The 72,089-nt window shown below is 40.4% G+C and overlaps 2 protein-coding genes across 2 annotated transcripts; one reads left to right on the forward strand and one right to left on the reverse strand.

Annotated features, from left to right (window-relative positions):
• Positions 1-15,660: 15,660 nt before the first annotated feature.
• On the forward strand, positions 15,661-16,602 carry LOC140370566 (uncharacterized). Its single transcript, XM_072457747.1, has one exon. It carries the CDS (start codon positions 15,679-15,681, stop codon positions 16,387-16,389), a length of 711 nt encoding a protein of 236 aa, XP_072313848.1. The 5' UTR covers positions 15,661-15,678; the 3' UTR covers positions 16,390-16,602.
• A 35,673-nt stretch (positions 16,603-52,275) lies between these two features.
• LOC140372544 (uncharacterized) lies at positions 52,276-53,737 on the reverse strand. Its single transcript, XM_072459680.1, has 2 exons — positions 53,436-53,737; positions 52,276-53,173 (listed from the first exon to the last, which is right to left on the reverse strand). The coding sequence occupies exons 1-2, from the start codon at positions 53,735-53,737 to the stop codon at positions 52,276-52,278; spliced, it is 1,200 nt and encodes a 399-aa protein (XP_072315781.1).
• Between the last annotated feature and the right edge of the window lie 18,352 nt (positions 53,738-72,089).

Consider the following 72,089-nt stretch of genomic DNA (forward strand, 5'->3'; position numbering starts at 1 on the left):
GGACTGTTTATACTGTTTAAATGTTTAGTTGATTTTGTTTTTGTGTTTGTTTTATTCTTTGTTTTGTTTTGAAAAATGTAAAAAAAAAAAAAAATGAATTTAGTCAACTTAAAACCCCTTGAGGATCTGGAGAAGGCTTTCGACCGTGTCCCTTGGGGTGTCCTTTGGGGGGTGCTCCGGAAGTATGGGGTCCGGGGCCCTTTGATCAGGGCTGTCCTGTCCCTGTATGACCGGAGCAGGAGCTGTGTTCACATTGCAGTAAGTCTCATCTCTCAGGGTTCAGAATAAGCGGGATCGCATCGCAAAATGCGACGCAATTTCTCTCAAATGCGATGCGTTCGTCAGAAAAAAGTGCTTTTGTATCGCAGCTTTTGCGATACAAAAATGTGTGTTCAATTGTTTAACTAAAGCGCCTAAAAAGTACTGATCACTCGTCAATCGATCGTCAATAACAGCATGACACACTTGACGGTCCCGCTGCGGTCACAGATCGCGCGTGTGAAAACTGCTGAGCTGGAGGAGCCGCCGGGAGCGCGCGGAGGCGATGAGCGTCTCGCTGATCTCACATAGTTATGTGTTACACATAGTTATGGCACATAACTATGTGTAACACATAACTCTGTTCCCGTTCTCACACATAACTATGTGTAACATGTAGTTATTGTGTAACATCTAGTTATTGTCGTGAGATCAGTGAGACGCGGCGCTCGTAAAACCCCTCGGCGCGCGCTCCCGTTTTCACCCCGTTTCACCCCGAGGATGTGGAGTTCAAAGGGTCAAACTCACTCATGTCCAGGACAAAACCAAAACGTGTTGTGTGTGTAAGAGAAGTCATTCTGATACCAACAGCTCATCGTCATGACAACTTTGGTTGTGATATGTAACTTGTGAGTGTAAAGACAATATGTAACTGAGACTCATGCAAATAGTCATCTGATGATCTGACAGAACAGTATTAATATCGGAGTTCTCGACCTAAATTCTTTTATTGACAATGACTCTTGGATGAGAGTCGAAACGTCTATTTTTTCAAACTGAGTCCAGATGACTACAACTGAAGCTTTTTCTACTATGGAACACGCCTGGACGAATGAGGGATTACACCGACATCTGATGATGATGATATGGAAGAAAGTTGTAAATAAGACCATCTGACTTGGTGTTAATTAATTTGTTCAACAAATAATTTTATTTGCAAGTTTTCTATTTTATTTAGAAAAAAATTAAGTGTTCAAAAGTTCATTTGTTAAGAGTCTTTTAAAAATAGCATATTTACAAATACATTTGAAATAAATAATCTTGTTACATCAATGGAAAATATTGATTTTTAGTCACTTTTGTGTTTTGCTATGCAATTTTCAAATTGCTATAAGCCGAGTGTGAAGCGGCCGGGATGAGAATCAGCACCTCCAAATCCGAGGCCATGGTTCTCAACCGGAAAAAAGTGGCTTGCCCTCTCCAGGTGGGTGGGGAGTCCTTGTCCCAAGTGGAGGAGTTCAAGTATCTCGGGGTCTTGTTCACAAGTGAGGGAAGGATGACAGGCGGATCGGTGCAGCGTCTGCAGTGATGCGGTCGCTGCATGAGACTGTTGTGGTGAAGAAGGAGTCGAAAGATAAATCTGTCAGAACCGGGATACAGGTAAGAAATGTGTTATGAAAAGGTGATTTTTATCATGAACTATTGGTAATTGCTTACTGGGTTATATTATTCAAAGCAAATCAATTGTACATTTTGTTTTGTTGAGAAAATAACATTCAACATGATGTATAGCATGCTGGTATTGACAATGAGAATATGATACAATAGTAGTCTTAAGTCCTGTTTTAGCCCATGCGCGTGCTGGTTTGTCTCTTTTTGGGTACCCTGTTAAAACACAACACAAAATAAACAACAAACAAACACAGGGTACTAAAACACAAATAAAATATTCAATCAAATCAACCAATACATAAAAAACACATTTGCACATACAATATGAGATAAAATTATATAAAACAAGTGCATTGGCACTGCAGGTTGTTCAAATCATTATCATCAAAGTTATTGAAAGCCTTTCTTCCTGTCTCTGTGTTGATAAGATGGGATTGTAAGTGGCCTGAGACCTCAAACGGTGAATACCTGAACTGATAATGAACAATAGCCAATAAACTTGATAAATAATCAGCTAGAGCCTTATACTCAAACAAAAGGCATTGCTGTTCTCTTCTTGCATAATGAACCTTAGAGCTGAACCTTAGAGCTGAACCTTAGAGTTGAACCTTAGAGCTGGACCTTAGAGCAGAACCTTAGAGCAGAACCTTAGAGCAGAACCTTAGAGCTGAACCTTAGAGCTGAACCTTAGAGCAGAACCTTAGAGTTGAACCTTAGAGCTGAACCTTAGAGCTGAACCTTAGAGCAGAACCTTAGAGCAGAACCTTAGAGTTGAACCTTAGAGCAGAACCTTAGAGCTGAACCTTAGAGCTGAACCTTAGAGCAGAACCTTAGAGTTGAACCTTAGAGCTGAACCTTAGAGCTGAACCTTAGAGCTGAACCTTAGAGCTGAACCTTAGAGCTGAACCTTAGAGCTGAACCTTAGAGCAGAACCTTAGAGCTGGACCTTAGAGCTGAACCTTAGAGCTGGACCTTAGAGCTGAACCTTAGAGCTGAACCTTAGAGCAGAACCTTAGAGCAGAACCTTAGAGCAGAACCCTAGAGCTGAACCTTAGAGCTGAATCTTAGAGCTGTCACCATGATCTAGAATTAAGTAATTTTACATTGAGGAAAGGCTGAGAAAGCCTTCTAAAATTGTCACATTTCTTTAAATTGAACTAGAAAAGACCTACTTTAGTTTAAAAATTGCCATTATATTATATTGTGGCCTAAATAATCATGTTTATCGACTAACATAATCTTGACATTCGTACTCGTAGTTGGCCTTGAGTTGCCTCCTCTCGTTTGTTTGCGTGGCATGAAATATATGTTTCCAAAGTATGGTTTTAATTGTTCATGGACTCATGCAGGTGGCTTTTACACGCCGTCGCTTTAAGTTCAGCCGGAAGCAATGTGACATTTGGTCAACATACAAATATGTATAGAGCAATAACAAACCGTTTTAACTCACCTTAGCCAGTAAAATGCCTCCTTTACAGTTTTATCATTTCAATAAATCTAAAGGCAATTTATGGTGAGTGCCTGTTGGACCCATTACTCAACTTTTCTAAATCCAAGCTAATCCAAGCAGTGCTTTGTGTGTGGACAGCAGTGTAAATTCAAACTGCACTGTACATGAGGAAATTAATGTTTTTGGAATGTTTAAATAGTGATTTTTATCCTTTTTGTTCATTTGGGGACAAGCAAACAAGAGACTTCTCTAAATATAATATGTCATCAGGTACAATTGCCTGTTTAGAAGAAGACAAAGTGCATGAGTGTATCTTAAACTTCCCAGGATGAACCCAACAAAGCATTGACACTGTGCTAACGGATACAGTGGCACTAAATCCTTCCACAGTGGCACATTAGCATAACAAACACACCTGCAGCCCACGGGAGCCTCTGCAGTGTCAACTGACCAGGGTCAGATTCATACGCCTCTCGTTCATGTTTGTGCCTCTGAGTGTCTGGACTTCTGAAGCATCTGAAACAGTAAATTATTTATAGATTCATATTTAAGGCCTAAATGTATAATATAGTTTAAAGGTGGTATGGACGATTTTTTTCAGCAAATTTTTTATCATATTTCCTCGTGGCGTGGATAAATCATTAGTCCTGCCACGTATCAATCATAAAACGCACCTACCGCTCACCTGCAGCCGCGTGCGGTTCGTCCCCACGTTTCCGCGTGCCTAAGCGCATGGATCTATAATAATATAGTTCCCTCAGTGTACGGGGCAAAATGATAACGGAGAAAGACAGTTCGAGCTGACGCAGAAGTGGACAGAATTTCTTGTTGCTATGGCTATGGGGCCAACAGAAGATACAAATTTGTGGTCAAACAGGAATATGTCATTTTAAAGGAAGTGACTAAGTATCCATCCATTTTCTACCGCTTGTTCCCTTTCCGGGTCGCAGGTGACTGGAGCCTATCCCAGTGACTTCGGGCTTTAGGCGGGGTACACCCTGGACAGTGGCCAACTTGTCGCAGGGCCAACACAGAGACATAGACATTACAGACAGTTCACGCTCACATTCATTCACTAGGCCCAATTTAGAGTCACCATTTTTACCTAACACATGCATGTCTTTGGACGGTGGGAGGAAGCCGGAGAACCCGGAGAGAACCCACGGTAACACGGGGAGAACATGCAGACTCCACCCAGAGAGATCATGTGATGTTGATCTGGTCCGGGAATCAAACCCATGATCTCCTTCTTGGGAGGCAAGAGCGCTAACCGCCTTTGCCACCGTGCACCCCGTATCTAGTATCAGCATGACTTATATAAGTACAATACTGTTCATAATAATACTCGTGTGACTTTAACACTATGTACTTTCCATTCAAGAGACATTTTGGATCTTGTCTTTATGGATCAAATGTCTTTTGATATTTTTAGAAATGTAACTGCTTGGTAACATGAAGTCCAACATCCCAGAAGCACTTCGGGAAGTGCTTGGCTAAACTGCAATGCAGCGACACACCATGATTTGAATCCACTCCTCTAGCACTGTAAGACGAGAAGTGCACTGTCCTGCTGATTCTTAAAGGCCTGCAGTCAACTAAAGAAATCATTTGTAGACAAGACATGCCTTGTGTAATGAAGCATTGACTAAAAGGAGGCATGGCACTGCTAAACACTCACAATATTAGGATCTTGAAGCGAATATTTTTTATTTGGTTCAACTAGTCAACCAATCGTACTAAATTGTACCATTACATTTAAGCAAAAAGTCTGAAATATGGTGACTGGAGGCTTAGACAGAGAATATTGCATTGTTGATTAAAATGTGAAATTATATGTTATTTATTGACACGTTGATGTAATAATTCCACCGTCTTTTTATAGTCGACGAGTCACAATAGGTCAATTTATTGCTGCAGCTGTTACAACAGCGTTTTCATAAGTGAATAGCGGATTAAAATGTATGGTGTAAGGTAATGTAAGGTAAGGTGCTGTGTACTTTAATAATCCCTCATGAGGGAAATTCATTCTCTGCATTTGACCGATCCTTCCATGCCGCTGGGGCCGGACCTGTCAGGAGCAGTGCAGCGCTCGGGGATCTATCTCCAAGTCTGGAGCTGGGCTTGGTCAGGACCTTAGCTGATGTTTTGGGTTGATGGGGGAAATCAGAGTACCCAAAGGAAACCCACCCAAACATGAGGAGAAACATGTAAACGCTGCTCATTCCAGTTTGCACTCTCCACTCTAATGTGGTCCGTAGAAATACTTATAATCCTGACAAAAATAATTCAAACAACTAGTTGACTAAGGCTGCATTCACACTTGCACATTCAGGGCTCAATTTTGGACAAAATAACAAATGTGAACACATCCTGAGACATCATCAACCAATAAATTGACTAAAGGCCAAGAGCTCTAGATTCTAACAGCTTTCAAAGATACGGTGGACAAAAGCGTCATCGTATTCTGAATTACTGTGTGGCAGGTTTACTTGGGTCAATAGTTTGGAGATTTTTACACAAGGAGAATTGCCTGTCTACCCACCTGTATGTCATTACGAGGCCGTCGCCAGGAAACTAATTGTGTTTGACACCAACTCACAACATCAATGCCTGTGTTGGAAAGGTCAAATGAGATCCTTTAACAAACATGGCTTATCTGTGTTCATTTTCCAGACTGGATGGAACTGCAGCTACTGAAACCAAGTGCAAGTATTGACAGTTAAAATGACAAGGAAATCATAGTATTTATAGTGTATTTTAAACCCTATCAATTGGTCAAAATGTTGCTGAAATTGCACATGATTCTCATATTTCCAACATTGTGACTTGATCCTTTCCAGATCTAAATAATTTACACTAACCTCCTGGTGGTATCCTTCAAATTTGTTTGCCTGCTTAGTTAGAAAAGACTAAAGCAAACTAATGAAACAATAAGTGAAACACTGAACACAAACTACTAGTTCATAAAACAAATATGAAAGGCTTACCAAAAGTAAAAGGCATATAAGTGTGCCTATTGTGTCTCTAAATTATGACCCAAGAAAAAAAAAAAAATACATAAAAAGTATGTCTATAAATAATAACACTTTACTTGTGTTTCCAGAATACACAAAGCAGTCTTATTTGTTTTGATATAGACAGAGTAGGTGTGTCGCCGATTGGCTAATCCACCTGTCAATCACACATATCTGAACTCGGTGACCAGACTCATATAAATCTGAATAAAAATACTGAGATATTATTCTGTATTTTCTTGGCAAAGAAGTTACAAGTATTAACTGTTTTCTTCCCATTAAATGTTTATTAGCACTATAGCAAAATATGCTAAATATCTCATACAATCATTAACTAATACAAGTTTTAGAAATACTAACACATAGTTGAAAAACTATTTACTCATACCATGACTATTATTTGATATTGCTGTTTTTATTGTTTTAGGATTCTTCAAATGAACCGAGCTTTTATCCCTTGTTTTGTGGCATTTACGCGGCACATTGGAAACTGTTCGTGAAATTAGCTTTTTAAGTGCATAGAATAATAATGGATAATATTTGGTTCCTAAAAAGACTCTTTAAAAATAGAGATAACAATGAAAAGGGTTAAGGTTATAATACATTGGTGTTGTGTTAAAGACTGTTTGATCCCCAATTTTAACATCACCTCTTATTCCAAAGTCTAAATTCTCCCTCCAGGTTCAACCCATTCTACATTCAGCTTAATCAAAGGCACTGCGCCTCGGTTGGATCACATTTTGGGCAGTGTGGCTATGACTCCACGGGGGGCTTGGTCAAATATTTTGCAGCGACAGTGGCTGCCAAAGACTCCTAAAGATAAAGAGGGACCAGGCAGTTATTTGAGATGCAATACTGCAGACCAAACCTCATTCCATCAGGGATTATAAATTTAAAAGACAGCAATGGCATGAATCCGATTTGAGCTTTCGAGCGGCTTTGGCATCATCAAAATAAACAGCAATTCAAACACACAAGTTAATTTCTTCCCTGCCCTTTCAAGGTCAAGCTGCGGCTAGGAACGCATACAACAAATATAATCTTTTCTTATGTAAGCTCAAGGAAATGTGGTAGAAAATATGCAATCAATAACGCCTATTCCTCAATATCACTCCAATTCAAGTCAATTCATTATTGTAATGCCCAAAATCACAACAGCAATTGCCAGTGAGAATAACAGATTAACCAATGAAGTGAACCGTTTGAAATGTTGCATTCAACATAGTTTTGATGAGCCTCCCACCTTTAATAAGACTTGGAACATGTGTTGGTATAACTTAAATTTTTACAATTTTACAGAAAAAAGTACTACTACTATTAAGAAGCTTCAGGGCCCACAAAAAATGGTCTGAGGGCAGCATTTGTCCCAGGGTCACAGTTTGGACACCCCTGCCTTAGACCCTCCTTCTTGTCCAGTAAAAAACTACCCAACCTCTTTTGGAAAAAGTAGAAACCTCGAGAAGTTCTACAGTGAAGGAGAGATCCGACTCCCTCAGACAGACAGGTGAACGTGCTTCAATTTGCATATAACAGTGGAGCTGGAGCCACTCAGGAGGAGAACCAGTTCTTCAAGGCAGATGAAGAACCATTCATATGGAGTAGAGACTGTTTTTCCAGGCAGTTTAGGAGCATCTGGGTCCATAGGTCATTGATGTGACTGTTCGACTAATAAAAGAAAAGGCAATGAACAGATTGAAAGTGAAATTAAATATTAAATATTGTTTGATAGAATAAGTAGTCAGAAGGAGAGTATAGTGCTCAAGCTGCCATACTTCCCCCAGCTTAGTTGCTTCTAGGGCAGCGTAGCTGAAACTGTAGGTTTATATTTCTGTTCCTAACTGGCCTTAGGACCATAAGTGATTTCAAAGAGGAACGTTTTAAGCCTGGTCTTAAATGAAGAGACTGTGTCGGCCTCTTTAACATGGACCGGGAGCTGATTCCATAACACAGGAGTTTGGTAGCTAAATGCGGATGGGGCCATAACATGTATGGCTTTGTAAGTCTGGAGTAGGATTTAAAATTTGATTCTAAATTCGACAGGGAGCCACTGTTAGTAATCTTGTCGCTGCGTTTTGAACCAGTTGACCACTTTTAGGACACGCTGCGCGCAGGGAGTTACTGTAGTCTAACCTAGACGTTACAAATGCATTGATAGGTTTTTCAGCATCGCTTTTAGGCAAGATTTTTCTGATTTTGGCTATATTGCGCAGATGGAAATAGGCTTTAAATTAGAGACTCCAAGGTTTCGTCCAGTAGAACTGGAGGCAACACTGACATTGTCCAGTGTGACGATCTGCTCAGACAAAGCGTCTCGTAGACGTTAGGATCATCTCAAAATGGGTTGAAGCTGAAAAGACTTAATATATAGTAACGTGCCTACGCACTGACCAGAAGAAGGAAACAAAACAAACCCTGCATGAGGTTTCAGCCAATCACAGAAGACGTGAGATTCTCACTGAGATGAAAACGCGTGTTCTGCTTCTGTCATTCTGACATGTCTAAGGTCTAAACTCAGGCAATTGACAATTACAGGTTTTGACAAGAAACATTAGTTTCTCACTCTCGCCTCTTGAGACCATCTCAATGTGGTCATCTCACAGTTTGGGTTGAATGGGATGTGCCGTAGGGCCCCTAGGGCCCGTGGACCATGTGGATTGAGTAAACATGTAAACATGTGCGACAGGTGACATTATTTGGAGAGTTCATAACTTCTATTGATAAACTTACCAAAGGATGTTCAGGGATGTTCACTAGAGGTGAGCAGGGTCTATCAAGCTACTATCGTTTTAAGGGGGGGTCCAGAGAGAGACAGAAAATATTTATACAAGTCTTTTCAGCTTCAACCCATTTTGAGATGATCCCTTAAGGGATAGTTGTTTTTTTTTAGTTTAGTACAATGACCTCAGTTTAGGGTTAAGAAGCAGATAAGCGTCATCCAGGTTTTTATATCCTTCACACAAGTCCGTCTACTTGATCGTTCTGATTGAGGTTTATATATAAATGACCGAGTGCTGAACCCTGAGGCACTGTAAGTTACTTTAGAGCACTGGTCTCCAAAAGGCGGGCTATGGGCCACATTCAAATTGTGAGACGATTTGGACAGCACGTTAATCTCTCAAAGCCCACCGCAACTATAGAAGGTTCTCTGATCAGACTGTCTTCAGTTTCATGGCTTACATGTAATGACACATACTAACCACCAGACCAACGTGAGGTTTGAACCACTCTCGTTGTATAGAGTTCTCAGTCAGAGTGCACTTTGCCATACACAACATGGGCTGGGGGGCTTTGACTTTCCTGAAGTCTACGATCATCTCCACTGTTTTCTGGGTGTTGAACTCCAGGTTGTTACCGCTGCACCAGGACACCAGCTGGTCCTGCTTTAGTCCCGCTTTAGTACGGCTTTAGTCCTGCTTAAGTCCTGCTTTAGAACCGCTTTATAGTTTATCCATGTTTTTTCTGGTAGATATGGTTTGTTTAGTCTTGGTTTGAACCTGTCTTAGGTCTGCTTTGCACTAGTTGAGTCAGGTTTCTGGTAAAAAAAATGGGTTTTAATGCTTTAGTGCTGTTTTTAGTTATGTAATATTGTTAGGATATTCTGACCTCTTTGAAAGTAAAGTCCTTTGTTGATTTCTGATGTTGAATTGTGCCACTGTGAGCTGTTTGTGGATCTTATAGAGATAAAATAGAAAATTGTGGTGTGATTTTGCAGTCCGGCCCTTAGCCCCCCCAAAAAATCTGGCCCCTGGAAACTATAATTGGAGACCCCTGCTTTAGAGCATGGTGAGGAGCTCTGGTTTACATTGACAAATTGGTACTATCCGATAAATAGGATTTAAACCAGCTGAGGGCGGGGCCTCTGACACCTACATCACATTCTAATCTCTGCAGTAGAGTGTTGTGGTCGATGGTGTCAAACGCTGCACTGAGGTCCAACAGAACCAGGATTGAGACCAGTCCATCATCAGCAGCTAATAACAAATAATTTGGAACTTTAACTAGTGCAGTTTCAGTGCTGTGGTGGGCTCTGAATCCTGACCAGAAAACTTCATATAAGATGATGTAGATGGCGACAAAGGTGTTTAGCTACAACTCTTTCAAGGATTTTAGAGACAAATATTTGAAGTAGGTCTGTACTTTACCAATATTAGGTCAGGATCTAGGTTAGACTTTTTCAAAAGCGGTTTAATGACTGCATGTTTGAAGAACTGTGGAACATACCATACTTTTTGGGCTATATAGCGCTCCTGAATAAATATTGTGTACGATATTTACGAAAAAAATTAATAACTTGTCCATATACACATGACAATAAACTGCAGGTGCCCACGTTGTAACATGATATATTTACACAAATAAACGAGGTAGTGATGTGTCTTTTGAACCGGGGGTCTCGCGGTTCGCTGCGCCACAAGACTAATTAGACTAATATCTCAGTGAATGAGTTTGATTATAATATAACACACAGTGTTTTGAAGTTTTACAAAGAACACATTTGAGCTGTCCCTACTGTCCCCTCTGTCCTTGATTACGCTGTATGAGCTGATTTACCTGTGTCACATCTTTTACGTCTTTTACGTTACATCTGGTTCATCTGCTCCTGAGCTCGTACTGATCGAGTTAGTGTTGCGTTGTATCATGAGATATTTACACGGAAATATGGTCCAGAGTAATGATACACATGTTGGCTTTTGCCCCGTGAGTCAGGTCTGGCCAAGAAAGTTTAATTTCAATACGTCAGATCGCCCGCTGTTCTGGCTCCTTATGAGCCACCCAGAGGTTATTTTATGTGGTAAACGCATTTATATGCCTTCTATTTTTGTTTGGAAGAAGTTCTGAATTTTACGTTTTTATCTTGGTGAACCGGAATTTGCCTTGTTCCTCACTTCCTGTTAAAAGCTAGCACAGACGATAGCTGAAGTCAAGCACACTACCACGCTGAGTCCTGAGCCAGCACAGCCTGTACGTTGGTATAACTTTTACAACCAATGACTGTGCACTTATAACGCGCTATTTGAATGCTGTAATGTTTGATTTGTTAAGCAAATCCTGCTAATTTGTGTGTCTATCCAACACAAGACATTTCACTCCCGTTCTTAAAGGTACCATGAGCCCAATCCCAGATCCAGCTCCTCCAGCTCCTCCAGCTTCTCCACTCGAAAACGCAGACCACCAGTACATTAAAAATGAGTTCAGAAGTCTGCCATCAGCTGCCCCTCTCACAACGCACAGGCATGTGAGTATAACTCCCCAACCTATGAACCCCTTTCCTCCCTACAGTCCGCCACTTCAGCCAAGTCATAATAACAATGGGAGGAACGACTTAACTAATCTTGCAAAATTTCTTGCCAAAAGAGGTTTAGTCACAGACGGTCTAACAAAGTTCACAGACAGGGCTGAGGACTACTGGGCATGGAGGGCATCGTTTTACAACATTATAGAGGGGTTAGGTTTAAGGCCTAGAGAAGAGTTGGATTTACTCTCCCGGTGGCTCGGAGAGGAGTCTTCTAAACATGCCAAACGCATACGCTCAGTTCATCTCAACAATCCAGCTGAGGGCCTGCGTCAAGTCTGGACACGGTTACAAGACTGTTATGGCACACCTGCGGCAATCGAGAAGTCTCTCTTAGACAGACTAGAACATTTTCCGAAGGTCACAAATAAAGATCCACAAAAACTCAGAACTTGGGGACTTATTATCTGAGATATATGCAGCTAAATCTGACGGCTCTTTACCTGGCCTAGTGTATTTAGACACCTCACGTGGCATTGCTCCAGTGGTCGAAAAGTTGCCAATCAATCTTCGAAGATAAGTGGATGTCAGAGGGGACAAGGTACAAGCAAAGATACAACGTGAGTTTCCCTCCGTTTTCATTTTTCTGTCGTTTTATACAAGATGAAGCCAAAATGAGAAATGACCCTAGTTTTAAGACGACCACACCAGCTCCCATGTCCACTGCAGTTACCCATGACAACCACTATGCAAGAGCGGTTAAGTCCAGAGCTCCTGTCATGGTCCACAAAACAGAGGTAAATAAACCTTACAAAACAAACTCTGTAAAAGAGTTCACAAACAAACAGTGCCCCATTCATCAGAAACCACACGCACTTAAGAAGTGTAGAGGTTTTAGAGAAAAGACACTAGATGATCGCAAAGCATATCTCAGAGAACACAACATCTGCTTTCGTTGCTGTGACTCCTCCACTCACCAAGCAAAAGACTGCAGAGTAGAGATCACATGTTCTGAGTGTGACAGCAACAAACACATAGCTGCTTTGCATGCAAGTCCTGCACCATGGACAATTCAAAATAAGCAGACTCAAAACACTATTCTAGACCAGAAAGGGGAGAACAGGGAGGAGAATGGCGGGGAGAGTAGTTCAGGCAGTTTAGAAACTACCTCAGCATGCACTCAAATATGTGGGGACTTAAGTGGGAGCCGCTCCTGCTCAAAGATATGTCAGACATATATCTATCCAGAGGGGCATCCAGACAAGAAAGTCAAGGTTTATGCTATCATAGACGACCAGAGCAATAGGTCATTAGCTAAGTCTGCACTTTTAGACACCTTTGACTTTCCAACAGACAACATAGCGCCGTACACACTTAAGACATGCACTGGCGTTTCCACGACCAACGGTCGCATAGCTGAGAACCTCGTCATTCAGTCAGTTGATGGTCGGTTCTTCTCTTCATTGCCATCACTGCTGGAGTGTGACTTTCTGCCAGACAACAAGTCAGAAATCCCATCACCAGAGGTTGCGCTAGCCCACCCTCACCTCAAACACCTGGCAGATAAAATCCAACCCCTTGACCCAAAAGCCCAAATAATGCTTCTGTTAGGCCGAGACATAATACAAGTGCACAAGGTGTATGAACGTGTCAATGGTCCGGTCAATGCCCCATTTGCCCAGAGACTCGCACTTGGGTGGGTTATTGTGGGGGATGTATGCTTAGGGGGGGCTCATAAGCCAACTGTTGTGGGCTCATTCAAAACTAGCATCCTAGAGAATGGACGTCCAAGTTGTCTACCACCCTGTCAGAACAGTTTCCATGTTAAAGAGCAACTCCAGTCACACACTGAGCCATGGGACAGCCGCAGCTCATGCCAAATGGGGAAACAAATATTCAAACAAAGTGAGGAAGATGAAAACCTCGCTCCTTCTCTTGAGGACCAAGCCTTTCTCCAGATCATGGAAAGAGACTTTTATCAAGACAACACAAACAGTTGGATAGCACCACTTCCTTTCCGCACGCCAAGGGTCCGTCTCCCAAACAACAGAAATCTAGCTCTCAGCCGCTTGAATTTACTTTTCCGCACACTGAAGAAACGTCCTGAAATGCAAGAACACTTCATGGACTTCATGTAGGGGTTATTTGACAAAGATCACGCAGAGCTAGCTCCAGCTCTGGGGGGGGGGGGGGGGGGGGGAGAGGAATGCTGTTATCTGCCCTTCTTCGGCGTCTATCACCCGCAAAAAATAGGGGAACATCAGGGTAGTGTTTGACTCGAGTGCCAATTTTCACAGGGTATCTTTAAACGATGTGCTGCTCACAGGGCCAAACATGAACAACAGCCTCGTTGGGGTGCTTGTCCGCTTCAGAGAAGAGGCAGTAGCGGTGACTGCGGACATACAACAAATGTTCCACTGCTTTCATGTACGAGAAGACCACAGGAACTTCCTCCGGTTTCTCTGGTACCGCAACAACGACCCCACAGAGCCAATCGTTGAGTACAGGATGAAAGTGTCTGGCAATAGTCCGTCCCCAGCAGTGGCAATATTTGGCCTGAGAAATGCAGCACAACAGTCAGACACAGAGTACCCTCCAGAAGCCATACAGTTCGTTCAGAGACATTTCTACGTTGACGACGGCTTGAAATCTGTCCCCACCGAGTCCAAAGCTGTCAAGCTCCTCAAAGACACTCAAGAACTGCTTGCTGCTTCCAACTTAAGGCTTCATAAAATAGCCTCAAACAGCTCAACTGTCATGAAAGCATTTCCCAGTGAAGACTTGGCAAGCGGCCTCAAAGACTTTGACTTAAACACAGAGTTTCTGCCAATGCAAAGGAGTTTAGGGGTATCTTGGGACATTGAAAAAGACACTTTCTCATACAGGGTCTCTCAAGCTGAAAAGCCCTACACAAAAAGAAGGGTTCTGTCCACAATCAATAGTCTTTTGACCCGCTGGGGTTTGCAGTGCCAGTGAGCATCCAGGGGAGGGCCCTATTAAGGGAACTGACCAAAGAGACTTGTGGGTGGGATGAGACTCTTCCTGAGGCCATGTTCAAAGAGTGGCAAACATGGAAAAATGCCCTCAAACTGCTTGAGGAAACTCAAATCCCAAGACCATACTGCTCCTTCTCTGACGGAAATGCATTACACAAGGAAATCTGCATTTTTTGCGACGCTTCAACCCAAGCGATTGCGGCTGTGACATATTTAAAGACAACCAACAAGGATGGCAAGACAGAGGTTGCATTTGTGTTCGGAAAGGCCAAACTTGCCCCCAAGCCAAAACTTCCCATTCCCAGACTCGAGTTGTGCGCAGCGGTGTTAGCTGTTGAAGTGGCAGAGCTAATCAGAGATGAAATGGACATTCTGGCTAGTTCTATGCGTTTCTTCTCCGACAGCAAAGTTGTTCTTGGCTATATTTACAATGAGTCAAGGAGGTTTCACGTTTTCGTAAACAATCGTGTGCAACGCATCCGGCGAGTGACAAAGCCTGCCCAGTGGTGCTACGTACCCACAGAGCACAACCCAGCTTACCATGGGTCCAGATCTCTACCTGCAAACAAACTGTCGTCAAGCACATGGCTAACGGGGCCAGATTTCCTCTTAAAGCCCACCGAAAGCAGCTCACATGATGCATTTCAGCTGGAAAGCCCTGACACAGACATCGAGGTCCGTCCTTTTCTCACCTCTGCCTCACAGACTCCACAATTTCCTTTAAAGACTGGAAACTTGCAGTCTTTCTCCAGCTGGCAGTCATTGAACAAAGCTTATGCCCGTTTGATCCACATTGCCCGCACATTTAAACAAAAACAATCAGATGGCCGATGTAAGGGGTGGCACATGTGTTGTGAGCTCACAACTTCAGACTTTGAACAAGCAAAAGAGGTGCTCATTAAAGCGGTCCAACAAGAAAGCTTCTCAGAAGAGTTCAAACTCATAGAGGGCGGAAAGAACATTCCAAAGACTAGCCCTCTCTTTAAGCTTTCCCCTCATCTTGACAACTCAGGCATGCCACGCAAGCACTGCGTAACTAGTCTGTTAATTCGTCATTACCACGAAAATGTCAGACACCAAGGGCGTCACCTTACAAAGGGTGCTTTAAGGTCCGCAGGTTACTGAGTTATAGGGGGTAAACGCCAGGTCAGCAGTCTCATTTACTCATGTGTGACTTGTCGCAGATTAAGGGGCGTGACACAGTCTCAGAAAATGGCAGCTCTTCCCACAGAGCGGTTAAGTACTGATCCCCCGTTCTCTTACGTTGGTGTCGATGTGTTTGCAAGCCCACCCCGTACCCGGGGTGGGCTTGCAAGCAGCAAACGTTGGGCAGTGATGTTCACCTGTTTGAGCACTAGGGCGGTCCACTTAGAGGTCATAGAGGGCATGGACACAACTAGCTTTATCAACGCGCTCCGCAGGTTCTTTTCCATCAGGGGGCCGGTAAAACAGTTGAGATCAGATTGTGGAACTAATTTCACAGGGGCCTGTAGAGAGTTAAGTTTTGACAACAATATTCCCACGGACCCAAAGTTTAAGTCCTTCCTTAACAATAGTGATTGCACTTGGGTCTTTAATCCCCCACACTCGTCACACATGGGGGGTAGTTGGGAGCGGATGATAGGGATAGCTCGTAAGATTTTAGACTCTCAGCTTTTACAGCTTGGAACCCGGCACCTCACCCATGACGTCCTGATCACCTACTTGGCAGAGGTGGTTGCCATCATGAACGCACAGCCGCTGGTTCCGGTGTCGAGTGACCCAGAGTCTCCATTCATCCTCACCCAGGCCACACTCCTGACTCAGAAGATGGGAGAGCTCTCTGCACCTCAAGGGGACTTTGATGAGAAGGATCTACTCCGAGAACAGTGGAGAAGAGTCCAGAGCCTCGCCAACTCCTTCTGGCATCGCTGGCGGAAGGAATACCTGTCGACGCTGCAGTGCCGCCGCAAGTGGCGTTCCAAAAGACCCAACCTAAAGCAGGGAGATGTGGTTCCTAAAGGACCCCCTTGCAAAGCGAAACCTATGGCCCATGGGAGTGATTGAGAAGGTTCACTCCAGCGCGAGTGAACCAAGTTAAGGTAGTAAAGGATGGTACCAGTAGAACTTACTTCAGACCAGTCACAGATGTTGTTTTTCTTTAATCTGATGTTGTGTAACAGGGGTTTTAAGTGTGACATCTTACTGATGCCAGGCGGGGAGTGTTCTGGCTCCTTATGAGCCATCCAGAGGTTATTTTATGTGGTAAACGCATTTATATGCCTTCTATTTTTGTTTGGAAGAAGTTCTGAATTTTACGTTTTTATTTTGGTGAACCGGAAGTTGCCTTGTTCCTCACTTCCTGTTAAAAGTTAGCACAGACGATAGCTGAAGTCAAGCGCACTACCACGCTGAGTCCTGAGCCAGCACAGCCTGTACGTTGGTATAACTTTTACAACCAATGACTGTGCACTTATAACGCACTATTTGAATGCAGTAATGTTTGATTTGTTAAGCAAATCCTGCTAATTTGTGTGTTTAGCGCCGCATGTTAGCATTACCATGTTAGCGCCGTATGCTAGCGTTAGCATTAGCGCCGTATGCTAGCGTTAGCAAGTTAGCTCACATTCACTGTGAACATTATTGCTGTGAGTCTTGATTGTATTGTATTTCTATATGTCAGCTCACACACTATGTTATGTTTCTTGTTACAGTTTTACCATTCATTTTCATCATCCATGCCAATTAAACTCAGTTAAAGGAACAACGGTGTGGTTTTTTGGAGATGATGGTTATCTATCTGTCAAGCTGAGTGCGAGGGCAGGACACCCGCCGTATATCGCATGTGGGCGCTCCGCGTGTGTCTTTGTATTCTGCTGCGTCTAGAGTCACTCATTAGTCATTTCTCTGTGAATATGAGTCTGATTGTAATATAACACAGCTTTTTGAAGCTTAAACTATAGAAAACTGTCCCTTGGACAGTGCTTCCACTGACTTCTTCTACAGCGTGTCAAACGCTTGCGCTTCCTGCTGAATTGCCCCCTGGTAGCCGTTTGCCAGTAAAAATCCATAAATTAGACGCACCGTTATAATGATAGCAGGGTTCAAAGCGTGGGAAAAAAGTAGCAGCTACAGTGCTGAAAAGAAATCTAGTGTTATTTTTGTTGACTTCAATTAGATTTGAACAGTGTCTGGTTTAGGCCTTGCAGAGCCTGCTTATAGTACAGTAGGCAGCTTTTACATGTTTTTAGGGATTCTTCTGTGTGGGAGCGACAAAACGGCCTCTCTAATTTTCTAACTCTTTGATTTATGTGAACGCAGTTCTTCATTGTACCATAGGGAGGCGCATTTTGGCCTAATGACTGTCTGTTTTAATGGAGCAGCTGGGTTTTGTGGGAAGACAATGAGTTCACTAATCTCTATTCCATATGTGAGGACAAGATCCAGAGTGTGCTTGTGAGTGTGAGTCGGTTTATTTACAGAGAAAATTATCACTCATGTTCACGTGGATATTGAAAACTCCAGCTATGACTACTTTATCCCTTTTGTCCAACACTAAGTTTGATATCACCCTGTTAAAATCTCTGTAAGGGGACCAGGAGGTCGGGAGATAAATATGAACAAAACTCCTTTTTGGTTTCTCCAATTTTCGACACGTGATTGATAGCATGAGGCATTCAAATGATTGTTAATTTTAGGACTCAAGAGGCTTGAGTGTGAGATCACCACACCACCACCTCGGCCTGTACTACTAGCGGTCTGAAAGTTCACACTCATTTAGTCTTACATAATCATCTTGTTGAAGCCAAGTTTCATTTAGAGTTATTATGTTAATAGGTTAATCATCAATTCATTAACTAAAAGCAATTCGGAGGAAATTGACCTAATGTTTAGCAGTCCACATGTTATATGCTTATTTATTTGTATAATTTGTGAGTGCTACCAATATTTGTATTCAGTTATTAAGTTATTTGGTCTGAGGCCTGAAATAGCTTTTCTGAGGTTTGACTTGTCGCACCCCTTCCTCCAATGGAGGAAGGGGTGCGACAGACGGAAATCACACCCAAACATTCCAACTTAAATCAGGCATAAACATATTAACTTGTTATTGAATTTAGCATTTTGTCAAATTAATCTCTGTCATAATTTATGGTGCTTCCTTGACCTCTACAATGTAGAGAACTTTTCTCCTGAGCAGTTTCCAGACTTATGTAACTGTAACGATGAGTGTAAACTGCATTATGGCCCCACATCCTTTGAGGCAAGGAAAAAATAGAGCTAAACATCTGAAATGTCTTATGTAGTTTACGCACATACAAATGGAAGTGAAGAAAATGTAGGCCTGTTACAGGTTTTTATATACATACGGCATGTAATACAGTGAGTTAAGTAAGTATTTGAACACTGCAATTTTGAAAGTTCTCTCACTTATCAAATTATGGAGGGGTCTAAAACTTTCATCGTAGATGCATTTCCACTGTGAGAGACAGAATCCTCCAGAAAAAAAAAAAAATACCGAAATCATCACATGATTTTAGATAATGCATTTGCATGTTATTGCTGCAAATAAGTATTTGAACACTTGAGAAAATCTGTGTTAATATTTGGTAAGAAGCCTTTGTTTCCTATTACAGAGTCAAAAGTTTCCTGTGATTCTTGACCAGGTCTGGCCAGAGAGTCTGGCCCACTCTTCCACATAGATCTTCTCTAGATCTGTCAGGTTTCTGTGCTGTCGCTGGGCAACACAGAGTTTCAGCACCCTCCAAAGATTTGCAATTGGAATTTGGTCTGGAGACTGGCTAGGGCCTTCCAGAACCTTGTTATGCTTGATATGAACCTTGATAGGCGCTACTAATTTAGATTACTAAGTGGAGTAGAGGTGGACCTTTTAAAGGCAGACTAACAGGTATTTGAATTTCCTTGGCATTTTTTAAGAGGGGAGGATGGAATAAAAATAAAAATAAATTGTTATTTTCACGTTATCAAATCACATCTCTACCATCCAGAATTCGGACTTGAATTTATTTTTTTTAATTTATTCTAAATACATTTCTTGGATTCTTAGAATATAGGCCCTACTACCACCTCTCAAGCGGAAGTGCGGAAGCAGAGAAAAGCCTCGTGGCTGCACGTGCCTTTCTCTCTCGTCTCTGTAGATTTCCGTCTCTTCTGAGCCAGCTCGAACTGTCTTTCTCTGTCTTAATTTTGTCCTGTACACTGAGGGAACTATATTATGATAGATCCATGCACTTGGACACAGGGAAACGTGCTGCTCTCCTGGGGACGAGCCAGAACGAGGCTGCTGGTGAGCAGTAGGTGAGTTCTATGATTGATACGTGGCAGGACTAATCGGCAGTCCACGCCACGAGGAAATGAGACTCAGATTTGGGCCAAATAATCGTCCATTCCACCTTTAAGATGCTTGTAATGAAGTAAAAAAGTGAGCAATAACTTTGGACAGCAGTAAACTGTTTACAATAAACTAGCTCTGTTGTTCATGCTTTTAAAGACAGTAAACACAAGGTACAGCTCATGGACAGCTTGTTTGCCTGGTTCTATGATATAACCATATCTACAACACCTCTCTATCCAGGCCTTTGTTTCAAGAGTAAAAATAACGTTTTTAACATGACCAGTGGTTCTAAACCTAGGGCTCACAATTTTTTTTGTATTATTTTATGCCTTTTAATGATTTTAAAGTACTGGTTAAGGACTGCCCGCACTTGTTTTATATCATTTTATTTCATGGTGTATCTGTAAGTTTGTTTTATTGATTGTTTAACTGAATGTTTTATTTGTTTGTTTGTGTAATCTGGGTTTTGTTTTAAACAGGGTAACCATGAAAAATATTTTTTTCTCACTGGGTTGTTCCTGTATAATTAAAATAAATACAATGAATACAATGAAATTACATTAAAAAATAGCGTAACATTCTAAATGTATAAAATAGTCTTAATCAAGGGCAGTGGTAAAAGTAGATCATTTTTTAGCCTACCAAAGTCATTTATCTAGGTCTGTAGCATTAGACATGAGCCTACTTTTTATGTTGGGGCTCGTGAATGCCAATGGTTCTAATTTTGAGGGTCATGACTTAAAAAGAGTGCCATAACAAAACAAAATCAGCCGTTTTGCTGCATTGCTCTGACTCGGAAGTAACGTCAAACTTAGTGATCCAATTTAGCTTTGCTTGGAATGTTACACAGTATGGATTTTTCTCTGCATTATCTCCCTGGACACAAACAAATCTGAGATAAATATGTTTCATGCCATACTGGAGATCAGCAAAGCAATAACATCTTCATGACAACCGCCGACGTACCCTCCACCAGAAAGTTACGCAGTGCACCTTTAAAGAGACCATGTGGGAGACTTAGGACATGTTTCCACTGGTTCACTTTTGAGCAGATCGGGACAATCTCCATTATTTTAAGAGAACCGTACAAGCCCATCTAAAGTAGACCCTGTGACTAACTCTAGCTTCCAAAGCGGTCTCAACTTTCCAGTGGTGTGACTTTATATTTAGCTGACATGCTTTGGAAAACAAATAAACTGTTTATTGATGCATGGCACTAGTGTCAACATGATTTTTTTTTTTTTTAATCCAGTATCCAAAAAATCCAAAATCCAGTATCCAAAAAATGTCACTTATTCTGTAAGCAATTGCATTAGATAAAGAGAAGTTAAACAAATGCAGAAAAAGCTGTCGATAAACTGAAAGTAGTTTTATATTTACTCTAGCTTTAGCCACATCTCACAGCCACAAACGGAACAACTTTTTCAAAAATGTTCAGATCGGCCTTATGATTACAAAGTATTATCCCAGTATGATTTACATTGCATCTATTGTTATGTGACATCAATAGGAAATATATTCCGCCCTTAAAAGAACTCTTCCAAAGCGGTCCTTGGCAACGGCATTCCTCTAATCGAAAAGCACATATTGCTGATACAAACAACTGATTCTGGCTGTTTTATGCATGGAATAACACAACCTGCTACCAAATCTCTCATTGCATGTTATCTAGGCCACTCGAGTGTCCACTTCACTAATGTGTTTAACATGTGGATAATTACGCCCTTAAGACCATGAAAGCATCCGCCGCCCCTTACACACATACACCCACCCACACATTACTATTTCATATCCCTAAATCATATCCCGCTTGTCCATCTCCATAAAGATGAAAAGGTCATGATCTTCGCTTATGCCCGGTTCCATATTTGGGTCAGGAGTTCATAATGTGGTGGAGCTAACGTGTAGCGGGCCGTGTCACAGACAGATTAGCAGGGATTTGGTGTGTTTGTGTCACATAGTGTGCAGTAGTGGCGTAAAAGGTCGCTGAAGTGCAAGCGAGAGTGACTGCTGGGATTAAGCGGTGGCATGGATTTTGTTTGTAAACCCCATCAATCAAATTTAATAGATGACATATGGAGTGCAAGGATGGATCCGGCCACGAGTGGTTGGTGTTTATGGTTTTTGTGTCGGTTCTGTGCTTAAAAGGTTAATATTTTGTTTATGGTAGCATTAGATAAATGTTAAGTATAAGGTTTAGAAACACATGGTTGACGCAGTGTCGTGGGTTCAAATCCTTGTTTTCGACAATTTATGAGCAGAACAAGCCTCATTTCACGCTGTACTGTGCTGTCAAATGAAGCCTATGGGACAAAAATCCTTAAAAAAATAAAATAAAAAATAGACTTCGAATCGCAGTAAAGGGGGCGATGTGCGCATAGTCCAGAGGGATTTCTCTCTGTACATTTTATTACACTGAGTTGCCAAGAGACAACTTTGGAGTGTACTTTTCTAATAGACGGTACGCCGCTCTCTATGTTACTGTTTTGCCAAGAATAATCCACAGTATTTACCTCCATGGAGACAAGAAGGTGGAGCAAGCACATCAGATCTGTGGAGAGGAATTATGTAAAAATGCATGTGAATGCAACTGTTGTCCCATGAATTTGATGGTGTTATGTGCAGCAATTTCCCTTTGGAACAATAATACATTGTATTGCAACATGCTTGACTACAGCCAACGAAAGCTCCTCCCTCTGTTGCTTTTTCATCCACCACCCAAAAATAATCTGACCCTGATGAGTCAAAATATGCTAAACCCCTCATGTCCTATTTTGTAATTTTCCGTAATTAAGTTCATCATAACAAAAAGGTCACAAGACTAGAGTTCAACCTTTAAACCCTAACAACCGACAAGCTGTGGCCGCTCAGATACAGCCTCATCCAACACATACTTTCATTGTGTTCTCGGTCAAAGCACTCCACATATAAAACCAGTCCAATTCAATACACACACACAAAAAATTGAACCAATAAACTGAACCCACGTGGCTTGATTTGGCAATTACTGAAGGAAAATATCCGGAAGGAACTGCTACGGGAGCTCGTGGCCCATCAGGGGCAGTACAAGTCAACAGGTAACCAGATGAACTGCACAGAGCAATAATAGTAATGTCTCATAAACCACCGTGTGATAAATCAGACATTTAGTGCTTGGAAACACCACTTCCAACTGCCTGGTGTGTACCCATATAAGTCCATCAGAACCCAAGACTCCAGAAGACTCGGGGGTTAGTTTGTTTTGCGTGTGGGCTTGTGCAGGATGATAGATTATTCAGCCGTCTCAGCAGTGAAAAATCTCATTTGAAGCTCCCGCAACAGTTCAAATCCTAATAAAACACTCGACCGATGTGTGACCCACTTAGCGTCCCCTATCGCATCCCCCCATGTCATCCTCACGCGCACGCTCACACATACACACACATGCACCAGCTCATTCACGTCGTGCACGCTCTGAAGGGTCTTATCAGGGCGCTGTGCGTCTGAAGTGTTGTTTTTATATTACAGCCATATTTCATTTTGGCCTACTTTGCTTTAAATTGCCTTTGGGGTTTTGTACAGGGAGCAGAACCATCACATTTATATGTGAGATTGAAGGCGAGGAAAGAGAGGTGCATGGGAGACTTGTTTATGTTCACTTTGATTTTCCATGAAGTGTTATACGTTCTTCGTGTCTTTAGTGTGTATTGAGTGTAAAAGGTGTAGTTTTGTATTGACGCAGATGGAAGAGGAGAGTGAGCAGGCCTGACCTTAGTAGAATGACGAATATGCGATGATAGTGGGGTTAAACTCTACAGAAACGGGAGCTTTTAGCCACTAGCCACCAAACATGTTGTATTTTGTAAATTGTATGTTTTTAAGAACTTGTTTTAACATACCGGCACTATAAGGGTACCTTTAACCAACTAAAAAACATGTTTTCCACCTATTTTTTTAATTTTTTTTTTTTTTTTTTTAGATTGGACCAGAGAAGCCTTTTGTGACAAAGTGGTATATTTATTTCTAAAATGGCCCAGATTTATGATATCAATGTTTTATAAATACATTTTATTAGAATAAAATTAAATACATGCATTTAAAGTGTAACAATAATGGTAAAATAAAGGTTTTAAAGGATGGTTAGGTTTATAAGATCAACTAGAATAAAATAAACACAAAATCAAAATATTTAGAGGGGAACTTACCTTACCTTAAACTATTGGCTCCATATTCAAGTCACCAGTGTTTTGTTTTTTTAAATGACACATTTGTATGTTGGCTGCACCATGTCTGCATGTGAAAAAGGCTGTTCTAAAACCGTACATGGCCCTAAAATGAATTACCAATGTGCCAAAGGGTTTGTGCGCTGCAGTGACAAGTATAATTAAAAAAAACGAATCCCTCCTTTTGCAGCGTGAAAAACAGGTACCCGACTTTACTTTTGTAAATGAAAAATGCAAAGTTCATAATGTTTTGGTTTTGTAGTACAAAATAAAAGCAAACAAGAAGGAAAATGAAAAAAAAAGTCTGTGGATGATGTTACTATTATTTTCTTCCATTTATGGTTGTCCAAAATCAAAGATAATTAAAGAAGGGGATGTGAAAGGCCATTTAAATTGCAATTAATCATATTTCTTTTTCATTTATGGTTGAACAAAAAAATGGAGTAGTATGCTGGTGAAAAACCCAAATCTTCCAAAATATAGTTGAAAAGTAGTACTTTTTACTGTAAATTTGGAATAATGTAAATAACAAATATTTTCATGTGATACAGACCTACAATGTATGCTCCAAGCTGTATTAAAGATAAAGATGGCTCAACAAAACTACGTCAAATGCAAAGTTTTTAATAATTCACTTCAATGTTATGTTGTCTGCAGACCACCGCTCCGTAAATGTTTCAAAATGCAGCCCACCTGAACTAGACCATTAAAAACTAACACCATAAATCATGACACCAGACGCCCTGTGGCCATACACAGCACCCAAAAACACCCTCAGATATGTGGGCATCAAACATGTCAAATAATCCAGCCCATGTGCCGTGCCTCATAAACAACAGGAAACAGCTGCACTGGAAATACAGCGATTTGTCACCAGATCCAGTCAGCGTTTGGTGAGGAATTATTATTATTTTCTGTTTGTATCAGTTTTTGATGTTTTTTTCTCAGTCTGTGCTTTGGCGTTAAACCGCTCCACAGGCCTAAAGCAAACCAGCCGCCTCTGGAAGATAATACCTCTCCAGTGCTCTCCCCAGAATCTGGGACGTTAAATATGCCTCATATGGAGTTGCATTTTCCTCCATGGATGGTTTAATGTACCTTCATTATCTCCAAAGGTACAAACATACTATTACATGGTGTATAGGCCTATCCACCATCAAGACATTTGAATTGGCTACCCAAAACTTTATGGAATCATGGAAATTATAAATAAACACAAAGTAATTTAAATGTATTACCAGTGAGCACTGTATCATAATACACAATAGTATTCACAATTTTGGTATGTAATGGAAATTGGTACAGTTTTAGCTAATGGGTGAAGGCAGTATTATAAACATCAACTCTTCTTGGCCTTTTCATCCATTGGACACAGGCAGCTGCATAGTCAAGATCATCGGGGTCTCGCAGATACTTCAGAGTTGAGCAGAGATTAGGATACATATTAATCTTCTCCAAGAGCTGAGTCTTGAGGATTTTTTTTTATTGTTGCGGGGGAGTTTGTTTTGGGCCTTCTTCCGGGTTGTGTGGTAGTGCGCGTCACTGAAGCCTAAATCTCTACTTGGTTGCTGCGCTGCGTCTGCCGCAAAAAAGTTCAGCTTTTACAGCTTTTCTGCGTCGGCCGTTCTGGCTGCGCTTCCAAAACGTCCAACGTTTTAACGCCCCCAACGCGCCTCATACATGTGTACTGTATGTACGTAGCGAGACCCCTGCTCTCAGGGCCCCCTTTGGACCCTCAAACGGGCTGAATGGATCACTTTTGCGCATTGGAAAATGCACGGCCCACCCAGATCCTCTAAAAGCAGATCAATGGAAACGTTCCTCCACGTTGGATCTGAGCCCCTTTTGGATCTGAGCCCCTTTTGGATCTGAGCCCCTTCTTGTAACTCTGACACTCCAGTGTTTCTTGACTTTTATTCGAGAAGTTATCATCGTCATTCCAGTTTTTGGGTTTGGTTCTGTCTTCAGTACTCCATCGCTGTTGGTGCCAATGTTATGTGGCGGTATGGTCTGCGGGCAGACTATGCCACTTGAGACTGATCCTATTGGCTAATCACGATGCTGTTACTACACACTTCTGGGTACACACTTCCAGGGTACTTGGGTGTTACTCCATGTTCCTCCGCTTTCCAGGTAGTTATTGTTATTTTTTTCAGGTTTGATCATGTAGTTTTACTTCTAATGTAGTTTCTGTGGTTCAGTGCAGTGGCCTGTCACCTGGCGGGTTAGCTATAACCAAATCTCACTTTCCAGACGTCATTAACTCATTTAACTCAATTAGCTGCGGTGTGCGCTGGAGCTGTTGCCTTGCCCTCCCTGTTATCTATTTGGTCTGTTTCTTGGAACTTGAATTGAAATCAACAGAATACAAACTGTGATTACCTCAACTGAATGTGAGCTTGTTCGATTGGTGAAACTATCTATTCAAATTAGTTGACTGTTAAATAAATAACACCTGTTGTCATGGAACTTGAATCTGCCTCTGTTTAATCTAGAATGAACCTGTGTTTCCTTTAGATTACTTTTCCGGGTTGAATCCCACATTTACAATCTTCTCTTTTCATGCAAATAGTTATTTGAGCTATGATTGAGCACTTGTTTATCTGGTCAGTTATTTCATGTTCAAACTCAAGTCCGCCTGTTCCATCTGGCATGTTTAAAACTGGTGTGCTTTTCATCATCTTCATGATTGACGAAAGACGAGTCGCCCGAAACGCCACATTGGGAGCGCAGACTGGTACTTGCGGATCCTTATTTTTGTCTTTTAACTCTGGACGAATAATTAAAGAAAAGCTAAATGTTTTTCATTATGGCTTAAATCTTTAACAACCAATGCAACAACATAATATTGTGTGTATTGTTTCCAAGCCTTTCAAACGTATAGAATATTTATGTATCAGTTTTTTGTGTGAATGTGACTTATTGGTATTTCCATACAAAAATATCAACTTGTAAAAGGTAGTTTTAACTGTCAAGATTATTTTATGTATTTTGTATACACACACAAAATCTACTGAAATAAAAATATTAACATGCACTTTTTAATTTTCACCCAGATTTTGGGAGCTATTAAAGTGTCAAGTTGTGATCGTGATCATCAGAAGCAATTTTCTGGTCATTTTTTAAAACCTAATTGTGTTTGCTTGAAGCTGGAGAAACATTTAGACAAGATGTCACCTTAAACATAAGACAAAAACAACAAAACAAACAACCTCAGCCATTTCAGCAGGCCTAAAACTGTAAGAAAAAATACTTTTACTTTTCAGTTTAATCTAAGTGGATAAAGTTCTGCTCTAAAATGTAGAGAAGCAAAACATATCCACTATAAAATGTATTTAAGTGGCACAGATTCCATACTTTTTTTGTTTTGGTAAGTAGAATGAGAGCACTAAAATATGCGAGTAAACCATTAAGACAATAATGTAATTTCTCTATTTCAGAATTTAAACTAATCTAATTATTAGGCCCGAGCGCCACAAGCTGGCGAGAGGCCTATTAATCTCGTAAGGCCGTGCGAAGCACGGCTGCGAAAGTGCGCACGTAGTGCGCACGAAATCGAGCGCGAAGCGCTCGCCCACTTCCAAACACTCACTAACGCACTCCTCCACTCATGCACGCCCCGTGCATACTAATTAGTTGTAGGAAAATGGAACATTACCGTTGTAAACGGGCGAAGCCCGTGCAAAAGTTCGCACTAAACGAGCACTTTACATTGGGATGACGACCGCTTCGCGGTCGTCATCCCCATATAAAGCACTCATTTGCGCTAAGTAGCTCACGAATACGTTCCCCATCTCTTGCATGTTCCGTGCATATAAGCATGTAATGCAAAAATTGAACATTATTACTGTATAGAGGGCCAAAAACACAAAGTGGGCGGAGCCCACTCAAAATTATCGAAAGTACCCGTCAGTGACCAGGGACCCACACCATGAGGTAGGAAAGCGCGAGCGCTTTCCGAAAATGTATAGTTTATGATATTTGAAAAATGGGAAACATTGTTTTCGCATCGGAATATTATTCTTTCTTTCTTTCTTTCTTCTTCTTCTTCTTCTTCTTCTCGGGACCAACCCCCCTATTTTTCACCCAGTGAACATTGACGAAAAGTCACAAAAATTTGCACACCTCTAAAAATCGTGCCTCTCTACATTCTGGCTATTTCCCTTTTCTAAAATAAAAAAAATTGGCGCGTCAGCGCCCCCAAATGTACCAAAAATGCATTGAGAGATGGGAAATGACCCAAAAATAATCTGATCGTAGAATCATGAAATTTGGCGCAGAGGTAGATGGTGACAAGAGAAGTAAAAAATATTATTACGGCAACGCCGTCCCCCGAACCAAATGTCGGCCATATTGCTTCAAAAATGGCTAAACATGACTTCGGAGTTTTTCCAAACGTCGTACTTTTACGAACTCCTCCCAGGGCGTTGGCCCTAAAAAGCTGAAATTTGGTGAAAATGCTACTGAGGAGTGGGACATCAAAAGTTATCCAAATTACATTGATACCTCTCACGGTCTCTGTGCGGCGAAGCCGCAAACTGTAACTAAAATTTCAGAAATCTCCCATATTTAAAATTTCTGCCGTTTGCGCAGATAAAGTCCGAATTGCGTCAAATTAGAATCAGTTGTTAAACTCTTTGCCCTAAACCTACTTGAAGTGAAATAAATTCATTTGGCGCCACAGCGCCCCCTACAGATTTTATATGGAGGTTAAATGTTTAGTTTTGCGAAATTATATGAAATTTGACACACAACTCAATTTTAGCATCCCCATCAAAAAAGTCAATGAGACCCATGTCATAATTGTTATGGCGTTGCCGTAACGATGACCGAAACCTCCCATGTTATTCCAATGGGGCCAGAACATGTTTACACTTTAGACTTTCACAAACTCCTCCCAGGGCGTCAGCCCTATTAACCTGAAATTTGGTGAGACTCATCTTCAGGACCATCAAAAGTTATCCACATTTTCATTCAAAGAGTCACGGTGTCTGTGCGGCAAAGCCGCACATTTTGCCAAGAATTCAAAATAAAATTGCTTTTTGATGGTAAAACAAAGGGGAGAACATGTGACAGCGTCACAGATTCAGCAGTAGGCGTGATAAAAGGACAATTGGGGCGCGTTAGCGCCCCCTCCTCTTGCGGCGTGGCGGCGGTGTGGCGGCGGCGTGGCGAGGGCCGATCATTGCCGCTTGCGGCTATATTTCCTGTTATTGTTTATTCTATGGCCCTGAAATCATAACATAATTTTGCACGATTGAAGACTTGCTTTTGACTGTCTAGCTCTTGCTGATGGCTTTGTGCATTTGTTTCAGATAAAAAACATACTGTCAGAGCTTTCTTCTCCCTATTTATTGGCTTTCCAGTCATTGCATCACAATCATAATAAAATATTGGCTGTAATAAATAACCAACTGCAACAAGCAGGAAAACAGCTTTCATCCACACAGAACAAACCATGAACGAGGTCAATTTTAGCTGAAAAATAAACCTTTGATTGATTATTATTAGACTAAAACATACAGCAAAAACGCATAAATAATAGCAATAATAATTCCAGGTGAGCGGTAGAGCCAGCCCTAAAAAAATGAAAAATAAAAAAATAATTATACCAGAATTTAAAAAATCTGAATAACAATAATTACAAATAAATAAATGGTTGTCTCTTTCCAAATGTTTAAAAAAAGAAAATACAAAAGTGAAAAAAAGAAAAGAAAAATGACACTTAGAGCTGCGTAAAATAATAATACTTTTTTTTTTTTTTTAAGCAACAACATATTGCTTGTCCCTCTCAAAAAAGCAAAAAAAAAAAACACATACTACCTCTGGAGCAAGCTTATGTGCATATGCAGCACGGAATACAAATGGTAGTAAATATATTTGGTGGGGTAAGAATTAAACTGATGTTGAGGTCTTTTCCAATTTTAACAACTCCTAATGGAAACCAGTGGAGCAACAAATTGTTCATGCTCTGGACATGTCAAGCATAGTTATTTGTGGGAGGTATATTAGAATGTGTAAAATCTACAACTCTGCACATATACGATGCAATAAAGGAATTACAAAGACATACCTTTAAAAGCAGCCCCAAAACCTTTGCAATTTTTCATAATAGTCAATGAGAACGGGCAACATTGCTGTAATAATCATTGCATGCACAACTTTATGATTTATTTCAACCGACTAGTTCCCAGCAATAGATCTATATTAATTAACTTGTCTTTTTTTGGACATATAAACACTCACAAACATATTAGATCTGTATGTTAATAATAAAGAATTCATATTTAATGTACTGAGGCGTAGAATGCAGAGGAGTCAGCAAACACGCTAAATCAATAGTCTCCTCACAAAGAGTTCAAAATGATAAATAGCATAACAGTTAGCAGCAGCAGTAAGTGAAGTTGGCAATGGAACAGCAGCTAAAGGTGTTGTTATTTTGAAGTTTGCATGTTCTTCCTGTCATTTTCCAGTTTGAGTCACTTAACAAGTTTGTAACAGCCCTGAAAGTTGTTGATTTTCATTGTTTAAACAGCCAGAACATATTACAATTACGTCTGTTGAGAGCATAATTCCCCAGTTATTTAGGTTAAATAGAGTTTGGTAAGAAAGTGTCATGACGTTTGTGTTAAGATAAAGACACATCAAATCTCGTACCTGCCACAGTCGGATTACGAAGGCAGTTGACCTCGATGTTTCTCTGCATTGATCTGTTTATTAGCAGTTAAATGTTCAATAGCTTCCCCTCTGGGATGAAATGCCAAATCTCAATGGGAAAACTAAGAATAAAAGCTTAAATGGTAAGAGGAGACATGACTCGATGTGATTGGTTGCTCTGTGAATAGCTGGCAGGGACAAACAGGTGACATTAATGATGATACCTGTAGTTCGAGAGCATGTTACTGATTAGAAGGGAAACAAATTGTGCTGCCCAGTGGATGCGCGGTTAAAGAAGCTGCACTTATGCCAGGTTTTGCAAGACCAGCCTCATTCATGTGTTTGCTGCACTGTTGGAGATTGGATTTTCCAAATTTGGACTTGTAAATTCACACTGGAACACTGTTACTTCTCAGAATTTCTACTTTAAAACTCGGGCAACATTTCAGAACCCTGAGTTTATCCAAGGTACAAAATCCAACATGGCTGCACCCTGCGTTTGGATAACGTTTAATACCCCACATACTGATAGTACTTTGATATGTTCTCTTTAGTTTCTCTTTTGTTCACTTGTGCTGCTATAGATTGATTTAATTGTTTCCATTTTTAAACAGATTAATGAGTAAAAATTGTAATAGAAGCGCAATTAGGCAAAAAATATGGCCTACAGTGATGCAACTAATTATTTTACATCCCAGTTAAATAGATTTATAAATGATTCTGTTATTGCTTGCAGCAGCTATCACTGATGATGACCACACTGGGACCAACTACAGTCCATAGCTACAAGTCGTTGCAAGCGATTGAGCACCTTTTGTTTTTTTTCCTTGAGCAATGTTCAACTCATTGTCCAACTTGGATGTTCATCGTTTTGGCAGCCATATTTCAAAAGTGCATAGGGATCAACACGGAGAGCTTTGTTACCAAACATAGAACAAAGACGTCAAAAACTAAGTACCTAGCTGGAGTATGTTTTTTGGTTGACAGAGAAAATTGGAATACCTGGTAAACGGACACAGTAAGAACATGCAAAGAACATATTCTCCTGAATGTGTCAAACTGTTGCTCACCCATGCGTTAAGAGGATTATTTATTTTTTACTTACATATGGATGGGAGGAAGGCTCTTTTCAGCTTTGGAGTGGTGCATGCCCGGCTGCTCATACCAGCACATCTGAGATTTAGTTCATAGTAGGATTATACACGACCGCATAATATTGTGTTTTTGAATGTTTTATTAATGTGGGAGTTTGGTTTAACAAACTGATCACACACATCATCACAATCATCACACAGAACGCCATTTTAATTCAGCCTCCTTCGTTAAAAGACCTCACAGCTATATTCATTATTCCAACAACACTTGACATGCTGAAAGACAAAGAAGGCGTAGGCTAAAGGTTATGCTTATTTGGCCTACCCTTTATACCTCACCTTTACAAAGTGTGGCTTAACATTTTTATCCAAAACTATGCTTTTTCGGCAAGATTTTGTGATATTGTTCATTATTATATTATAAATGGAGAATGTCAGCCATAAACATACTATACATACTGATAAATGAGTACCTCGGCTGTTGCATCTCATGTTTTACAAAGGTCTACAAAAAGTACTTCATTTCAGTCAGTTTCCCACAGCAGGAATTTAGTCAGAGCTCTATCTACTGGCAGAAGAGAGAATTGCAAAGGGGAGATCAAGAAAAGCTAGCTTTCCCTGACATGCTTACGCAGGCACGCAGTTGTATTGAATGAGATTTGAGAGCAGAAATGCTGAGGTGGAGTTTGGTCATGATTTATGGACTTAAAAACATTCTCGGAGATCTACCTATGACATAAAAATACTGAGAAATTGAGTGTTTTTTTTTCTAAGGGAGAGGACTTCCTAAAAAGGATTCACCAAACAAGTATGAATGATGCTAAATACAACTCCTGGTTAGTTTTTGATGACGGAACAATGTTATAACACTAGGAATCCATTGACTAGCCTAGCAGAGGGGATGGGAGCTAATCACACTTCATCAAGCTCTTTTCCAACATGAAAATAAGACTTTACATCCATATTTTCTATTTACTTTTCTCCTTTGTAAAACATTGTAAAATAGGGAAATCGTAAATGTACACACGTTGATTATAAATTCAATTGTTATGCTAACCCGTCAAATGCACTGTGAGAACGGGACTGAATATGATCTGAAAATAGATGTGCAGAGGCAGCAGTGGGTGTGAAGGGCGTTTTGTGATCCTTTCCACAGTTTACATACTGTTCTGTGCTAATTAGGAGCAGATTGTGGGGCTTGGTGTGGCATTAATCAGCCTCTAGGACAAACCGCGGATGTGTGATTCTTTTAAACTGCACAAACTCACAATTAATTAGACGCATGGCATGATACATAAATAAAGCGTATGCAGTGCGTACAATTGTTTTGGGAAATCATATTTAATTTAGTTGACACCTGCGGAAATAAAAACGGGATTTCAGAAAAGTAATGTATGCTGGCAAACAATTGGAATTAAAAAAAAAAAAAATTACATGCAGAATTTACTTTTATGACTGTGTGTAACCAACTATCAAAAATAATATTAAATAAATATGTAAGTAAATAAGTGAAAAAAGTTCAATATGCATAAGCAATGATCCTGTTATTATTAAATGCAGCACAACTTCTAACAGTCAAACAATTGAGGAGTTTGAAGACTGCCCTGTGTTTCTAATGATGTGTGGTATTGGTTTTGGCACCGGTGTAAGTGTGCAATCTGGAGAAAGGAAGCATGTGTTGCATCAGTAACACTTTTGAACAATGTCTAAAGCGTCAAACACTCACTGTGGATATGTACTTCCAATATATATGTACTTTACGCAAACAGTTGGGGGGTCACATACTTCCTTTTTGCAACAATGGGTACTTTTGTAGCTCATAAGAAAGACTAGATTTATTAAACGTTGGGTGGGTATTGTAGTGTTTGTGGTTGTTTGGATTAAAGGTGACATATAATGCAAAATCAACTTAAATGTTTTTAACCTTGCTACAACGCTGCTTCCTTAAATTAGTTAGCTTTTTATTGATTCATGCATGTTTGAGTAATCCTGTATTGTTCTACAAATGAGGCTCCAGTGCTTAGCAAATGTTCACTTACCCGCTAACTCCACCCATATTTTTTCTGTACTTAGTTGCAATTATTTGAAAATCAAGCCTCTGAATAATAAATGTCGAGTTCTAAAATATTACATAGCCACTTTTCTTGAATAAAAGCATGTACATGACAATCTACTGCATGTTACAGTGAAACAGTTCCTCAGTTTCAAACAGGGAGTCATAAGAGCAGTGTTTTGTTTCATGTTGTTCTGAGCAATCCTGCAAATCTTTTTATTATTCTTCAAAGCATGTTTATGCCTAATAGATCCAATAGCTTTATCTTGGTGGAATTTTCTGACCATTCTCACTGAATAAAAATGTAAAGCTGTGGTTACACTTGAGCGGTCTTCTGAGAATAGAAGATTATGTATTTATCTTGCTCTTGTCGTCACTGCAGCATAAATCAATAGTGTTAAGTGCAGGAGTTCAATGTTAGCGCTCATAAATTAGATATTTTACACAATTTACTATTTGGGAGGAGGAGAGCATTTGTCTTACACTTTAAAGTTAAAGTGCATGTGTCTAACTCCCTACAATACGTTAGAATCTTGAGGGAGTGAAGGGTAACTGGGGTGAAGGGTAACAGCCTATCCTATTGAGCTAAACTATCTTACCTGTTTTGATAGCTGAATGGATTGAATAGTCACATCAATCGATCACTTCATTACACAAACTAGTGCTCTATATACTTAAAATACTGCCTGTATTTCTAACTAATGTCTAATCATTAGAAACGTGAACAGAGCCTTAGCTACAAACAAAGTTAAAACTTGGCGCTGCTGTTGCTTCACTTCTCCTCTGCACATGCTCAGTCAGGGCACAACCTGCAAACCTCCAAGTTTCCCACATAGGTTTATTCAGTGTGGTTTGAGCCTGTGTTCTCCTCAGAGCGCATGTGCAGACCTTTTAAAACAAGCTGTTGTCTGCTCAGCTTGTAAGAGCAGGTGTTAGAGAACCGAACATGAACGGGCCTCTGAAAACGGTCACAGACTGAGCTGCTGTGAGAGAAGAAGAACCAAGATTCCTGCAGTACTGTCCAGCCTGTAGAGGCCACTAAATTACACAGTGAGTTTCAGCCAAGCTTCAGCAACAGAAGTAAGGAGAAAATTAAAGCCGCAAGCGGCATCCAACGGCCCTCGCGGGCCGCCGGCCTTCCGACTCTGCGCTTTCGACTTGATAAAGATGGCGCCCTTATTGTGTGTTGAATTAAAAAAGAACTTGACAGACGGGGACACATTGGACATGGCCAATCCAGTGCAAATCAACACAAGTGTCAGTCAAATTTGCTGCGCCGCCGCACAGAGACCTTAGCACTTGGAATAAAAATATGGATAACTTTTGATGCCGCGCTTGTGTAGATGATATTTCCCAAAGTAAAGCTTGATCGAGCTATTGCCCACGGAGGAGTTTGTTAAAGTGTGAAGCGTAAATGTGAACATTTCAAGGATTTGGCGTTTTTCCCATTTGTGACAGTATATTTGCAGCTCCACGGCACAGAGACCGTACCACTTAAAATCAAAATATGACTAACTTTTGATGCCCCGTTTGTGTAGATGATTTTCCCCAAATATGAGCTTGATCGGGCAATCGCCCTAGGAGGAGTTCGTTAAAGTGTGAAGCGTAAAAATGTGGTCATTTTAGAGATTTCGCTGTTTTCCCATTTCTGACATATATTTGCGGGTCCGCCACACAGAGACCGTAGCACTTAGAATCAAAATATGGATAAGTTTTGATGCCCCGCTTGTGTAGATGATATTCTCCAAATATGAACTTGATCGGACAATCACCCTAGGAGGAGTTCATTAAAGTGTGAAGCGTAAAAATGTGGTGATTTGAGCGATTCTACGATTTTCCCATAAGGATAACATGGGATGTTTCTGTCAACGCTACGGTTACGCCGTACAAAATATGACTTTGGCTCTCATACTTTTATGATCAGGATGGCAAATTAGAATTTTGTTCAAAATATCATGTCATTTGGAAAAACTCTATTGTTTATAGACCACTCTGAAGGCCAAATAGTCAGAATTCTGGGAAACGTTTGCGGCTCCGTCGCACAGAGACCGTAAAAGTTATCCTTAAAATTTGGATAACTTTAGATGCCCCACTTGTCTAGAGGACGTACACCAATTTTGAGGTTGGTGGGCAAAACGCACTAGGAGGACTTCGTTAAAGTGTAAAACATAAAAATGTGGTAATTTGAGAGATTTTGTGGTTTTCCCATAGGGATAACATGGGAGGTTTCTGTCATCGCTACGACTACGCCGTAAAAAATTAGGCATTTTTGTGATTGGCTTTTGTGATTGGGACGGCAAAGTAGAATTTTGGGTAAAGTTTAGACAATTTTGGTAAAACTAATTTTTGACCTTCAATGTTAATTTAAAGGTCACTCTGTAGGGGGCGCTATCGCGCCCATTTCAATTTTGTCAGCCTAAACTGGTCCAAACTAGAAAGTTTAACAACTGATTCAAATTTGGTCCTAATCGGACTGGTTTTGATCAAATGGGAACAATTTTTAGATCTGCAATATTCCAAAATAAGTTGTCCAACTTTGCGGCTGCGCCGCACACAGACCGTAAAAGGTATCTCAAAAAATTGGATAACTTTAGATGCCCCACTTGTCCAGAGGACGTACGCCGATTTTGAAGTCGGTGGGCAAAACGCCCTAGGAGGAGTTCGTCAAAGTTTGACGTAAACAAAATGGCTAACTCAGCTTGTTTTCATTTTCAAAGGAAGATGGCGGCCATAGGGTAAGTCTGGGGGCGTGGCCACAATAATATTTTTTTTTTGTCCTCACGAGAGGAATGCGTGTCCCGAATTTCGTAGCTTTACGACAAAGTTGACCTCGGGGCGTCTCCCATAGGCGCAATGTATTTTGACTTTTGTCGGTGGCGCTGTCGCGCCATTTTTTAACGAAAAAAAAAATGGCCCAGAAAAAATCAAATTTTTCGCCGATTCTGAATTTTGGGCAAAGTTTGGTGAGTTTTTGAGCATGTTCAGGGGGTCAAATTAGAGCTCAAAAAGCAGAAGAACAAGAAAAATTAAAGCCGCAAGCGGCATCCAACGGCCCTCGCGGGCCGCCGGCCTTCCGACTCTGCTCTCTGCATTTTACAGAGATGGCGCTAACGCAATTGTCTAAGAACTAAGACAGCGACACATTGGACATGTGGACAACCAGTGCAAATGAACACAAATGTCGGTCAAATGTGCAGCTCCAGCGCACAGAGACCGTGACACTTGGAATAAAAATATGGATAACTTTTGATGCTCCGCTTGTGTAGATTATTTTTCCCAAATATGAGCTTGATCGAGCTATTGCCCACAGAGGAGTTCATTAAAGTGTGAAGCATAAATGTGAACATTTCAAGGATTTGGCGTTTTTCCCATTTGTGACAGTATATTTGCAGCTCCACGGCACAGAGACCGTAGCACTTAAAATCAAAATATGGATAACTTTTGATGCCCCATTTGTGTAGATGATTCTCCCCAAATATGAGCTTGATCGGGCAATCGGCCTGGGAGGAGTTTGTTAAAGTGTGAAGCGTAAAAATGTGGTCATTTTAGAGATTTCGCTGTTTTCCCATTTCTGACATATATTTGCGGGTCCGCCACACAGAGACCGTAGCACTTAGAATCAAAATATGGATAACTTTTGATGCCTCGCTTGTGTAGATGATTTTCCCCAAATATGAGCTTGATCGGACAATCGCCCTAGGAGGAGTTTGTTAAAGTGTGAAGTGTAGAAATGTGGTGATTTGAGCGATTCTACGATTTTCCCATAAGGATAACATGGGATGTTTCTGTCAACGCTACGGTTACGCCGTACAAAATATGACTTTGGCTCTCATACTTGTATGATCAGGATGGCAAATTAGAATTTAGTGCAAAATGTCATGTCATTTGGAAAAACTCTATTGTTTATAGGCCACTCTGAAGGCCAAATAGTCAGAATTCTGGGAAACGTTTGCGGCTCCGTCGCACAGAGACCGTAAAAGTTATCCTTAAAATTTGGATAACTTTAGATGCACCACTTGTCTAGAGGACGTACACCAATTTTGAGGTTGGTGGGCAAAACGCACTAGGAGGAGTTCGTTGAAGTGTAAAACATAAAAATGTGGTAATTTGAGAGATTTTGCGGTTTTCCCATAGGGATAACATGGGAGGTTTCTGTCATCGCTACGACTACGCCGTAAAAATTTAGGCATTTTTGTGATTGGCTTTTGTGATCGGGACGGCAAAATAGAATTTTGGGTAAAGTTTAGACAATTTTGGTAAAACTAATTTTTGACCTTCAATGTTAATTTAAAGGTCACTCTGTAGGGGGCGCTATCGCGGCCATTTCAATTTTGTCAGCCTAAACTGGTCCAAACTAGAAAGTTTAACAACTGATTCAAATTTGGTCCTAATCGGACTGGTTTTGATCAAATGGGAGCAATTTTTAGATCTGCAATATTCCAAAATAAGTTGTCCAACTTTGCGGCTGCGCCGCACACAGACCGTTAAAGGTATCTCAAAAAATTGAATAATTTTAGATGCCCCACTTGTCCAGAGGACGTACGCCAATTTTGAAGTCGGTGGGCAAAACGCCCTAGGAGGAGTTCGTCAAAGTTTGACGTGAACAAAATGACTAACACAGCGTATTTTCATTTTCAAAGGAAGATGGCGGCCATAGGGTAAGTCTGGGGGCGTGGCCACAATGATTTTTTTTGTTCGTCCTCACGAGAGGAATGCGTGTCCCGAATTTCGTAGCTTTACGCCAAAGTTGACCTCGGGGCGTCTCCCATAGGCGCAATGTATTTTGACTTTTGTCGGTGGCGCTGTCGCGCCATTTTTTAACGAAAAAAAAAATGGCCCAGAAAAAATCAAATTTTTCGCCGATTCTGAATTTTGGACAAAGTTTGGTGAGTTTTTGAGCATGTTCAGGGGGTCAAATTAGAGATCAAAAAGCAGAAGAACAAGAAAAATAATAAAAATAAAAATAATAATATTTTTAGCAAAAACAATATAGCCGTTTTCACTATAACAACAAATTATACATCGTTTGAAAGCTCTAAGCCTTCCCGATGCCGCCATGGGGTGGAATCATCTTTACGAGCGCTTACGCGCTCGTCACTCCCTATTCCGTCGGGATGCCCCGCCCACTCCCCATAGACTTCCATTGATTTGAGCAGATACAAGCATGGCCCATGCCTGCGGCATGGATTCTCGCGTACAGGACGATGCCAGGAGGGTTTTTGAAGGAATGCAGCGCTTCGCGCTGCTGTTGTCAACAATTAGTGAATGGGCTACGCCCATTCACTAATTGTTGACTATTTCTGTCATAGCAGGAGTAAGTATGCATGATCCATGCCTTCGGCATGGGCTAGTTCACTGTACTTGCCAGGGGCGACAGGGCACCAAACATGCGGGCTGCGCCCGCATGTTTGGTAAGACAGTTGCAACGCTGCCTTCGGCAGCGTTGCGGGAGCAATAGGCCCTCCGCCCTGCTGGGGCTCGGGCCTAATAAAAATAATAATATTTTTAGCAAAAACAATATAGCCGTTTCCACTATAACAACAAATTATACATCGTTTGAAAGCTCTAAGCCTTCCCCATGCCGCCATGGGGTGGAATCATCATTACGAGCGCTTACGCGCTCGTCACTCCCCATTCCGTCGGGATGCCCCGCCCACTCCCCATAGACTTCCATTGATTTGAGCAGATACAAGCATGGCCCATGCCTGCGGCATGGACTCTCGCGTACAGGACGATGCCAGGAGGGTTTTTGGAGGAATGCAGCGCTTCGCGCTGCTGTTGTCAACAATTTGTGAATGGGCGTAGCCCATTCACAAATTGTTGACTATTTCTGTCATAGCAGGAGTAAGTATGCATGATCCATGCCTTCGGCATGGGCTAGTTCACTGTACTTGCCAGGGGCGACGGGGCACCAAACATGCGGGCTGCGCCCGCATGTTTGGTCAGACAGTTGCAACGCTGCCTTCGGCAGCGTTGCGGGAGCAATAGGCCCTCCGCCCTGCTGGGGCTCGGGCCTAACTAGCTTGTTTAGATATATTTCGGAACAATTTAATTATAATTGTGACGACAGGTATTTTAGATTTTGATCAATCACTGCTTGCTTTGATTGCCCTTATCGCACGCCAATGTGAAGCTTTAACAATTAACCTGATTTCCTTGGCTTTTTCGGATTTCCAGCCTTATTTGTCCCCCGTATTTCATGCAAGAAACCTGGACTGGCCTAATACATTTAAACAGATTTTTCAAAATGCACAAAAACCTGGAAACTATGATCTAGGTGTTTTGAATTTCAAAGATCCCAAAAATCATATTCCTGCTGCCTGTATGATAAAAACAACAAAGACAGGACCAGAATAGGAGCGCCATTAAACTTCGCCATAAGAAACAGCCATGCAATTATTCCTACTACTCATACTACCTATTTTAGATGAGCAGAGATGACATACTACGGCGCCTCCACTGCAAGATAGCACGTAAAAACAAATAAAAACTTCATTTGCGCTAGCTAAAGCTACATTGGAGGATTTTTGCATTTTGAAAACTAACTACTGTTTGTTGCTCTTGAATTGAGTTAACCGCCATCCAATGTCGTGGGCTTGCACTGTAAGGATGCGCGAGTCAGCTTTTTTCTGCCCCAAGTTAAACTCCAACTCGAACCACCCAGCCCGAATTTTTTTTGTAACATTTTGATGTCCAAACTGACTAAATATTGTTTTGCATGCCACTGCAGCTGGCCGTCATATCGGCGAGGGCTGGTAAAATACTGTATGACTCTTCCCTAGCTAATGCACTGAAGGCAAACAGCTTTTAGGGGAGTTTGGGACTAACTAACCAGCAGCCTGGATCATAGAGGAGCCGACCTGAACATGCTCTGGACGTCTCCTGGTGAGGAACAACTCTCTCTCAAAGTACATGATCTGTGACTTTTACTGGAGGATTATTCTGAAGTTAAGATCTGTTTAAAACGGTTGTGATAACGTGGCTGCCCCGTGCACACAGAACACCATGTGCTTTTTTCCTTTCTCTCACTATTTTCATTTGGTGTTGTAAATAAAAGTAAGGCAAGGCAAGTTTATTTGTAGAGCACAATTCATACACAAGGCAATTCAAAGTGCTTCACACAACAAAACACCGATTCACATGCAATACATACACAATAAAAGTTATGTTCCCTGGTTTGTTAAAGTGTTCTACAGAATGTATTAGGTCAGGCATGTCCAAACTAGGGCCCGGGGGCCAAATGCGGCCCTCAGACCAATTTTTGTTGGCCCTCCAGCTTCCTGATATGTCGGCCCAAACAAGAAAAAGTAGTACTTTGTATTGGGAAATTGGGAAAATTCAGGCATATTGATGTTATACCAATCTCATTTTAATGTTCTAGGTCTAATTAAAGGAGTGGAGGCTCATCGCAATTACATCAAATGCAAAATTTTCGAATTATTAACTTTGTCATTCAACAAATTCGACATTGTCCAGTTGTTTGTGGCCCTCTGCCCAGTTTAAGTTTCAAAATGCGGCCCTTGGTGAAAAAAGTTTGGACACCCCTGTATTAGGTGATGCTTATGGTGCTAGCACAAGGATAGGTTAAAGGCGCACTTGGACCCGACCCACCCGCAGCCACTGTACTTCTTTTCATTGAAATATCTGACCCAGCCGGTTATGGCTTAGATACATGTGCATCAGTTTACAGATTTGAACTATTTATAACATATGTCAAACTCAACATCAGTAAGTAATCATACAATCACAAAAACAAATAATAACTTATTTCTTTCTCATTGTTATTAATGCTGTATATATCATTCACATTTTTATACATATTAAGGACTGTGGAATGACGTCAATACAAAAGGCAAGGGGACAAAAAAGACCCAGAAGCTTGACCCATCTCCCTCGTGTATCTCCACCAATGCCTTTTGTTTTCAATGCACAGCAACTTAACATTTCAATGCACCACACAAGCACATAATATAAAAAGGAGAGCCGGAGGAAAGAGAAAAACAATCACCAAAATGAGTCAGAAAAGCAGGGTGCAGATTGTGATGGCAAAGGTCAGACCATGTGACCTATTATTTGTACCTATTATCATAAAATATGTCCTCACAATAACTGACTCCATTTCCCCATTGCACTGCCATTATTACTTTTATTGATTCAATCCCAATGCCCCAACATCAATAACATTATCATTAATTATTCATCTCTTTTGCAATAAGTTATTTTTTTCTTTTTCCCCTTAAATTATTTAACTTTGTCATTTTCATTAGATTCCTTTTATTTTCCTTTGCCCTTTCTTGTCTCATCTATGTCAGTTGTGTATTGGTTACCCTTACCACTCTACCACATGTTTTCCATGATCAACACATTCACTTATAAAATAAAAATAATACATAAATACATCAAACAATAAACAATACATAAATATTAACTCCCTCCCCCAACCTGTCCGCCACTCTCCCTCACTCACAACATTCAAATCCCGCCTAAAAACATACCTCTTCACCCAAGCCTATGACCTCCCCTACCCCTAGCCTCCTCTACCCCATTGCCTACTCTTCTACCCCCTGTTACATCCCCATCTTTTTCTCTCTACTTCTTCTGTCTTGTTCATTTTATCTGTGTATTAATGTGTATTGTACGTGTTGTCCCCCCCTGTCTGTAAATACCCCCCCTTTTTTATATATGTTCAGCGTCTTTGGGTCACTGAAAAGCGCTATATAAATAAAAGTTATTATTATTATTATTATTATTAAATAAAACCCTAATATATTAGAATACTGTGCAAAATACAAAAAACCCAAACAAGGGGGACATAGGTACAGAGGAGGTTCCGGACCTTGTGAGGGAAACCTATGCAGCGAGGGCCCCGCAGCGAGGGCCCCGCAGCGGGTGTGAGAGTGTGTGCGAGGGCAGGAGGTGCCGTGCTGCATGATCTGGCTCATGGCGCTGAACCCGCTGTGAAAACAGAGCAGAACAGCCTCTGACACGCTCCGTCTTAACTAAAACAAATGCGTGACTGATTTGGTAAAGTATGGTAACTAGTGCTAGATTACCAGGGAAAACAAAACTAACACGTTACGCTACTTGTTCATCTATCAAAAACTGTGAGGAATACATGTGGACTACTGCAAATCTGTGCAGTTCTGTTTTTCACATTTTCAGTTTAAATAATAATACAAAAAAATCTAAGAATCTGTTTGAATTGGACTAGGCCAGTTATCCAGTTTTCCTGCCATGCATATTAACGTAATGAGTGAAGATATTTGGCATGCATGGACCGTGTCATAACATTTGAACAAACACAAGAGTAAGCGACTTCTCCATCAAACTTTTGCCTGAATATTTTGGAGCATACGTGGGTGTCAGATTCCCCCAAACTGCTGTGGAAGAGGCAGCGGTCCATCATGCGGTCTTAAGCGCAGAGTTTCTGAAATGAACCTCTCCTTTTCTCTGTAAAGCAGAACTTCCTCAATCCCCAAGTGATGAAATCTCCCATTGAGCTTATAACTCCTACAAACAGGAAGTGATTCATAGTCTTACAAGAATGGACCTTATGCACATTATGACTTTAAGGGTCAATACTTGAATTAAAGTGCCTCTGACAGGTTGGACGACTCATTGAACTAAAATTTAGCTAAAAAATATAAAAATGTTATCAGAGAAAAGCACATTGTTTAGGTTTATAATCTCACTTCCTGTTTGTAATTGATGACGTCACACAAAGAAATTACCCTGCAAACACTCGGCAAAAACAATCTAATGTCACTTTGTCAAAATTAACAAATAAAAATATGAGTGTGACTTTATTTTGTTGAATTAATGTTTAGGGCTTCAAAAAAATCTGCATCCCTAGTGTAATGTCACTTCCTGTCAGTTTCTACACATATGTTTTTTCCACAAATACCTTCTCGACTGGTGTAAAAATATGTGCATATTTATATGCACAACAGGTATAGATACACCAAATAAAGTCAAATTTAGAACATTTTACAAACCTGTCATACGCACTTCAAGTTGAAATGATTGTATGTAATGCAAACAGATTCAAGTAAACCTAACATTGTCACATCTCATTGAAATATCTTGAAAAATATACATTCTTACTGTAAGCCGGGTCGCCCCTCCACAGACCTGATTTGTAACTTGACCTGGTGGCACTACTTCCTTTTTTGTCCATGCAGATACAACTTTAATGCTGTACTATGGAATATTCAAGGAATGCAATGATAAACACAAGCAGGTGGTGTACGCGGAAATGTTTAGTTACACTTACACTTTTAATCTAAAAAGACAGAGCATTTGTGTTACGCTGAGAACGATAAAGTAAAACCTTTATTTATCCCCTGCACCGTCATATTTCATTTGTTATAACTGCTATAGCTACTTCTTCAAAGTCAATTTAGACCTTACCTCTTATGCCATACAGTATACACGCACGGCAGTTGTTATCACTGTATTTTTTCCTTGTGTCTAGACTTGTGTTAAGGCATTGTCTCGGTCAATGTTACTGTATTGACTGCTCACTGCCTCTGGGTTCTTATTGATGCTTTATGTTTCTCTGGAATAGGTTAGTGAAGGTTATATATATACACTTTTTACCTGACACATGTATCCCTGGGCAATGTAAAGTTAGACTCAATTCCTATTTCGGTGTACGATTACATTTTTGACAATTCAAATGTTCAAATGATGTAATATTGACAACACGAAGGTCACTTACAGCTTAATTTCAGAATGATGAAATATTAGGACTGTTGCCATAGCACTGATCATTTTAAACTATCACCGTTAAGTTGAAAAAATGGGGCAAATTACAGAAAATTGCTCCTCTTTCTGCTCCATTCAATTCATTTTAATATACTATTGAAATGTTTTAGTTCTAGTCTTGATAGTTTGTTTTCCATTGACACTTATGGACGTAACTCATTCTTCCCGATCAAGCAGTGGTACATCCGTCAAGTCCATACATTTCATTTTTTGCCTTTTGCAGTGTTGACTCATGTAGCCTTTAGGTTACCCATAATGCTTGCACTTTCCATCTCATTCGGCCTAGCTCCTATTTCCACGTTGACGTTCAGCTGGGGCGGCCTCCGCGTGAACTGCTGCCCTAGTCTTGGCCCACTCTGCAGCAGCACAAGACCGACTTCAACACAAATGAACGCTGCCCAAAATTTAAAAAGAAAAAAAAAAACTAATTTGCAGAGTCCCAATCTCTTCTACTCACTCAGTGGCACTATTGTTTTATGGGGTCAGCTAATCTGGCACGAGCAGAAATGAGCAATTATCTAATGCCTTCTTGCCTGTCTGTTACTGAATACAGAGAGAGAAGAGTCCGGGTCAGCGCATAGTCAAGCTATTTCTTGTGACGCGGCCGGGTCACATGTTGATAGTTGCTATGGGGATCAGCAGCAGTTTATTTGAATAGTTTATTATTCTCCAAAATAAGGACGTTGAGTTTACAGCATCCCTGTGAGTGCGTTTTCTAATTTAAAGCTAGAAAATGAGAAATACTGATACATATATTATTCCAAGGTGACCTAAAGCACATTTAAAAGCCAATTAAAGCCAAAAGACTGAATCATATCTCCACTTCAAGACATTGCATGGACAGTGGGAACAACAATTTTATAATGTTTAAAGAAATATCGTTTTGTCAAACCTTTGAGGAAAGTTTGTATGAATTGACTTTTACTATACCCTTCCAAATAGGGATGTGCAAATTTGTATGATATTCTCTGTTGACAGACAGAGCCATTACCCTTCATTGTCTTTGTGAGGCTGGTCCAGGGCCAGCAGTCTCTCCCTGTGTGGGGCCCTGGCACACGCAGAGCTGCTCAGAGCTGCACTTTGCACCTTGTTCTGTCACCGAGGCCCAGTGTGCAACAACAAGGCTGGACACCTCTGCGTTTAATCCGCTTAGAGGAGGACAAGGGCACAGAGACACCTTAACACATTTCACACAAACATGCGTTGATATAGAGGCTTATTAACACGGTTACATGTGGAGGGGAGTTTTATGTGATATCATGGTTAATGTTGAAAGTAAAACTTGACATTTCTGCTTGTTGAACTTGTTTGGTGGGGCTCATATCTTTCTTTTCACTTTTAATTTCACTTATAAATATTATGGAGCCGCTGTTTTAATGCAAGACAAATTTCAGATCCTCGATCTGGCAATAAAATATTATCTAGTAGCTAGTATCTAAGTCAGAGGAGATAATTGTGGACTTCAGGAAAGCCTCACCTTGACTGACTCCTTGATCACCACCGTAGATTCCCCCGTCTTCCTCCGCACCACCATCACCCAGGACCTCAAGTGGGAGTCCACCATCAGCTCCCTCATCAAGAAGGCCCAGCAGAGGATGTACTTCCTGCAGTAGCTAAGGAAAGCCAAGCTGCCAGATGATGGTGCAGGTCTACACGGCCATCATTGAGTCCATCCTCACCTCCTCCATCACAGTGTGGTACACTGGAGCCACAGCCAGGGACAAACAGAGACTACAGCGCTGAGAATGTGATCGGCTGCAGACTTCCATCTCTACAGAACCGGTACGTCTTCAGGGCACTAAATCCCTTTCTGATTCTGAGTAAAAAGGAAAATGAACGCGTGCAAATGCAGGTAAAATAAAGTACAGCCCAAAGTTAAAGCCCCAGTATTCAGCATCTGATCTTTCGGCAGCATTAGTCAGTCAGGCTACACCTAAAACAGAAAAACTTATCTTCATTGTACAATCTGGTTCAATGCACTGTGTATGTGTATGTTATCATAAAAAATATACAATAAATAAAGTTGGAGAAAATCAAATTAACTATTGAATCTGACCTGGTTTGTCCAATCAAACAAGACGTATTCTCCACTCATTTATTTCCTATTGGTTTGCAGTGCATAAAGTTTTGGGAATTCAAAAATATATATTATAATGACTGATTTGAAGGAGAAAAAAAAGGAACCATTTGTACACTTGAATCCTAGAACAGACTACAGTCTATTTCAAATGCGTACACACAAGCCCGGGTCTATATATGTGAGCAAGCATACTAAACATGTCCTTTAACTTTACCCAAGCCTTCTGTCCTTCAGCCCTGTCCTCTGCTCAGCCCTCTCCTGCCCCTCCCCCCCATCACTTACCTTTCCTCCCCTAACTCACTCACGCTATCCTTCTCTTTCCTGTATTTTCTACCTTGTTCAATCGTGTTCCTTCATCCACCGCTGGTACCAGGTTTCAGAAAAATCCTGTGGAAAAATACAGAACTACAACAGATTGAAATTTCGAACACTATCTATGAATACATATACTGCGGGAGAATGATTTTAGTCAATAATAATATAATTGTTAAGTTTAATCTGGTTAAAAGAGACATATTCTTTTACATTTTGTTCATTGAAAACAACAATAATTATCTAAAATTGATAAGCCCCACCTCTTCATAGTGACATTTTATTAAGCAGTACCGTATTTTCCTGACTATAGGCAAAAAAATGTATAAAAAACATATAATAGTCGCACTGGAGTATAATTCGCATTTTTGTGGGAAATTTATTTCATTAAATCCAAGACTAAGAACAGACATTTAATCTTGAAATGAATTTTTAAAATAATAACAGATTAAAGAACATGGTGAATAGATGTACGTATGCCAACGTTGCTACATGACAAACAGACAACAAACGTCGTAAGTGTCTGGTATGTTAACTTAACATATTACAAAACATTGGCTCGGTCACTGATGGAGCAGGAACTCTTCTCTCATTCCTCTTTTCTCTAACTATCTGTCCAGGCCCAGTCCAATGCCTCAGGGCGTGGAGCAGGTTCTCCGTCAGCACCCTTACTCCACCTCAGCATAGGTGGGGGCCATTTCTCTTAAACAGGTCGTCAACAACAACAACAACAACAACAACACTTCTAAACAACTCCACAAACTCCGGAGGTAGAGGAAGTGCCAATTCTTCTTCTGTATCAATTAGAGCCTAGAGCGTCCTCCTGCGGTTGCCAGTGTGAAAATAACAAATAATATCACATATAAGTCGCTCTGGAGTATAAGTCGCACCTCAGCCAAAACTATGAAAAAAGGTGCAACTTATAGTCCGTAGTATTTATAGAAAATACAGTATATTTTTGTTTATATTTATTTTGAAAAGTGGTCATAGCATTTTAGAATGTACATACATCTTGTTTTTTTCAAATAATCTCAACTAAAGTGAAAATGATTTAATTCCAATTATTCACATGATTTTTTCTTTCTTTTTATTCAAACATTATTTATTTTTTAAAGTGTGGTTATTTTTTTCAGAACTCAAGATGAACCTCTGAGTCTATGGCTTTTAACTTCAGTTAAACTGCTTCACATACCATTTTGTACGATCAGAAAACCAGGACAGAATTAGTTTGACACTAATATTCCATAGGATCCCCTTTAGCTTTGATTAGAACACGTGTCTGCAATATTAAAAGGTTTATTTCTATCCAGTGTTGCATATTTTTCACCAGTTGATCTTGTATTGATGATGGAGAAAGTGACCACTGCACAAAGCCTTCTCCAGCTCATGCCAAACAGGAGAGGATCTACTGTATTTTCTAAGTTGAATCCAAGAGCTGGCTTTTTATTATTATTATTATTATTATATATTAATAAAGAGTCTACCGTGGCTGAATATACATGACATTGGCCCTTGACTTCTGCAAAATAACCTGTACTTAAACTAAATGTGGAATTGTTATTTTAGCTTGTACCTAGAAGCAGCTTTGTTCTCGTAATAATTTAAAAGCTGGAAAAGAAAACGTGCAAAGAAATCATTCTGCAATAGTGAGACGGATACAGTTTTGGCAATATGTGTATATATTTTAGTTTTTTTCCTTGATCCTAATCCACAGTAGTTCTCAGTTTGTCTGTGGCCACATGTGCTTTTGTTTTGTCTGGGTTCGGCTGGTGGATGTCACTTAGGGTGAAGCAGCAGGCCTTAAGCAGGAGCCCGCAGAGGCCCAGAGGCACCGAGAGCCAAACATAGAAGAGTAACAAACCATTTGTCGCCGACTTCATAACAAGGTTACAGCCGTTGGGGGGAGGGGAACACATTTAAAGAGAGGTGGTGATTGCCCGCCAGCCCAAATACAATCACAATAACTTTTTTAATAACGTTCATTTATATTCCTAAAAAAACTTAGGAAAAATAATTGCCTTTTCCAGAAGTTCTCCCAGGCGAAGTTGCGTAATGGAATGATTGACAACGTGGCACTCCAGTATTTTCCTTGTACCTGTCTTGCTGTCTCCCAAAATGATCCCGTAAAAGCTTGTATTTTCTTATTAGGAACAATGTGACGACGGGATGTTTTCGTTTAAAGCCTTTGGTTATATTTTGAAGTGATTTTGTAATGTGGCACTTTAGCTTTTGAATTTGCTGTTTGGAGGGTGAAGCATAGATGAGATGGAGAGTTTTTATGGGCTACTTAAAAGGACAAAAAGAAAAAAAAAATGTTTGGTTCTTAATGCATCATTTCTAAAGGGTTATATTGATCCTTTCCAAAGCACTTAGACATCATTACTCGAGCAGATATATTTATTTAAAAGCTAAAATCAGCAATTCATCTCATGTAACATTGAGTTGCAAGCAATGATTAGATTTTTAGGTTTTAATTTTTTTTTTGTTATATCGAGATTTTTGAAACATTTTTGGAGTGACAAATCTACCCAGGCAACCGTATTTTTTTAGTCCACATTTTCTCATGACAGAGCTCCATACTATCTTGAGAGTTTTGAAAGTTTAATAACTTCTAACATATTGATTTAATAAAGGATTGCAGTGTAACGGATGGTAAATTGTAGCAAGATAAGTCATAATTTGAGATTTGTAAGCCTTCCGTAAGAACGCGGATGAGTAGGAGCACTTGGAAAATCAGTGGGACCTTCTTGTGGTGACGGTAGAATCATAACCACTTTGCCACAATGTCACCTCATCAGTTAGTCAGAAGGTCACACTGTCAGTCGCCACAAATCAAACAACAACGCTCATCAACAAACAGCATAGTTGGCACATTAAAAACGCAGTTCAGATCTTTGTTTATTCTAACCTTGAAAAGTGAACATTTATCGTTCCTGGCTACATTACTTGAATTCAATCTGCAATCAAGCATGTTCCACCCGTCAAAAACCTCCCTTGATGAAAAATATGACCTTACTGAAAACAAAGGTGTCACTGCCAGTAATAGCGCTGTTATTGTTTTTGCCAGATTTTGCATGGTTAAATGGGTTTGTGTCACTTTCTTCCAGTTTGCAAATGTAGAATCACTTCACTAGTGTTGAGAGTTCAATTACCGTTTTAGTCCCTCTTGAATTTTAATATCTGGCCAACTGAAAATGTGTTATTTCAAGTATAGCCTGAAGTTCAACAGAAGATATTGAGACTCTCGTAGTGACTCTATGTTGATGGGTGTCTGTGTGAGTGGCTATGTGTTGTAAATTCAGTGACCCTGTGATAAATGTATTTGTATCTTATGGCCCGTTCAGACCGGTGCGTCAAAAGCGTCCAGTTTACATTCAAAGTCTATGTAAACGCGCGTCGAGCACCTCCTGCGTTTTTGCGGCGCGGCTTCTGCTTATTTGCTGCGCGATTCGCCGAGGAGCGCGGCGAGCGCGCTTTTGCGTTTTCCGCTCGAGACGCTTTGACGGGCGTATAAGCATCAATGCATCAAAACGGTTCGCCGCAAATAAGTACAGAATTTTGAGCTTTTCTGCGGCGCGGCGGTGCAGCAGCCAATCAGAAATGACGCTCTGGTGACGTACGTACGCATTTTGCCCGGGCAAAATCACGTTTGTCCCGGGCAAATGACAGACATGGCGGACGAAACGCTGATAGTGGCGGTGTGCGGGCTGAAGGAGTTGTATGACGTGGGAACGATGGAGTACAGGAACAGGAGAAAGAAGGACCAAGCCTGGAGAAAAGTCAGTGAGGAGACGGGACTGTCTGGTAAGTTTTTACAGCTTTTAAACGATAAAAAAAATGTGTTGATAGTTGATGGATCCAAATAATTTGTGGATCCATCAACTATCAACTCAGTTTTATTATTAATAATACTATTTTTTTCTAGTGTGTTTGACAAGTAAATGTGTTTATTCAGAGGAATTCTGCAGAAAGAGGTGGAAGAGTTTGAGGGACACCTACATGAAGGAGAGGAAAAAGGAGAGGGAAAAGAGGAGTGGGTCAGCAGCAGGGTCAGCAGCAAAGTGGCGCTACCCTGGGGTCATGTCCTTCCTCGACCCTTTCATCACTCCCCGTGAGTCTAGCGGAAACATGGAGAGAAGGGTCGAGGAGGCAGAGGACCCCAGAGAGCCTGAAGACGCAGCAGAAGGGCTCTCCGAATCAGGTGTGTTGTATGAAACTTTAAAAAAAATATTGGCTCCATATAAAATACGTATGCCTCATTAAATATGATATTTAATAAAGCAATAAATGTAATTGGCTGAAATATAACTGCTGTGCAATGTTCTTTTTGAAGATCAGGAATTGAATTGCCGCCCTTCTGGGCCTTCAGCTGCTGGCCATTCTGCTGCTGGACATTCTGCTGCTGGCCATTCTGCTGCACCCACAGGTGTGTGAAATCCTTTGGTTTTAAAAAATAACAATTTCCTTTTTTTTTTAGCCCGTGTCATCTAAATTGCTACGTGTATTCTTTTTGTTTAGGCCCAGCGAGTAGGAGGAAGAGGCCCAGGGATCAGGAGCGCAGCTATGAGGAGTATCTGCTGGAGGGGCTTATGGCTCGCCATGCTACTGCTGCTGCTCCTCCTCCTCCTCCTCCCCCTCCTCCTCCTCCTCCTCCTCCTCCTCCTCCTCCTCGTGTCCCTTGTGGCGATGAGCAATTCCTTCTTGGTCTCCTTCCTCTCCTGAAGACGGTTCCTACTCGAAGAAGGGAAGAAATACAATTTGGAATTTATCAGTGGGTATATTCCAACACTAGTTTTGATTTAAATTTGGAACCATTGGAGAATGTCGATACGACATGAGCTGGAACCTTCTTCAGGAGAGGAACGAGACCATGATTTCTTCTACGTGTCCCTCAAGCTCTCCTCCAGGCTATGTTCCTTCTTTCGCCTGTTCCTTTATTCCACCGTTCCCACGTCATACAACTCCTCCCTTCAAATTTTTGTAAATAGTTCTTTGTAATTGTGTTCTTTTTTTGTTGTTATTGTAAATAATACTTCTATTTTTGTAAAAATAAATGTGTTTGTTATAAAACGTGTCTCCTGTATACCTCTGCACTTTCTTATATATAATCCTGGGTAGTTAAATTTTATTAATTTAAAGCTGTACTTAATGAATTATCCAAATTTAAAACTAATAAACAAAAAGCTGAGCTAATCACTGCTTTATTGATTTAACTTTATCTCATTCTATGTAAACAGCCTGGCATTTGGGCTCAAACTTGACAGATCATAATGTCTTTGCAGATGTTGCCTATAAATATGAAAAACACTTTATAAAAACACCATATACTACAGGCTGTGGACAAATGTACATACACAGACTCAAATCAAGCTCTTTGTTGTTTAGTGCGTGGCTCTTAAAAGAGCCGTTGTGGGTCAGTCCTGTGGAGGACATGACTACTCTCTGGGCTGCCATGGCACTGCTCCTTCTTTAGAAAAATGGGCCTTTAAAGCCTTCCTCACCCTCAAGGCCTCTCTGGATGCGTTATTTGCCCCGATCCGCCCCACACCTGGAAGTGGCTCCTCCTGTGCTCCAGCTCCCCACGCTCCAGGCACATGCTCCGGCGCTGTGGCCCGCATGAAATTGTGGAGGAGACATGTCGCCTTCACGCACTTCTCCACAATTTCAGAGTGGACTTCCAGGCGTCGCAAGAACATCCTCCACTGTGAGGTCCAGATCCCGAAGGCGTCTTCAACCACCAGCCGTGCCCGAGAGAGGCGGTAATTGAAGACCCGGTTTTCTATGGAGAGGCGCCCACTTCCAGGGAAGGGTCGCATCAGGTGTCTTTGCAGCGGGAAGGCTTCATCCGCCACAAAGACATGCGGCTGTGGGCCTCTGCCTTCAGCCCCGGGCAGGTTCTGGTCAGGGGGCAGCTGGAGAGTGCCTTCACGCAGGGCCTGACCAAAGGCTGAGTTGGACAAGATCCCCCCGTCACTTGTCCTCCCGTATCTCCCCACGTCGATTACCCGGAAACGATACCGGGCATCGACCACGGCCAGGAGGACAACGGAATGATCCCCCTTACAATTGAAAAAGCGGGATCCTGAGTTGGGAGGGGCCTTCAGCCGGACATGTTTCCCGTCAATAGCTCCACAACAGAGAGGGTAGTTCCACCGCTCCTGGAACTCTGCTGCAATGGACCTCCAGTCCTCTGCTGTGGGCACAGCCATAAAGTCTGCCACGAGACAGTCCCAGATGACAGCTGCAACTTCAGGGACGATGGAGGAGACTGTGGACACACCAACCCTGAAGCTGCTGGCAATTGTCCTGTAGGAGTCTCCAGTGGCAAGAAAACTGAATAAAAAAAATAAATATAAAAAAAACTATCCATAGCCTGAATATAGTTTACTTGTATTTTTATCAAATATACCCCAATCAATTCTAAAATGGTGCACTAGAACAGGCAATATAAAGACATTTAAATAAAAATATACTCGCTGTTGTATGAGCGTCGAGCTCCGTTTAAATATAGTTCAAACACCATCCACTATTTACCCTGGTTACATTTATTAGCTATGTATGAATACACTCTGTTATTACATGAATAATTACTGACCGAAGACAGATGGACAGGCGCTCAGTAGCTGGAATCGAGCGCCTGTAGTTGGTGTCCTGGTGGGTTATCCTCGCACCAATGCGGGACAACAGGTCGTCAAACTGGGGACGGGACAGACGAAAGTAGCACTGAAAGCGCTGGTCGTCGAGCCGCAGCTCCTGCAGCAAATGGTGGAATTCACCATACTCCGTTTGCCTCTGTAGTATTTGGTGTACCCACTCACGTTGCCGCCGAGCCTGGCGCCTCCGAATGAGGGTTTTCAGAATCAAATACATGAACACTTCTGTCTCTATATCCGCCATTTTCACCAACAGAGAGAAGCCGCCAAACACAACACCTCCACTGCGCATGCGCACGCGGCAAACGCGCGTCTGCTTATTATATTTCGTCTCTGCTCCGCTGCGTCGAGAACGCGGCGTATTTGCGTTTTTCTTCACGCGTACTTGCGTCCAACTTCGCCAATACGCGCGAATAGGCGTTTGCGGTCTGATCGGGCCATTAGATGGTGAGACTAGAAATAAGAATTTGTTATACAAAATCAAGTTTTCAAAGAGACTCAAGGGTGAGTACAACAATTCAAAGGTCGTCAGTTCAAACTGTGCTTGGGGCCGCGCATATTGTTTATATGTCCTTGGCAATGGGCACAATACCATTCAAAAGAGTAAGCACATTCATCTTATCTTCTTTAGTAGAATAGTTTTGTTGTTTCTTCTATATCAGACAATAGGTAAGAGAATGACCTTGACCTGTTTCGACGGTGTTGCAGAAGTGCGTGAAAGTTGGAACGTTCTTTTGTCTCGTTTCAATGTGCCAGCGCCTTGTTTTCCTATTTCTTCTTTGATCCAGCCTTTGAATTTACAACCTTCTCCAACAACTGGCTGAATATGCCTATGAAGAAGAGCTCTGAAGACACGTCACACCGTTGTGTGAGTTACCATTAAAACACATTACCTATTATCCAACAAGACAGCAAAACTAATACTTCACTCCCCTTTCATGTGTATGGATGTGGTGCATATATGAGCGATTGGTGGTTCGGAGCCTGATGAAGGCAGATGCAAAAATTGGCAGCCGCACATCGGTCAGTCTACCCCAGGACACCCGTGGCTATATTGTAATGCAACTTTGAGCGGCTGGATAAGTCATTACGTGAGATTATAGAAAACCTGTTAACCTTTTGTTCATGTTATGTGTCCCTATCGTTCTAGCTTTTTACCTCTCCCTGCACCAACTTCAAAACCAGCATGCCGGAATTTTTTACATTTTAACCTTTAGCTGTAGTCATTAGTTAAAATTCCCCAGCTTCAACATCGTGTCAAAACTTGAAGCCCTCAAAGCCAAGTTTAGTTATAGAAGAAACTGCATTACGACACCACTTTCCTCTGTACTTTCCTCATACCTTATCCCATGCAGAACGCACAATGGATAACGTGAATGAAATACAGTAGTGTAGCAGTGCCATGAATAAAACATGCAGGCAGGATATCACTCCCTCCGACAGCTAACGGTCTCTGTGTGACCCTGTGTGGAAGTTGGATGAAAAAGTAGCGTCCAAAGTAAACCCATGAATGCAAACCTCTGGGTAACATAGAAACTCGCATAGAAAAGCCTGTGCTGGCACACACATTCAAAGGCAAGGCTCCATACGCAGGGAGCTGAGAGCGCTTGCCCCATGCTGTGGTATTGTCATTCATATAGCCTATGCTGACCCGTGCCAACAGTGGATTAATGATTATAGGACATGCTGTACCGTACACCCGCCACAATCCTCATTCCATGTGTGATTTTTTCTTATAGGACGTGGCACACAGGATCAAGAAGAAGCAAAGCCATTTCAACTTATGAAAGTGATAAAGAAACCAATGGGAATGCAGTTGAATGAGGGGTGTCTCAAGTTATTTCCTCATGATGTGTGGCATAATAATGGGCAGCACAAATGACAAAATGTGTTTCTTTGTTTGGTTTTGTGAGCCTGCGGTGTTTGTAGTATGGTTTACTTGATTTTTAAAAAAAATATTATTTTGATTTTTTTTTTTTTAATCAAAAACAGTAAATCTCCAAAATTAGAATATTGGTGAGTTTTGGAGCTCTCTTTCAGTTTCAAATTATTGTCAAGAGCTGCAACCATTTTTGACATTTAAGTGGTTTGGAAACTTCAGAGACAAAATATGCTTGTGCAGTTTTTATATTGAAACATGGACAACAAATAACACTTGACACAGCAAAAATAATACATTTGTAAGAATATACAAATATATGTATATTTGTAAAAAAAAATGTTTAAGCTTACTGCAAAGAATTTCTTACAAACATTTTGTCGTCATAATATTTACATGCTGCATGCACGTAATCTTTTTAATTTTTGTATTACATTTTTTTTAATGCAATCATGATTTTGCCAAGGCTCCATTAATATATTAAAATCCCTCAATGTCTAGATCCTCACAATATATTTGATTCTATTGCACAATGTATTCCCTTAAAAGAAACAAAACTTAGTGATTCATGTGGACAAAAAAAACCTGTGCAATCAGTGAAGACGCGTCCCTGCCGGTCTGGGCGTATGAGCCTCATTGAGCTGATAGTATAATTAGCCATCTAATCATAACCATTGTTACATTTCTTTCATTCACTTCCTGTGCAGGGGGAAATCTCACTCCAATTTACATCATTAAAGTAATTGCCCGACACTTGCTAATGTACCATTTAATGTCAATTTATGCCAATCTAGCCGTCCTCCCTGCTAGCACTCATCTGCCATGATGAGCCACCGAAGCTAACGGAAGAGCAGAATGGCAGGAAAAACATCAATGCAAAAATACACATGCAGATATACAAAATGTGTCACAGCTATCTGAGTTATTTGGTTAATTTAGCTGAATAACAGGCAAATGTCACGTCCTTCATTTGCAGTGTTATTATGGTGCAAGCACAACACTTGATCACAGATTGTTACAAAGAATTGCTTCTGAATGAATTAGCATCCATTTGTACAAGCTAAAGCTACGAACTCGAGATTTAGAATGAGATTTTCCAAATGTATTCGTTCCATTGTTGAGATTTTGTGTGTGTCCATGGGTAACTTTGGGTCTTCAAACCCGGTGACTTTTGGGGCCTCAGATTGTATTGGAAATGTAGAACTGAACATTTTTAGTCGAAATATGTGTTTTAAAGCCTTTTATTTGTGGTGTTCTAAATCAGATAAAACATCTACATTTGTAATACTTTGAGTGAAATAAATACTTTTTATTTATTTTTTATTTTTTATTTTAAATATCTTATTTTGCCATGTCCGAAAATCAATTTTGGCAATTTTATATTTCAACAACAAAATCTTACTTTTTATCAAACTTGTTGCTATTTTTGTTTTTGTTTTTTGTTTTTTAATGTCATAACATTTAACTCATAATGTTCATGGTTTTGACAATCGGTTCTATTTTTGTACAAAGAAAATATTTTCAGGCTTCATTTGTGTAGCCCAAAAAAAAAAGAAGCAAGTTCCCAACTTACAACAATATTGAGATTCTAAAGCTTAACCCTTAGCACCCGTTCACACATTTTCTTTGTGAAAACTCCACTTTACCATTTTAACAAACACACAAACTACGTGTGAGGCGATCAGATGAGCTAAGGACTTATATTTAAGGCAAAACGAGTCTAGTGGACACACACATACATACTCTTCCCTGATGCTACACACTCTTTCCTGGTCTTTTCTGTTATCTGGTGTGTGCTGGTGGCAGCAGAGAAAAAATATACACTTCAGTCTCTAATAGCTTATAGAGATTTAATGAGTTTTGCCTATTCAAAAGATTTTAATTGCACAGAAAATGTGAATATATGCGTTATGTGCAAACTGAAAATTGCTGATGTGTACTTGGGTTATCGCTTATTATTATTAATAAGTTCTATATTTTTCCTGGGCTGCAAAAGTCAGAAGATCTTGTCACAGTGATTTACCGGAGATGCAATTAAAATGACATAATTCGCAATTGAGACAAAACTCACGGCATGCATTTATCAGCTCAGAAAATTGCAGATTTAGACCAATAATGTACTGTATCTCATTTGTTAAACTTAAAGTTTTTATTTAGAGATAGAGTCAATACATAATGCATTTATGGTGTCTATGGTAAAGCAGAGCATTGGACCATTTACAAATGTTTACATTAGGTTTAGGATTACCTAGTTGGAGGACTCTGTGCATGTTTAGGTTCCTAGCCTCTTTTGCCTGAAACTAGTGCACCCTGGACAGCACCCAATTAGTCACAGGACAAACTTGAAAAGTACTCACTATTTACTCTCTCACAGTCATTCAGTTGGAACATTCAGTGTGACGAATTCACCTAACACAAGCAGAGCTCTGGATCTCCACTTGGGACAAAGACAAAGAATAATTAATAAACCCGTGAATAAAAAGCTTTCTGTGTCAGTAGATGGGTTTAACTTAACCTAACCTGTACATTTACAGAGGCAAATCCATGTTAATTGGGGTCCGTGGACAAGTCAATGTCGATGAAGATAAGTTTGTTAAATTTTATCTTAAGCAGGACCACACCCCTTTCACGCCCCCTCCTGCAGCTACACTATTTAAGCATCCAGGTCACAGGTTTGTGACTCCGTAACCCTCCCTTCCACCCTCTTCTAATCATTCTACTTGTTCTAATTCATCTCCTATATGGGGGTATCAGAGCCCGGGAGCCTAAAGCCCTCATCGCCAGAAGCCCCAAAACGACACCCATTTCTGTACATTCGTGTTGATCATGTTTCTCGTATGTCAATAACCACTTTGCATTGTAGCAGGGGTTGTGGTTCTTGCTATTGAATAAAGGGAAAGCAGCCAAGCCTCAAATGCATAAACGATATGGGATTACTCAAACATGCCGGAGAAGCTGATCACTGAAAACTATTAGGACATGGCCAAAAGTGAATTAAAGTCATTATTACATAGCGTGTCTCCTTTAAAGTGCCTCTGACAGGTTGGACGACTCATTGAACTAAAATGCAGTTAAGATAAATGTATTTTCAATTTTGCTAAAAATGTTATCCCAGAAGAAGCTCAATTTTAGGTTTATAATTTCAATTTTATAATTGATGACATCACACTGGGTATTTACCCAGCAAACACTGTGCAAAAGCTCACCTAATGTCCCTTTTTTAATTTAACAAATACAAATACACAATAGCAACTTTATTTTGTTGAATAATGTTTAAAATGTCAAAAACATTGTTTATTTTGTTTAAATTCTACATACATTTTGACGCAAATGAGTGTCCCTGGTGTGATGTCACTTCCTGTCATTTTGTACAGATTATTCAACGTTTTCTCCACAAATGTCTACTCAATTAATGTGAAACTATATTTATATGCACAACAGGTTTAAATATACCAAATAAAGTCACAATTAGAAAATCGTAACAACCTGTCATATGCACTTTAAGGTTAAATTGTCCATCTTCCGCTGAGCCTTTAATAATACAAATAAACTTGATGGTGGCAGGGAACACTAGTCTTAAGAAATTGCCTTAAACCCCTTAAGTTATTATTTTTTGTCCATCTTTATGTCTAATATACAAGAGAATGCTATAACCCTCCTATTTCCACTCAAATCCACCATTTTGGAAAGAATCTGGATCAGTTTTTACTCCAAATTCACACAGATGAAAAAAAAATACAGTACCTACACCTCATTTCACCAATTTCATATATACCATTCCCTCTGTGCATATAGTAGCTTGTTACTAGTTACATTTAGACAGCAGAGGCTAAAACTACTCAGCGTTAGCTTCACAAAGAGTCCAGACATTTGTTTGAACTCCAAAAGGTTCAGAAATAGCTTCAGCGTTTTAGGAAAACTGAGCGCAAATGTAATAAATTGAGCGATCTTCTGAACCAGAAAATGCACTAAAACGACCACTAATAAAAAGTGACACAGACATTATTCACACCTGTTTTTTTCCTAATCTGAGTCATTTGATACCAGTGTTGATGATGATGTTTCAGTGGATGGTGCATCATGGCAAGTGTTTAAAATAAAGGGTAGAAAACACAGACGAAAGCCGTTCTCTACAGCCGTCCATCTTGAATAAAAAGGCAGAGGCAGAGTGCGACTTCCTTGAAGAGACAAAGCGTGGGGTTAATAATAGAGCAAGTGGGTTGTGTGTGTCTGATTCCCAGCAGCAGTGCAGACGCAGCGCGAGAGCCGATAATGATATCTGGCACTAGGTCAGCCCGGCGAGCAGGAGGCACACCCTAACCCTGGATGTCTGTTTGGAGGAACACGTGCGCCTTGCGGTCAATTAACCTTGAGGACTATTACTGAGGGGCTGCTACTACTACTACTACTACACACACACACACACACACACACACACCACACACTGAAGCAGACTGAACCCCAGGAAGTAGGAAGAGAGTAATTTAGTGATGACAGGCGTGACCCGGTTGCCCCTCCGCTGTCATTGTTTAACTGTAGCTGACGGGGCGAATGCTAGCTCCTCTCAGACACTTCTTTTGTCCTCGCGCTAAGAGCAAATGATTGTTTAACTGGAGTTGTTTAAGTGTCTGAGAATTATGACTTCCCGCGCTTTAAACCTTATTATCTGTGCAAAGTTAGCAGTTGGTTAAGTAATTGCACGTCGCAAAAGGTGTCATTGCATTTCAGGTATAGGGTGTCAAGAAGTGTTCAAATTTTAGTGTTCGATTACTGTGAGAATATGTATTAGGATTTAACGGTTATTTGTGATTATTTATCACGGCCGAAAAAATTAAATATTTTTTTTTCTTTCCGTCTTTCTGTGTTCTTAACACATTACCGCGCCTCAATACGCAATCTGTTTTATGAAATCAAACTTTCTGAATGATTCATTTGACATTAACAGCAAGATAACAAAGAACTTTACATTTAGGTTTACTTTTTGGGGGAGCAAAAAGACTTCTAAAATTGTCACATTTCTTTAAATTGAACTAAAAAGACCTAATTTAGTTAAATTAGTCAGTTTCTTTTAAAAAATGTCATGATTATAATGTTTTAGTCTTTGCAATAATATTGTAACCTACATAATCCCTAGTGTCAAGATTATTAGGTTCATCAGTTATCATGATTATTTAGGTCAAAATACAAGCATGATGACTCAAATATCTTTATTTTGGAAAATTGTATTAGGAGCAAGAACAGTAAAGCTTTTGTTCAGGAGAGCTCTATAGCCTGAAAATTACAGTAGTTTATTAAGATTAATTCAGGTTTAGTAACAATTTTACTAATACTCTTACTGCTAAACTCTTAATCTAGTAGTTACTAAGTCTAAATCTGTCTTAATTATTCTGTGTTCATTATGAATTAAGTGTTTGTTCATAATTTATTAAGGCTAATTAAGGCGTGTTTTTTATAAAGTGATACCAAAAACAAGACATTTCATCCATCCATCCATCCATCTTCTGCCGCTTTATCCGGGGCCGGGTCGCGGGGGCAGCAGTCTGAGCAGGGACTCCCATACTTCCTTCTCCCCAGACACTTCCTCTAACTCCTCCGGGGGGATCCCGAGGCGTTCCCAGGCCAGCCGAGAGACAGTCTCTCCAGCGTGTCCTGGGTCTTCCCCGGGGCCTCTTCCCGGTGGGACATGCCTGAAACACCTCCCGAGGGAGGCGCCCAGGAGGCATCCGGAACAGATGCCCGAGCCACCTCAGCTGGCTCCTCTCGACGTGGAGGAGCAGCGGCTCTACTCCGAGCTCCCCCTGTGTGGCTGAGCTCCTCACCTTATCTCTAAGGGAGCGCCCAGCCACACGGCGGAGGAAACTCCTTTCGACCGCTTGTATCTGCAATCTTGTTCTTTCGGTCACTACCCAAAGCTCATGACGTAGACCGACCGGTAAATTGAGAGCTTTGCCTTTTGGCTCAGCTCCCTCTTTACCACAACGGTCCAATCCTTCGATGTCGGCTCTTCCTATCATTGTGAAGCAGAATTCACCAAGCGTTGGATTGTTCACCCACTAATAGGGAACGTGAGTTGGGTTAGACCGTCGTGAGACAGGTTAGTTTTACCCTTCTGATGATGTGTTGTTGCAATAGTAACTGGAGACGGAAAACTTACTAATAGTAAGGTGAAGACATTTCATTTGAATCTATTCTCCAAAAAAAAGAGACATTAATTTGACTTTAAATTCAGACTGTTTGATTTCATAAAGCTGCTCACAGAGTAAAAGTGATCTGTTAAATAGGTTTGATGCAATAATTCTTAACTAGTGTAACATTTTGATGTTTCTCCTCAAAACAATCGCAACACAAATATTTAATTGCAGGTGACTTTTAACAAAATATGAATTTGTCTGATTTTAGTTTTAATAAATAAATAATTAAATAAAAAGACAAACAAAAAAAGCATTGAGTCAAAACAATAAATAAATACAGTGATATGTAAAAGTTTGTGGACATTTCCTGCACTGTGGCCCGACAGCTGAAAGGTTATCACCGACATACACAAAAACAATCAGACAGAGATCTTACAAAACAATAGGAGTTTCTCAGTTCCCAGAAATCTTCCTCCAAAGGGGAACAGGTTCAGGACAGGAGTGAGCGACACTGTGTCAACCACACATGCGCAGCCAGGCAAACGTGCTGCTCTCCTGGGAACGAGCCAGAACGAGGCTGCAGGTGTGCAGTAGGTGCGTCCTATGATTGACATGTGAATGAATTAATCAACAGTCCACACCACGAGGAAATGAGACTCAGATTTGGTGCCAAAAAATCCTCCATAAATCCTTTAAGTAAGCAACAATCGAACAACAACAATTTTACAATTATAACTTTATACATCAAAATAACACCCCAAATCCCTCCCCAAACGAAATCAGTTCTCCATCGGTCGAAAGAGATGTTTGCATGGAACTGATATAGTCTTAAACAATGAATAGTCCTTAAAAAGCGTAAGTGTCCAACAGTCCAGCAGATGGAGTTAGTAGATGGACCTAGAGCAAACAGTGGCTATGGGCTCAGAGTGTGTAGCTCCTCCTACTGCACTGGTGGAGCAGTTGATTGTTGATGAAGTTGGTTAAGCTCGCCATCAAGAGTTCATTGGGTTTCAATCAGGAACGGAAAAGAAAACCCGGCCAACACAAAGCGACTAATCTGAACATGTCACTCGCTTCAAACGGCTTGGTTCCGACTTGACAACATCTGCTGCAGCTCTTTCCCAGTGCTACCCCAGTGCCCCTAAACTGAACGAACCGCCACGTTTAAATCTACTAGTTCACAGGACTCACAAGCATCACGTCACTACCGAACTCCCGCGAGAATGCGCTGAAATATTGCGAGAGTGGTCCATATACAGCAGTGCAGAGTAAAAGTCGTGAATAGTAGAACCGATAGTTTAATATGCTATTCATCTATTTGCATGGTACATTTGGCGCAAATGTCTTGTGTTTTGCTAAATAAAAATTGGGTTTTAACTGCTATGGTTATCTTTATTTTCATGCTTCTAACTTGGATATAAGATCAGGACCCATCACAGTTTAGTCTGAAATTAGACCTGTTTTATTGTGTAGTGACTCTTATATTTTTATGAAAACTTATTTGACAAAAAAAACATTCAAGAAAAACATTTAAAAAAAAGACAGGTGTGCAGTTGCAGTGCTATATGGGCAAATTTAAGCTTTACGAATCACCATTTCTGAAATATTAATCCTTTTTATGTATCACCCTTGAAAAAGAGGTCTCGATCTCAATGGGTTCTCACCTGGTAAAATAAAGTTTCATAAATAATGTATTATTGCTGTCTATGAACATCAAACTACTGCAAACCGGCAGCACTAACCATGACACATTATGGACGTATTATCCCATTACACGTGCAGCGTGTTGAATGCCATGCCTTCATCCTCCTGATTTATGAGCTGCAGGTTTCACCCTTGCTGGTGTGTTCTTACCCGCTGTGGGAAGTGCGTACGCTTTTGTCTGAGAAGCTGCATCTTGTGACCTTGAATAAACCGGCATATATCATCCTGTGTCCGCTTTACCTTCTGCTCAATGTCGGGCCAAAGAAGCGTGTTTACGGCTTCATTAACTGAGATGCGGACAGTATTTCTACATTGATTGTATTGTATTTACCCAAAAGGAATTCTTGCATTTTATATGAGTGCTTTCTTTGACCTGAGGTGGCCAAAATTGGACTCCAAAATAATTTAACTCAAGCAGAAGTACAAAATAGTGGTCCGAGAAGTGTTGCTTGAAATCAGGTTCCTTAGTAAACTGTTTATAATGCATTAATAAGCATTTGTTATTTTGTCTATGCACTTATAAAGCATTTACTAGCATTTGTAGATTGCTTCTGATACCTTTATAAATATTAGAAAGCCATCAACAAACACAAAAAGAAACATGTGTAAGAGCATTAATAAGCTTCTCATTAGACTGTTTTCAATATGCATGCTTTTAAATGCCTCATAAAGAAATAACTAGTGTTTGGTATCAGGAACTTACCCAAAATGTTGAAGTAGGAGTAAAACATTATCTGGGGGGGATCTATTTCTCAAGTAAAAGAAACTGTCTGCACTTAAGTCATCTGGTAGGATAGATCCCCCAAATTAGATAAAAACAAATCATATCGTGAAAGAAACGTTTACTCAAATAAAAACGGTTAAACTGTAAACTATATTATCCTACTGTTTGATTAAAAGTATTCTGTTTGACAGGTACAATTGTATTAAAAAGTGACTTAAGTATGACCTACCAGAAAGATGATGGCTCACTATTCTGCTTCAATCTGGCAAAAGTGGTTCATTAAAATGCACTGTTCTTACAAAACAATAATGAATAAATGTATATTGCCATCATTTAACTTTACTTTCTCTTTAGTTCCGCAATTTGTCTCTCTCCTGTATTCCTCTTTTAAAGCTTGACAAGTCTCACCTTGTGTTTGGCCTGAGCAAATTTGTCTTACAAGCTCATAATTACACATCCTTTAGGCTTTTACGGCCGCTCCAGCTCAGAGTACAAAGCAAACCAAAGAAGCGCCCTGTGTTTAGAGCAGAGGAGCTCTTTAGCGTACAGCGGAAAAGGGCTATAACCTAAAGCTAACTTGTTCTACCACTGAACAAAGGGGAGATCGGGTCAAGCCTGTGATAAATTAGACAAGTAACAGTTGTTTATTGAGAGTCATATAACAAATAACCATCCGGGGCTCAGGTGCACTTCCCTCCGGCCCCCAAATGACCCCAGACTGTATTTTAACAGGGCCGTGAAAAGAGGAAAAGATAATCTACAATGCTTTAAAGGTGGTCCAAGTCTATGTCTATGTAGGAATGGATGAGTGCTTGGTCAAAGGTGAAAAACAAAACCAAGAAAGATTCACATTGTTTTAGACGACTACAACTGAATCTTTTTTCTCCAATGGAAAACTCCTGGAGGAATGAGTGATTATATCGGCTTGTTTCAAAGAAAACCTAGAAAACAGGCTGGATTTCTGGGAACATATGAAAGTAAAGAGAGTCTTGAAGAAGACAGCAGGGGAAAAACAGAGCAAATCAAAATAAAGAGGAAAAGTGGTGTTGTGTTGCCCTCTATTTGGCTTTAAGAAAAAAGATGGATTCTTTCTTGAATCTCTTAACTATGTTGTTTATTAGTTGCAAGAAGGGATTTCATATTTTAGTAAAAAACATAACATCATATTGAGACACTAAACAACATTCCCTTTACTGTTACTGTTTCTCCAGTTTCTGACTGAATTTATGAAATTTAACTTTCTGAAAGACAAAATCAAATTAAATATGATTAAAAACAGCCAGATAAAACGTTATTTACACTTAAGTAATTTTTTTGTACAATAGATTTAACTAAAAAGGCTTCATTTTGCATCTAAAATTGTCACAATTCTTATTTTTCTGTTCTTCTGATTATATTGTGACCTGAATATTCACGATTATTGATCGTGATTTTCAATTTCAAATATTGATTTTGTTATAGTTTTCACTAGTGTATGAGAACAATAGTGATGAACCATCTTACTGTATTTCCAATTATGATTTCTGAGTGAAATTAATTTAAAAAAAAAGCAAATGATAGAGTTTGTTTGAATGAAACAATCTTAGCGACAATACCTTTAATCACTGAGCAGAGTAAAAATGAATAATCTGAACTTCTGCTTTTACAAACTATTTGAATCCACATATTGTCACGTGTTTGATAAAGCACCAACATGTGCAGGTTATTGACTGCTTTTTGGTCTTTATCTGGCTTTATGATTGTTTAGAAATGAAGCGATCTCCATTAGGTCTTCAAGGTGTACTTCAAAAGGTTTCTGCTTCTGCATTTTAAAAACATGCCAGTATTAGATAAGTCAGATTAAGATCATAGTGTTTCTATTTCTGCTGCTTTTTTCATAAACAATGAAATGCTCTGGTGTTCCATGATGATGTGTTATTGTTGGCAATGCTTTCTCTGGCTCATAAACTTTGAATGAGGTGACTTTTGTCCGGAGATTTCTGATGTGTTTTGACATATTTACACTAAAAGAAAGTGTTATTGCGTTGCTGCACCCAGGAGAGAGTCCCAGCCTGATTTGAGCTCACTACAATGCCACACTCTTGGTGCAATGTGTTTTTCTCTAAAGCTATAGAGGGTAGCGGTCTTTACACGTATAGTTTTTGAAAGCATGTATTTTCTTGCATGTTGGCCCTGCGACGAGTTGGCCACTGTCCAGGGTGTACCCCGCCTAAAGCCCGAAGTCACTGGGATAGGCTCCAGTCACCCGCGACCCCGAAAGGGAACAAGCGGTAGAAAATGGATGGATGGATATTTTCTTGCCTGTTTTATGCGATGATGCATTTTTTATGTTTTGGATCCGGTGATACTTAGAAAGCAAAGCATGTGTGAAACATTGTCCTGTCAGTCACCGGAGGCTTTTGTGAATTCCAATTTGAACATATCGCTAAATAGTAAAGAAATCATTACTCAGGCCATTTTCCAGGTAGAATGTGTGATGCTGAGCTCATAAAATCTCAATTAAAAGCTCAAAAGTCAATTTTAACAAAGCTTCACCGTCCCGAAATGAAAATTGGCAAAGGTTTTAGTGCAGTTACATATACAACTGTTGTACAATAATCTGAATTTTCACACTTTTGTGGCTAGTTTTGGACACTATTGCATAGGTATTTCATATTTATATTTTATCATCTGTACACAGCCTCATAAGCGCAAGTGTGTGTGTGTGTGTGTGTGTGTGTATGTGCGTGTGTGTGTATGTGCGTGCCTGTGTAGGTGTGTGTGTGTACGTGTAGGTGTGTGTGTGTACGTGTAGGTGTGTGTGTGTGTACGTGTAGGTAAGTGTGTGTGTACGTGTAGGTGTGTGTGTGTGTGTACGTGTAGGTAAGTGTGTGTGTACGTGTAGGTGTGCGTGCGTGTGTAGGTGTGTGCGTGTATAGGTGTCTGTACGAGTAGGTGTGTGTGTAGGTGTGTGTGTGCGCGTGTGGTCGTGTGTGTGGGAGTGAATGTTTTTTAATGAACTGTAAAACACTTATTAATGATATGTTATCTATGGCAAGCGCTTGATAAATAAAGTTTGATGGATAAGGACATGGATGAGCACTCTATAGTTTAACACCTGATACAGACAATCAGAGTTAAATTCAAGTTTATTTGTCGTGTGCATAAATCACAAAGTACCATAAGCCCTGGCACACTATCTGAATAAATTAGTGTGAGAGTGTGTCGCCCTTCACCGGAGCCATAGTGATCACCATAAAATAAGATAACATGATCTAACAGAACGGAGCTTTGTAGAAGGAGCGAGACTAGAATTTACAGACCCCCCAAGATGACAGGGGTGAGAAGAGGAAAGACTCACATTTGTGGCCTCAAATTACTATTTAGTTCCCACAAAATAATATGTATTGGTTTCCACAAAGTAGCCAAATTGTTTCCATGCAAGTACTTTCCCATACAATTGAATGTATAACTTAGCTTCTGGGGCCCAGTAGCAGATGGCCCGCGGCCCGGTTTTGGGCCCTGGTCCAGTGGTTTGGGACCCCTGCTGAGAGTGCGTATTTATGACTCGTATTTACACGCTCGTTCCTGTCATCAAACACGTCCTTTAGTCACGCAAGCTCGACCACTTGTCACCTGGGACTGGAGTGTATACACCTAATTTCCAATTCATGGCAACTATTTGGCTAAATTGTCGGTACAAATGCATAGTAGTTTGAGGCAACAAATGCTTTCCACCCCTGACATTGGGAAGCCTCCATATTTATTCAAACATGCACTGAAGAATACACATCACCGTACCATTTTGAGGAGGAAACACATTTATACCATGGCTAAAATCTCCAAAATAAGACCTTTTACTGGTCCATTTTTCTTTTTTCTTTTTTTTTTTGCTATTTTTTTTTTTTTTTTTTTATCAGAACAGATGAACAAAGACAAAAAAAACACAGTAACAACAGAAAGTAAAAGTAGAAAATAAGGGAGTTTTGTAAAAAAGTTCTGAATGATTTAATTTTGTCCATAGTTTTTGAAATGTGTCTATTTTTATGTTTTTTTTTTCATTTATACTGGTTCATTTTTCATATTTTGTCCTTCACTTGTTCTTTCCTCCTTCTTCTTGGTTTCCATGGAAGGCACAGTGAACTCTCAGACTGCATGTAAATCACAGCCGCATAATGAGGTTGTATATATTCATCCCATCTCTGAGCTCATTCTGGAACGGGGGATGTAGGTAAAGTTTGTTGGTATCCTTCAGGTATCGTCCCGCAGTTGATTAATGGCAATGACGCTGGCAACATTTGCATTTAACATTTACAAAGTTCAAGCTTCGAGTCAGGTAAAAGTATGATCTATTCCTAATCCTCACTTCATGGCAATTTTTAGGCAGATTCCTCATGCGCTGCACATGTGAGCTCCAGTCATATTGGCAAAATTGTAATGTTCATCTTGGGTATTCCAATAGTTTTGCATTCTAGTTTTCCCTTCAGTCATTCAGAAACTCCTCTAGCATTTTGATTTCTTTTAAAGGTGACTTATTTTGCTAAATATTTTAACAATATTACGATTATAGGCCTGCATTTAGAGTGATTCATGCACTCTTTACTTGCTACATTCTGTATTTTATTTTCTTGACCACTGACATACGTAGGATTCTGCACAAATGTTGGCACAAATGATAAATTAAAAAATCTGCAGCTCTCTGTAGTTGGGCCGACAGCATGCTGCACTTAGTTGTGATGACGTTTACAGTGACATACCATAAAGGAGCAACGGGAAGCGGTGGCACAGTTTCCAACGTGGAAGTAAGCGTTTTTTATTAAGTCATTATTGATCAATATTGCAATGTAAGATACAGTAAAACATACTGAGCTATGGATGTCGTTAAATAGAACTAGCACAATAGGTCTTTAGGAAGGTTGTGTTGGTATACTTGCTGAATTAAGGCAGTGGATAAGTTGCTTGCACGGCCAAGACTGCATACTTAACCTGCACTGTACAAAGATTTGTAGTCTGGGATTGACAGGCAGATTAACGTATTTTCGTCGTCTTATTTTCATTCACATTCTGAAGTACACATAATAGGAGCTGGAAACGCACCAAACGTCACATTTATAACCCCACGTTTGTAAGACTTTGATTCAATCGATAAAACAAATGTTTTAAGGTGGATATGGAGTGAGGGTGCATTCACACTTCATAAAATCAGGACGGAATCAGGAACTGAACCAAGACTAAACCAGGACTTCAGTCGGACCTTGACTGGGCTCAAACAAGAACCAAACCAGGACATAAACATGCCTTAATGACACTCTTGTGGCCGTCTGCCTACAACGTTTACCTGCACCGGCGTGGACACAAGTGATTTATGCTGGTTGTCGTGCCAAAAGCAGAGCTAAAACAACATCATTACACTGTATAATGCTGGAAGTTCAGGCTAACAAATATGTAGGCAAACTAATATCAGATTCATGCTGTAACATTAGAGGAGAAACTCAGCGAAGGGTTATGCTTGTCCACAGAGGGCAATTTGTTATTTCTTAACCACAGATATATAAAACAGTAGTAATTTCCTGGATTTTGCGGAGTTTTGTACGCATTTTTATGTTTTACCCTACTGACTACTACTGATGTTGCATAATATGGGCACAAACTATTGTTTTCCATTGTGTGATAACAATACCGCTTACTGTAACCACTACTGTATTTGGGGCAGATATGTAGAACGCTAGTGTGTAGCCTCCTTCCTCCACACAAATGTACATCGTGCACCTTTAACCATACTTTAAGAGAAATAAATTGTTTATTATAAGAACATTTGTTGAGTATCTCATGCTGTATGCAGATAACATAAAACACCCTATACCAAGCGGTATGTTCATATTTTCCAGTAGTTTATTGCCTTTTTCCTTGAATTCCTTTCCCTGGCCATGTTGAAGTGCTGTGGTACCATAATCAGTGTTAATATCCACACATAGTTGCTGGAAATGTCCTACACTAAGGATGTTCATGGTACAGTATCTAAGAGATCAATTTGATGCTTTCGCTGAACTTCTTTGGCCGTGACTGGCTTTAGTGGTGGCTTGTTTAGAAATGTGGCTCACAGCAACAGACTGTTTAATGTCAGAGTATGGCCTTGTTTAAAACCTGTTACCACCCACCTATTTTCGCCCTGTGCACAATGGTTGGACATACCTAAATGGCATTGCTTATTAAAAGAGGATCTTATGTTCCACATGCAAGTGTGATGCATCATTAGAAAGCTTAGGCCTTCTAGTTTCTGCAGATGTGCACATGACAGACTGTCAGGGCTTCAGAACTTACACTACAGAAGCCCAAACATAAACAAAACATCCTTTTTTAGTCTCGCCTGAATATTGTCAATTTGTAATGGTCCTGAGCATGACATACTTCATTGTGTGCTTATGCTGTTCACTGTACATGATGTTTATCTTGTTGACAACAACTGTGTAAAGTTTCAGATCTCTAGGAACAGGCATTTTGGTGCTGTTGACCTTTTTGTATCAAAAAGTATATTCGGAACAAGTGATCCAAATATGTGCCAACTGTGCCAAACTGTTTTATTACAATTTTAGCTCCTCTATGATCATAAAACATACATTTTAATGTTTTGTAGGCCACTAATAGCAATTATAACCGCTAAAAAAAATATATATGTGAAAATGTGTAAATATGAGTTTACCCATGAATTTCCCATATAGAGGTTAAAAAAAAAAAAAAAAATTATAATATTTTTATTTTATTTTTGTATTGGTATAATAATACATATATCTAACAAAATGCACGTCCAAAAGGCTAATAAAATCAGAAAACGTTATGCGCAAAATCCTGCCGAGAAATCTGGCTCTTTACAGCCTTCCCGGAGCCTTACGCACGAGAATACAGAAGATTCTGTGTCAATAAGGCCTTTGTTCCGCCTATCAGGAAAAAGGTCTCCTCATTGGCTAGAATAATATGTTACTCAAAGTCTCCTGCGTGCCTGTTAGCAGAAGCTAAGGGCTAAAAACAAAGATGGACGCGCGCTTCGGAAGCGCCGAATTTTTTTCCTCCGGAGGCTGTAGCAAACAAACCCGGTGACAGAAAAAATCGTGGATGGTCTCATTCTGTAGGTAACAGTCTAAGGAAGAGATCAATGTCAAACACTATCTTATAAGTCAAACAGGTCATTTGTTATGGATTATGCATTCTCGTCTGGCGAGAAACGAAGAAAAGTTTGTTTACTTGACAATATCTCGAAATCGGATAACTTCAGGAAAAATACAAGTGGATATTGTTTTTCAATGATTCCTTACGGACAGACTGAATACAAGGATGTACAGAATTAAAGCCGTTTCGTCCGTCATAAACAGCAAACAGGTAGGACATGCGTTTGTAAAAGTTGAGACTTTCTCACAAACTATTGGCAATTGCTTCTTGGGGCATATTATTCAATGTAAATCAATGACATATTCGTTTTGTTGAGAAAATAAGCTTTAAAATGATGTATGGCTTGCTGGTATTGACCACGGAAATAAAAGTGATGATGTAAGAGAATATTTGAGATATAGAAAATGTTCGCCGGCGGACAGGTGGGTGGTAACAGCAGCAGATTCACATTTATGTTTCAGGCAGAAGAGCTTTTTGTTGCATTAAATCCTGTCTTGCTAGTAGTTTTTGAATGTAAGCCTCTGACGACAAGCTTACCATTGGATAAAATGGATTTTGAATCTTATAGTGAACTTCTCCATCTTCCTCCAAAATCTGACCAGAGCTGATCTCTGGTCTTGTGTCCAGGCTTAAACTGCGACATCAAATCCTTGACATCATAAATTCCCTGGTCCATTGCCCGTTGGCCTTGTCGATCTATGAACTGAACTAGTTTATGTAGAAAGTGAACTTTTCCCACACCCTGGACAGTGGCCAACTCGTCGCAGGGTTAACAATATTATATATATATATATAGTCAAACATTATTTTGTGCAAATTGACACAAACATTGGTCAGATCAAATCAGATCTGTATTATGTGTGGGTTGCCGGTTCAAGCCATGGTTCTCTAGACTGAGATTCCTCTGCTATTTGTGAAAGTTCTGATTACAGCAACCAAACACTTCCTGTATCACTTACAAAATAAAGGCCTCTGCGTTTTACAGATACAGAAGGAGTTTTATTTTGACATGGTC

This window comes from Eucyclogobius newberryi, unplaced genomic scaffold (assembly GCF_026437365.1).
Source record: "Eucyclogobius newberryi isolate DKJ021-1_F unplaced genomic scaffold, fEucNew1.0.hap1 SCAF_10, whole genome shotgun sequence".
Taxonomy (NCBI): domain Eukaryota; kingdom Metazoa; phylum Chordata; class Actinopteri; order Gobiiformes; family Gobiidae; genus Eucyclogobius; species Eucyclogobius newberryi.

Excerpts from the sequence above, each read along its gene's own strand:
- LOC140370566 (XM_072457747.1), top strand. The coding sequence starts at position 15,679 with ATGTTCACCTGTTTGAGCACTAGGGCGGTCCACTTAGAGGTCATAGAG.
- LOC140372544 (XM_072459680.1), bottom strand. The coding sequence starts at position 53,737 with ATGGCGGATATAGAGACAGAAGTGTTCATGTATTTGATTCTGAAAACC. Across the intron at positions 53,174-53,435 it reads CGCCTGTCCATCTGTCTTCG|TTTTCTTGCCACTGGAGACT; the intron begins GTCAGTAATTAT and ends TTTTTTATTCAG.